Source organism: Protomyctophum bolini (assembly GCF_963924005.1).
Source record: "Protomyctophum bolini genome assembly, chromosome: 23".
Taxonomy (NCBI): domain Eukaryota; kingdom Metazoa; phylum Chordata; class Actinopteri; order Myctophiformes; family Myctophidae; genus Protomyctophum; species Protomyctophum bolini.
The window spans coordinates 30,208,824-30,280,912 of record NC_137884.1 but is presented as its reverse complement, the minus strand read 5'-3'; the positions used below and the strand labels follow the sequence as shown (position 1 = coordinate 30,280,912).

At 38.8% G+C, this 72,089-nt stretch overlaps 3 protein-coding genes across 3 annotated transcripts in view; all 3 read right to left on the bottom strand.

The window, feature by feature from the left end:
• LOC308310838 (large ribosomal subunit protein eL15-like) overlaps positions 1-9,222 on the bottom strand; it is a 15,373-nt gene extending 6,151 nt beyond the window's left edge. Inside the window, exons 1-5 of the mRNA XM_080757282.1 lie at positions 8,977-9,222; positions 7,076-7,123; positions 6,572-6,624; positions 5,114-5,295; positions 2,760-2,896 (exon numbers count right to left, since the gene is read on the bottom strand). Coding sequence (XP_080613408.1) covers positions 2,760-2,896; positions 5,114-5,285 — 309 coding nt within the window. The 5' untranslated portion in view covers positions 5,286-5,295; positions 6,572-6,624; positions 7,076-7,123; positions 8,977-9,222. The remainder of the gene's footprint in view (positions 1-2,759; positions 2,897-5,113; positions 5,296-6,571; positions 6,625-7,075; positions 7,124-8,976) is intronic.
• A 3,268-nt stretch (positions 9,223-12,490) lies between these two features.
• On the bottom strand, positions 12,491-47,802 carry LOC308311151 (large ribosomal subunit protein eL15-like). Its single transcript, XM_080757712.1, has 4 exons — positions 47,581-47,802; positions 43,834-43,996; positions 42,612-42,749; positions 12,491-12,924 (listed from the first exon to the last, which is right to left on the bottom strand). The coding sequence occupies exons 2-4, from the start codon at positions 43,957-43,959 to the stop codon at positions 12,652-12,654; spliced, it is 537 nt and encodes a 178-aa protein (XP_080613838.1). The 5' UTR covers positions 43,960-43,996; positions 47,581-47,802; the 3' UTR covers positions 12,491-12,651.
• Positions 47,803-52,073: 4,271 nt separating this feature from the next.
• Positions 52,074-66,038, bottom strand: LOC308311039 (uncharacterized protein; the record flags this gene model as incomplete). The annotated part of the gene is made up of 11 exons (XM_080757536.1): positions 52,074-53,305; positions 55,595-55,723; positions 56,222-56,454; positions 56,774-56,960; positions 57,292-57,360; positions 58,206-58,374; positions 59,083-59,224; positions 60,265-60,352; positions 61,488-61,689; positions 65,110-65,183; positions 65,928-66,038. The coding sequence occupies 11 exons, from the start codon at positions 66,036-66,038 to the stop codon at positions 53,033-53,035; spliced, it is 1,677 nt and encodes a 558-aa protein (XP_080613662.1). The 3' UTR covers positions 52,074-53,032.
• Positions 66,039-72,089: the final 6,051 nt, after the last annotated feature.

Sequence of the window (72,089 nt, the reverse complement as noted above, 5' to 3'; positions counted from 1 at the left end):
TCTTTGCATCTGCCTGTGTAGTGTGAACACAGCAATAGAGATGGTAATAGCACTGGTTTTCCTTCAGCACAGAAACTAACAAACCTCTTCCTCGTTACGTTTAGTACCAACGATACGATGTCCTGTCTCGTCCCGTCTGACTAAACGATGTTAGATGTCCATCTTCAGTTCAGTCCACAGTACCAAACGCTCCAAATGAACTACATCTGAAAAACTTTCACACTACTACTGTATACTATCCCAGGTTAGGGTCAGACTCACCTCAGCGGTGGACTGCAGGCTGTGTGTACATCCACACTACTACTGTACACTATCCCAGGTTAGGGTCAGACTCACCTCAGCGGTGGACTGCAGGCTGTGTGTACATCCACACTACTACTGTACACTATCCCAGGTTAGGGTCAGACTCACCTCAGCGGTGGACTGCAGGCTGTGTGTACTAGGGGTGCAACGGTTCAGTTAGACCACGGTTCGGTTCGAACCTCGGTATGGGGGCCACGGTTTCGGTTCGGTTTCGGTACAGTAAAAAAAAATACCCCCTTGTGAAGTGATCCCCAGGAACGCGCCCTACTGTACCCTCTACTGTACTGTACTGTACTAGTGTCACTGTACTGGCACACACAAAATCATCATATATACAGTTAATAATGTGCGTGTGTGTTAGGTTGTGCACAGGTGGTGAAAAAACCACGCTGTTTTCATGCTCATACCCAGCCAGCCAGCCAGGCAGTGGCTTGCACCACTCAAAAAAGCATTTTCTTTCCTTCTCTTTTTTTAGCATATATTATTTTATTAGGCATTTCTGCCTTTTCATTATTTTAAAGGGGAAAAAATACCTTATATTGCTATTTTAATGTGCCTCATCATTATTTTCAAGGGGAAATAAATGCACCTATGCGCTCACACGGGGCATTAAGCACATGCAGGAAAGAGGAGAGGAGAGTGCCTCCTGGGAGGGGAGTAATTCACAGTGAATGCGTCGTGTCTCAGAAAAATAGCCTACAAAAGTTTACAATAAGTCTACATGAGGATTTAAGGATATTATGCTTATATTATTAGAAGAAGGGCTTCTATCTACAGTCATGGATTGGACATGGGAGTATTTTGTTGGTACTTTTCTGACGGAATGAATGTCCTGCTGCGGGTTGTTTATGCTCTCACTCTCCCTCTTAATTAGCACTCAAACAGCGAGTGCAGAATCAGATCTGAACAAACTTACAACGACCGTGCTTAGAAGCCTGTTGGCGCGAGGTTACTCCGCTGTGTGTGTCTCTGTGTATGACGATCAATAATTATTCCAAGAACGACGTTTAAAGACGAGTGCTGGATTCTCCTCATCATGCCGTCTCTCTCTCTCTGTGTGTGTGTGTGTGTGTGTAGGGGGTGGGCCGACAGAGTGCTACACTTCTGTGACCGAAAGAGTGCTAGACTTCTTAGTAGGACGGTGTGTGACCGAGAAATACATTCTTCGCAGCTGTAATAAATGAATTAATGCAAACCGAAATAGCGCGGTTCATTAGAGCGCATTGAACCGTGTATGTGGAACCGAACGGTTCGGTTTTCGGTTGAAAACCGTTGCACCCCTAGTGTGTACGTCCACACTACTACTGTACACTATCCCAGGTTAGGGTCAGACTCACCTCAGCGGTGGACTGCAGGCTGTGTGTACGTCCACACTACTACTAGGGATGTCAGTAACGGATAGTTTCCCAGCCGGTTAGCCGATAGGATTAACCGGGTCATTAACGGATAGTGGTTGATTTATTTTCTTTTTTAATAGGCTACCGCTACCCCAAATGTAATATGCATGATGTATAGGCTGCATAATTAAAGTTGGTAGACGAATGGTATACATTTATTTATGCTCCTTTTTAAAAGACAAACTAAAAAGCAACATTTAACAATATAAATTGTTGTAGGCTTAATCATCAATAAACAACGCATCGCATATTCGCATCTGCATGATGCATGCATCTGCGCGTCTACAGTACAGAGGTCCGCCGGTTCTAGTCCAAAACATAAATAAATCCAGTCCAGATCTAAGCAACCTATACCTATAAAGCCACTGGACGCATGGGCTAAGCCTTTTTTTTATTATTAAGGAAGATCAGCATGCATGTCACCGTGTTCTGTTTGTTGACTTTTCGCTGACGAGAAAACCCTCAAACATCGATAGCACATGGCTAACTTGATAGCCGTAAGCCGTGCTAGTGTGGGGACTCGGGAGACGGATAGGAGGAGGAGGTTGAGGAGGAAGCGACAGCGGCTGTAAACGTTCTCCCTCCAGGCCAAATGGCCAATAATGGATTTAATAATGTAGGTCTCTGCATTGATACGGTCGACATGTGTTAATCTCGTCTCGCTGTCAGCCTGTCACTCGCTTACATTTTGACTACCGCAACGCTACCGTTGTAGGCTTGTCGCCAACTAGCCATTGAAGTACAACAGAGAACGGGGACATTGAGGGGGCAGAAAACAGAGCCAGAGCGCTGTTCATGCAGCCTGGAGTGTGACAAGCTGGGCGGCGCAAACAAGAGCAATTTTAGGCATGTGTGCAACATGACAACTGTTTTAAAGTATTGTACAGTGACAACTACAGTCTCTGTAATGTTTATGTTGTACTATTACTAAAAACGATCTAAAATAAAGGGATTTAAGATCAGAACACGCATTTATTATTATGCAAATTAACCGTTAAAGCTGATAATAATATCCGGATGTTTCTTAACGGTCGACTAACCGGTTAGGGTCAGACTCACCTCAGCGGTGGACTGCAGGCTGCGGGCGAACTTGATCTGGTTGACTCCGTGGTGAACGGGCTTGCCGTAGGTGGCTCCCTTCGGCACGGGGCGTTTACGACCGCCACGGCGCACGCGGATACGGTAGATGACGTAGCCTGTTGGAACAAAAGAAAACATACGCTAATGACGTAGCCTGTTGGAACAAAAGAAAACATACGCTAATGACGTAGCCTGTTGGAAAAAAAGAAAACATACGCTAATGACGTAGCCTGTTGGAATAGAACACAGTAACCCATTTAGGACCACATTCTACATCATTTGTAACTATTTCATGTCAAGGACCCCAAAAACTATTTAAATGGGCGCCGACCCCCATCTGAAAATATGTCGTTCCAGGGACCTCCCAGAAGCAAAGATGAGTTAAAAACAGCCTACAGACCTTAATGTACCCAGTAAACACTTAGGCCCTCATTTATCAATCAAGTGTAAAATCTGCCACAGATTCGAGTGCAGGTTTCGTAGTACACCCACGGCCACTCGCCACGGCATTTATAAAGTGATCGCAAACAGCTGATCCTTCCTTAATTTCGTTCTGACGTTAACAAATGTGACGGCTGAAATCTATCTGGCACGCCCTATGAAATCAAGCCTCGCCCTCGTTTTTGCGACATGAACAATTGCAATACGACGGCTGGTAAGTTTGGTAACCAGGGTTACAGGAAAAAATACGTTTCTCCCGTGCCTTGCTGCCCACACCCCCCTCTCTTGACACACACACACACACACACACACACACACACAGACGCACACGCAACTTGCAAGCCGAACTAACTGGTGTCTTGTTAAATAAATAAAGAACGAACACCTGCATGAATTAAATAAAGTTGTAGGCCTACCCTGTCTGTTTCCCTCTCGCTTGCCTTGCTGTCATGTCCACGCATGCACGCATATACATGACACATCGACATCGCATCGTATCGCATCGTATGTGTATGTATATGTATATATATATATTATTTTTATCATTATTACTTTTTTGTTCTTACTGTAAAGCACTTTGAACTGCACTCGCTGCCTGAAAAATGTGCTATATAAATAAAGATTGATTGATTGATTGATTGATTGATTGATCGCCATGAATGGAATTAGTTTGTAGGCTGGCCTATATTAATTTTACCCATTCGTGCGCAGTGCACGGCGAAGACTGCGCACTGCTGTGATATTAAAGTCCTGTAGGTGACTGCCGACATGATAGCCTAGCTCTCTCATGCAGCATGAGAGAGGCTATCATGTCGTCAAGGCAGTCATAATCAACGTTTATGTAGTGATTTCTGATTTGATCATTGATGAACGAATCATAAACATATGGATGAAGGCTTGCCGCTTGCATGTGTGCTGGTATGTGTTGGCGACGCACGCCGCGGTCCCGTCCTCCCGAGCCCCGAAAATGATCTCGCTTTTATCTGAACTGTCAAAACTGTCAAAACCTGTCTAAGCACTTATTTAAATGGTGAATGATTAAGCCCCTTACGCCTATAGCCTGCTAGTACTTACTACAAATAGGCAAGCTGTATGCTTGTCATCGTCACTTGGAAATAAAGGCGTGCAGTCCATTTATGCCTTTTTTAAAATAATATCATAATCACATATGCCGCATCACCGCATGCGCTCCAAAATCATCTCACAAGTGCGCTTGCATAACAAGGCCAGTAAAGCACTGTTTGATTAAGCACAAACTAATACATTGTAAACATGATATATTGTTTTTAATTGCACGATTTTAATTACTTGTAAAGTTTGAAATCTCTCCCTTTTTTTTTACATACACATACCGTTTTATATTAACATTTTAGGAGCGAAAACATATGTTTAGATGCCTGTGACAGCGTGTCAGCAGTTCAGACAATGCTGCTCCGCTTGTGTAAGACAGAAAAACAGCCAAGGAAAAAGCGTACGCCAGCTGCGGAGCAGATGTGGGTTTTGAATGTTGTCACGTTCAATTTCAAGCTTTGCCGGAAATGGTAAATGTCGAAAATGTTTTCGCCATATTTTGGCGAACGCACGGTTGATAAATGAGGGCCTTAAGGCCTATTCATAGTCTGGATTTTCGGTGGTGAGCTGATCACCGGAGCTGAAATAACGCTGAGCGGTGGTGAGTAAAAACAGAGAGAAGGGCCTGAGCGGTGGCGGTGGTTTGCTGATCACCATGGCTCGTGACGTCATGTTGTAGTTCGGTGGTCACCCCACCACCGTAAATCCAGACTATGTATGAGCCTTCACCCTGCTAGGCCTTGTAGCCCAGCCTACAGACGCAGTAAACACTCACCCTGCTTGGCCTTGTAGCCCAGCCTACAGACCCAGTAAACACTCACCCTGCTTGGCCTTGTACCCCAGCCTGCAGGCCTTGTCGGGCCTGGTGGGTCGGGGGGCTCTGTGGAGGTTGGACAGTTGGCGGTACTGCCAGCAACGGACTTGCAGCAGAAAACGCATCACGTCCGACTGCTTCTTGCGCCACAACTCCTGCATGTACTTGTACGCTCCCATCTTGGTTTATCTGCAGGAATAGACAACATCTTCATCAGTATCATCCAAACATCACCTTAAACGCTTAAACCAGTGGTCCTTGAGGGGGTTCCAGGTGGTCCCCAGCTAAATGGAGTTGGTAACCAAATGGACCCTAATTAGCTCTTTAACTGTCGAGTGTAAAGGGTTAGTGTGTGTGTGAGGCAGCGTGTGTGTGTGGGAGAATAAATGCTTCACTCAGGTCATTTATGCTCGTTGATCGAGTCTCACTGAGCATCTAGTGGTCTGACACACACTGCTGCGCAGCAGGAGTACACACACACACACACACACACACACACAAATCCTAGCAAGCTTCTCCAGTGGTTTCCAACTTTGTCTCAATCGACGCCAAACTAAAATCCACAGTTTTAGTGTGGCACCTCCATATACATCTATACAGTATCATATCCACCAGTACAGTTATCATATCATTATCATATTACACACATATTACTACTACTAACACTCCTATCCAAATAGATGGGGTTGCTATTGAACGGGTGCACGAAAACAAATTTCTAGGTGTGACAATTTATTGACGATGGGCTTAGCTGGAAAACACACATCACAAACAAAATATAAAGTAGCTAGAAGTATAGCAGTCATAAATAAAGCAAAACTGGTTCTAGATCTTAAGTCACTTCACACCCTCTACTGTTCCTTAGTCTTGCCATATTTCCATTACTGTGCTGAGGTATGGGGTAGCAACTACAAAACATCAATTCATTGACTTGTCATTTTGCAAAAGAGAGCAATAAGGACTATTCACAAGGTTGGTTATCTGGAACACACAAATCAATGCTGAGCTGCAACTAATCTGTTCTGTGACTGTCCCAGCATAGCGCTGTGTCATAGCGATCCACAGCAACAAGTGATTTCGTGACTTGACGTAAACCATACAGCGCGCACACACACACGGCTAGCTTATTATTTATTTATTATTATTTGTCTTCGTAGGAATGGTCATGGTAGTGTACTGTACTGTACTGTACGAAATATCTTATTTATTCCTCCCTGTAGATTACATGATTTACTTTGATGTGTTATATTTTCTTTTGTGCGTTTGTGTGTTGTATTGTTTATTTCCCTTTTTTGTGCAGTCTGTGTTTTGTAGACTTTTGTATTGTTCTTAATTAACTTTTAATCTGTTAAACCATCTGTTCTTTGATATGTTGTTGTCTATTTTTTTGTACTACGTGCTAAATAAATAAACCTAAAACCTACTGTACTGTACCGTACTGTAATGTTAGGGTTTAGTCTCTTACCCGTCTTTGTCTTCGTAGGAATCCCTGAGACTGGAGCTCACCTCCATGTATCTCTGTACAGAATGGAAACATTTATGATTAAACATATTATTACGATGGATGCATTTATAATAGAACGTATTATAATCTATATTACATTAACCCATTTAGCCCGAGAATGATTCTACAAATGCCTTCTAAATTCTGACAGTTTTCTGAAAAACCATGTTTGTATGTCAGCCGTTCTCTACATTCATTTTCATGTCAAGGACCCCCAAAAATATATGTAATAATTGGCCGCCGACCCCCATCTGAAAATATGTTGTTCCAGGGACCCCCGTTCCAGACATTAAAAAACATTCCCTCTGAAAGAATATATATATATATAAATTCAAAGACATCCACCACATTTTCTTGATTTTTTTCTAAAATAGCAGATCTACAAGCTCAGTGTGTGATATTAACTGAGCTCAATTCTGCATTAATTCCATATTAAATAATAGATATTTTGCTGCTAGTGCTTACATCCAACATGGCTCTGGTTCGATGGTCTGAGTTGATCTGTTCTCTGAGCTGAAAATAATGGAAATATGTTTTATTAGTTCAATGTTTATCTCACACACACACACACACACGTAACGGATTTATAAACCCACACACTGTCGTAAAGGTTGTAAGCGGTCTAGCTCTGTTCCATAGCTCTAGAAGGATATGGATCAGAGCTATAAGCGGTCCCCAAATGGACCCTTGCAGGTCTGTAACTCTGAGAGTAACACATGTGGAACCAAATGGACCCTTATGGGTCTGTAACTCTGAGAGTGTAACACATGGAACCAAATGGACACTTACAGCTCTGTAACTCTTTGATTGATTGATTGATTGAAATATTTATTAACAGTTTGTAGAATTACAGTACATTTTAAGCACAAACTCAATACAGAGACTGTCAACTGTGAGTGGACGACCCAATTAAGCATTACACTTATTTACAACAGGGTCCACATTGTTCAATTCATCAAAACATTTAGAGACATACAAATAGACACTTCTATGTAGTCAAAGAACAGAACAGGAATTCATCATGTAGGAGGCAAAAAGGGAAAGGATACATGTCATATACAGTGAGGGGAAAAGGGGGGGGGGGGCGGTGGGGGGGATTCAGATTTTACAGAGGCCAGTTTCGAATTGCAGCCGTCCGTAGGTGCCCTTTGAGAGCGGTTTTGAAGGAGTCAAGGGATTCACATGTCTTAATGACTGTTGGTAGGGCGTTCCACATTTTGGTGGCATAGGAGCGAAAAGAATTTAGTCCCTTGTTTGTGCCGAACCTGGGTTGTACATGGTTTGTTGCACTCCCTCTGGTGTTGTGGGTGTGGACTTCGTTTACATTAAGGAAGTATTTAGACAGGTACATGGGTATCTTGGTGGTGTATCGAATCTTGTGGAACAGACCCATTGCAAGATGCTGTACTCTGTCGTCGACCCTAAGCCATCCCAGCCTGTCAAAGTGGGCAGGGGTGAGGTTAGCCCCTCTCGGAACCCTCCATAAAGCTTTTATGAAATTTGGATGATCGCTTTATGTAGGGTTCCTCGACATTACAAAATTTTCTAATGCAATTGTTGGAACGCGGATATAAACAAACTCCTCGTTTAGTCTGTCTGCGCGGTATTACTACATTTTTTCCTGTTATGGTTTCCGAATGTGCGAACTATAAGTACCTATACATACCTCTGAGAATATCTCCTGTGTCGCGGAAGCCGTTAAGTATTTTTAATCCATGTTTGATTAAAAATGTCGCTTTGATTTCCTCTTGTTTATTTACCGTTTATTGTACCGCCTCCCGATGTGCGGTTGGCTTTGCCGGCTAACGTCATAGCTATAGCACCACTAGCTAGCCAGATAGGCGGTACAATGAGGTGTCAATAAACAAGGTAGGAAGAAGCGACATTTTTAATCAAACATAGATTAAAAATACTTAACGGCTTCCGCGGCACAGGAGAATTCGCAGCGGTATTTATAGGTACTTATAGTTCACACATTCAGAATAACTCAAACAAACAGAAGCCCTCAAACGGCGCCGCAACGACGTATCCGACGTATTTATGTTTATTTCTGTTCGGTACCAGGTGGCACCCGACCGTGGAATAGGACCCAATGGGGTAAAGTCTACCAAATGCCAGAACTTTAGTACCATTTGGGTTCTGCTTGTGGGGCTAGGGTGAGGTGGGTTCGGGGGGTGAGGCCAAGTAGGAGCCTGACTAGTTTGTGTACAAATGGAACCACATTCCATCTGGTTCCATTTCTCTCTCAAAATAAACCAACATGTGTAATAAGTGACATTATGGCATAATAATAATAAAACTGGTGTGTGTGTGTGTGTGTGTGTGTGTGTGTGTAATAACAGTATAAACATTAGCATGTAGCATACCGTGCTCTTCTTGTGTAGCATCTCTTTAGCTTTAGCATCCATTAGCCTCTCTTTCTCCTCGTGGTAGCGACGCTGCTGCTCCAGAATGGTCTCCATGTTTATTCTGAGTAATTTATATTAAATTTAACTTCCTAACGCAGTTAGAGTTTAAAGTTGAAATGAAGTGATTAAAGCGACAGTCTGTTGGTTTCGCCGCTAAACGGTTAGCTAGCGTTCCTTCCACCGTTTGTTTTCACTGCTGCAACGTTGCTGCTGACGCCCCCATAGCCCGGAGGGATCAGCCCACACTGGGATTGTCTGCTTGGTTGCTAGGCAACAGCGCGTTCATTAAATTAAACTCAAGATAGATGTATCGATATAAATATAAAATCATATCTATTTATTTTATTACATATAAACGTATTTATATTAGTTTAAAACAAACCGTCATCTGTCTTTGGACAATATGTCTATAATATGATAAATATTAACTAACCAAGTGACTAACCAATCACAGCGCGACCGTCCCTTCGGGCAATAGGATCTTGGAACGGAAGTAGGTGCGAGCCTAACTTCAACTGGGAGGAACATCAAGGCCTCAATGTTTGGTTCCGGTCTTGGAAAAAAATGAACTTTAATAATAACGATTGATTGATTGATTGACATACTGTGAAATATAATGAAATGTACCCATTCTACATACTGTGAAATATAATGAAATGTACCCATTCTACATACTGTGAAATATAATGAAATGTGCCCATTCTACATAGGCTACTGTGAAATATAATGAAATGTACCCATTCTACATACTGTGAAATATAATGAAATGTAACCATTCTACATACTGTGAAATATAATGAAATGCACCCATTCTACATACTGTGATGAAATATAATGAAATGTACCCATTCTACATACTGTGAAATATCATGAAATGTAATAACCATTCTACATAACATGACATCACGAGCCGCGGTGAAGAGCAAACCACCGCCACCGCCCCCAGCCCTTCTCTCTGTTTTTACTCACCACGGCTCAACGTTATTTCAGCTCACCACCGACAAGCCAGACTATGAATGAGCCTTAAGTCGCCTGAGGGCCCTAAAGGGCGAGGTCGCATGCACGCATCCGCCTGGGTGACAGCGCTTTGGAATGGGGGTCAGATCATTCTGTACTGGCCATATAAGGAGCGTGTCTATAAGGAGAGTGTACAGGGTTTGATGAGGTCAGATCAACATATGGAATGTCAGAACAGGTCAGCTACATATATGGAGATCTAAGAGTGACAGCGGGGCCAGTCTTGAGTGTACAGGGTTTGATGAGGGCCCAGGTAGGGCCGGGCCTTCATTTCCAGGCCTGTTGAGAATGTAAATATTGATGACATCAGGTATCTCCATATATGGGCTTAATTGCGACAGCACGTCGCTTTTACTATGACATCGGGGGTCTTCATCACTGATGATGTCACGAGACCTGGGCACCATATATGGGTCTTTCCCATGTATGGGGATTTTGAGTGACACACTGACAGACAGGAAATGCACGATTCCATTTAACTGCGACCTACTGTAGCCTTAGAGTATATATGAATTATGTATATTATATATATATATATTAATATTATACTCTTAAGACTGTAGCCTACATATGTTTAATAACCGTCTATTCTAACCGTTTATAGCCTATGATTATTTTACTGTATATTTGCATGTAATTAAATCTCCTGGTGAATTAAATGAAAATGGAGGACCCCAATGGAAACAAGCCTTTAATAGTGCTTTTTTCTTATTCATTTTAATCCTCAGACATTTGTATTGAACTGTACTTTAATATTCTACAAACTGTTAATAAAGTTTTCAATCAATCAATGTGTTTGTTGTTTACCTTTCTTACTGTAAGTCACTCTGATAATATAGTGTAGTATAAGCCAATAAGCATCGACCAATGAGAAATCAATATTATGTAAACGCAATACCACAGATCTGTTTGGATTAGTGGAGGACGGCCCTGGTACCATGGGGTTATACTGACACCTAGTGGCCATCATGATTCATGACAGGCTGGATGAAGCTGCTGGTAGAATGGAACGATGTTTATAAAACTACCCTAAAAATATGATTTATGTTTATTCAAACTACCCTAAATTAAATACTATTATGAATGTCAAAATAATGTGTTCAAATATATTTTATGTGACCATATTGACGCCTTGTGATGACGAATATGGCACATATTCAAAGTTGTAATATTGTATTATTTATTGACTGGAGAAATGCTCCATTGATAGTTATTCAAATTAAATATAGGGTAAATGTTTAATATTACAAAATGTAATACTGGGAGTTTATTTTCTAATTATACTGTAGACTGTACAGTATATACAGTACCTGCACCATCAATAAAATGATGAAATGTAGATGCATGCAGTTGGTTTTTGCTGCCAGTATGGGAAAAGAATGGGACTGAAAAGAATCGAATGCACTCATGTTATGTTAAAACAAATTCCTATATGTGTATACACAAATGGCTAATAAAGGTATCTGAATCTGACATTTCTGATAATTCATAAAATACATCATATTGACTGTTAAAGGTCAGCTTGGTGTACCTGGAATGATTCTTAAAGTATACAAGACATTATATAAAGTATTATACAGATATATGTTATATATATATATATATATATATATATATATATATATATATATATATACCAGTCAGGTGGTACTGATGGTCAGTTTGGTGTACCTGGACTTACTTTTTAATTCCATTGTCCTATAATCTATAGAAATGGCAAAAAACAAGTTGTCTTCATGAACAAAACATTAACATAATGAATGTCTTCCAGATAGTATGTTCATACAGGCTGTCAGTCAACTATGTTTACATGCTCATATTGTTCATACAGGCTGTCAATCTACCACTATGTTTATAGTGGTAGATTTATACATATTGTCATGTCAGCTCAAAGAGACAAAGGTTTTACATTAATTGGAAATTGGATTTCTTGAATTTATAATTATTGGATGTCCAATGAGCAGGAATAAATTTTCTTTCATTTCCTTCTGGTCACATCTTAATACGCTAGTTTAACTTTAAATTATTTTCCATTTGATGTACAATATAATCAAACTGGTAGTTTGAATTGAATGGGAAACCAAACCACAGAAAATAAAGTGTAGAGGAAAGGCCTTCACTGCCATCAGCAGTGTAAGGATTGTGAACTGAAACCATTATAAAGGTCTTCGTAGATCCATTCTACTGTATAAACTAAACATTTAATATTCAGAGTATTGTCTGGATATATTTATTCTTGTATGAGCCTGTGTTGTCTTTTAACTAGGAGAAACAATAGTTTTTTTCCTGCTGCTGCAGTTGGAAAGAATGACAAAGCAAGCTTGAATCTATAATCTAATTAATTGGCAGTTGCTGCTCTTCAGTGAACAGAAAATAATATGTACAGGTCTGGAGTCTCTGGACATCTAAACTAATATAACGATTAGAAATGATTACGATCAGAATAAAAATGAAACCCATTTACCACTTTTATAGCAGGGATTACTATCAGAATAAAACCCATTCAACACCTTTACTGAACAGCTAACTCTATAGGAGTGATTGATATCACAACAAAGAGCTTTAACCTTTTAACAAACACCGCGTTGCAACAACCAAAATGTACTCAAACTAAAATTAAACCAACAGCGCGCGGCGGGAGCCTCCGATGGTCATGTGGAAGCGGTGACCCTTGCCCAGGCCGCGGCTCTTCTTGCCCGCGGACGTCAGGCCGCGCATCTCGCGGTGCTTGTGCACCGCCTTGGTGATCCACTGGGTGTCGGGGTTGCGACGGATGGCCTTGTGGAACGTGTCGATCGGGATCACCTCAAAGAACTTGTAGGTGGAGTCTTCTCCCACCCAATAGGAGTTGAGCACGCGCAGGCCGCCGCAGTGACGCCCGGCACGCTCCTGTTGGAGGAGAGGAAAAGTACAGTGTGAGTTACGACCAATGAGAGGACAGGAAAAAACACAGTGTCAGTCATACCTAAATAAAAAATAAAATCTCAAGACCGATAACGTAATGAGGTTTTAGGCCGACCAGCTGAAGAACTCATGACATTTTGTGTGAGACCATTCGTGTTTCTGAGAGATGTTTCTATTCTATTGCTAGTTTTGATCACGTCAAATACTCTTTCATCTTAAAATAACTAATGACCGAAAATATAGCTGATCTACAAGCTAGATCTGCCGTTCTCGCTGCGCAGCAGCATGGAGTCACAGAAGACCTGCTGGTTTTCTCTGGAATCCAAATGAGTGAAATCAGTCGTGGCGAATGAGAACTGTAATCCATGCAAGGATGGATAAAATCTTTCAAAGCCTATCCTTTTATCAATGCCTAAGGAAGATCGGATTACAAAAACACCTCATCAGCAGCCCTCTACAACCAGCTAGTGCTGCACAATTAATCTGATTGAGATCTAGATTAATTTCTAAATGTGAGCCAGAATGGTGCAGCACTGGTTGGCTGTCCAATTCATTTAGTTATTCTTGTATGTATTAATGTAGTAGTTATGACTCCAGGAGTCACATTTTTTATGTAGTAATGTTTAGCAAATACAGTGCAGCCATGCAACCAGCACGCCCCGATACGAAGAAATACACAATGTCAATTACACTTCTATAGGAAGACAGGAATAATACTGTCAGTTACACTTCTATAGGAAGACAGGAAAAATACTGTCAGTTACACTTCTATAGGAAGACAGGAAAAATACTGTCAGTTACACTTCTATAGGAAGACAGGAAAAATACTGTCAAACACCTTGACATGAACCTTCTACAACCAGCACGCTCCTATAGAACCACAGGAATAACACAGAATGTCAGTTACTCTTGCCCACCACGGGCTCTGTGCACAACCAGCCCCACACAGACAGTCCCATGGGCTCTGTGCACAACCAGCCCCACACAGACAGTCCCATGGGCTCTGTGCACAACCAGTCCCCACAGCAACAGTCCCATGGGCTCTGTGCACAACCAGCCCCACACAGACAGTCCCATGGGCTCTGTGCACAACCAGCCCCACACAGACAGTCCCATGGGCTCTGTGGACAACCAGCCCCACACAGACAGTCCCATGGGCTCTGTGCACAACCAGTCCCCACACAGACAGTCCCATGGGCTCTGTGCACAACCAGCCCCACACAGACAGTCCCATGGGCTCTGTGCACAACCAGTCCCCACAGCAACAGTCCCCTGCACTCCAGCTTCAGAGCCATTCAAATAAAGCTATGGGAAAATGAAGCCAACGGGAAATGGAATACTTTTCATCGGTTCAATATTCATAACACATTATTAAAGCACTTCCACAAAAACTAAATCTACAAATCTAATCTCATCTGCAAAAGTAGCAAAAGCTGAAAATCTACAAGCTCACACTGTCAAAATGTGACACACTGAGCTTGTAGATCCGCTATAGAAATAGAAATTTGAAGATTAGTTTAGTGACCAGCAGCAGCGATTTGACTGAAGGTCAGCTCGTAGCCACAATGAAACCACTACCTTTTATTTCCCCAACGTTTTGACACAATACAGGTTTATATAATGTAGAATATAAGAACTATATTCTGTCGAAACGTGTGCAACAGTTTTACACCATTCTCCTACATCACAGGCTGCTGTTCCATCGTGTTATGCTGCGTTCACACAGGCAGATATAAAGCTCTGTATATTTGTAAACCAGCTCAATGTTTTGTAACTTTGCATCTTCATGTCGATGGCTTCCAATTTCCATAAAAAATTAGCCGCAGTTTTGCAACTCTAGATATTTTTTTTATAATGGATGAATCAATTTTTCACCCCTGTGTCAATCATCTAATGTGATCCTGGGCTCTACACACCCTCCGCCAACGGACTTAACTCAACAGAGAGAGAGAGACAACACTAACATAGCACTACTGAAATAATTAAACGTGTGGTAACCTGAAAGTGACACGGACGCACACACGCACGCATGTCACACAATGCCACAAACCCGTTGAATAGTACTAGAAGTACGTCTAACGCCACGCGTTGACGCAGAAACCTGTGGCCTGTAGAATGATGTTACCATAGGTGTCTCACAGGAGTTTCATAATCCTAGGGTCACCTCATTCGACAGGTGAGGCCTCGAACACAGCGTGGTGGAGCTGCATGGTCTGGGGTGTGAAGGTGACCACTGCAAAGGCGTGCCGGAGACAGATCAAACACTTCCAGACTGCGGGACGACTGTAGAGAAGAACGGACAACTTTAAGAAGCTGCTACCCCTAAAGAAATCCACTTAATATACCCACCAGTAGGATAACAGCCCCGAAGCCAAACAATGTGACTGCATTGGATAATATCTCATAAAGCTCTCTGTCTAATGGATGATTTGTACTGGTGTCTCACACAGAAAATAGCTGTTCTACAAGGTCCAGCTTGTAGATTTTATTTTTTCAGTGCGAGACACGGTGTGCAACCATCTATGAAGACCTGGAATGCATCTCTGTCACCTTAGCTTTTAACCACTTTTAACCATTATTTTTTTAAACTTAAGCTAACGAAAAATAGCAGATCTACAAGCTCGTAGATCTGCTATTGTTTTTGAAAAATCATGAAAATGTGGCGCAAGTCTTTCACAGCAAACGTTTTTAACTCAAATCTTTGCTTCTGGGGGTCCCTGACACAAACTTAGAAGACATTTTGTAGAATCTGGTCTCAGGTCTCAATGGCTTACGCCCTACCTTTGTATTGAGCGGCTTGATGGCGAGGCTGAGCAGGCAGGGCACCTTGCCACTGTTGGTGAGCTTGAAGCGGGCCTGGGCCGAGCGACCCACCAGAACATTGTTGAAGATGAAGCGGTTGTCGTCCAGGGCGTAGATACCTTCGGCGCTGCGGAACTCCTCCGAGGTCAGCAGGCTGCTACTACGACACAGACGGTGTTCCTCAAAGATAGAGCCCAGGTCTCCCCCGATCCCTGGAGAAGCAGAGAGAGAGATAATTTTTTAATTTTAAATAAAGAATGTTTTAAACATATATATTAATGTTATACTATCTGTAAACAATTGTAAGTATTGCCTTTGTTAAATGTTAAATGTTTGTCTGTGTCGGACCCCAGGAAGACTAGCTTTTGTCAAGGCAAAAGCTAATGGGGATCCTAATAAACAATAAACAATAAAATCTTAGTGTTTGCCAATTATTTGGGGGCCCACTCGCAGCCCACGTGTTGAATACGTGAGAATAACTTGACACAGCAGTATAGCACTACACACACACACACACACACACACACACACACACCTGGCACGCAGACTTCAGCCACCAGTCTGTAAGGGATGCCCCCAGGCTGGTCCTTTGGGTCCCGGTCACTGATGTCCACGGACAGACACTCGCTCCAGTCGCCCACCTGCTCCGCCCCACTGGCCAAAGAGCATTGATCACGCCTCCAGGTCTTTAGTTTACTCAAGTTAGGGAATAAGACCTGATACTTAAGACACGCAAAATACAGCCCAATAAATCATAAGTGATGAGACCTTTGTTTTTGCAAAAACAAAAACGGAAAAGATCTGTTTATAAAAATACCCGCCTGTATACAGTACGTGTGGACAAAGCCTAAATCTTTGCGTTGATTGATCGAGACAAAAAGACAGAGGATGTTCACATCGATTCAAATCAAACATTTGAATGACAATTATTTTATATATACAAAATGTTCTCATTTGAATGAGGGACACATTACAAATTATACGTAGGCTACTAATACTACAAAAACTGGTGTCAGTGATGCCATATTGATCCCCAAAACAACGTGCGCTGACCTGGAGAAGACTGACTGGATGGAAACCTTGACTGGAATGATGGCTATGGTCTCTCCTTTCTCCCCGATGCTTGGCTCAATCACCTGCAGAAGAGAACGTTTGAACACAAGCTCATACAGTAGTACAGGCATGGGATTCAACACAAATAAACGGCACTTGATGGAACCACCAACTTTTATTTCTTCCTTTATTTTTTCTGTGCCACGAGAGTGGCAGCAGAGTGTAGGTAAACCCTGCCAGGGGTTTTTGCCTCTATTTGGTCATCTTAATTTTCGGTTTCCCGGCCTGGAGACTACCATTGTAATGATCGGCTATTATTAACGTTAGCTCACGTCGTAGTTTCAGAGATACGAGGCATTGAAAATCCTACTTTGACTGGTAAAGGGGCGGGGGGACGAATACGTAGCTGGCAGATAACGTCTCATACACTGGCGTATTCAAATGTTTTGGACTGGTAATGGATATAGATTCAGAATGTAACGATGCGTGGTGACCGTGTATGCCCTTTTCTCTCCCTGATTTTGGGCGGGAACCTTTTGGTGTTTTAAGGATTCTGTTCTACTTTAGGTATTGAAAAATAGCAGATCTACAAGCTCACCGAGCACCAAGTGGTGCGCTCCGAGCTTGTAGGTCTGCTATTTTTGAAAAGTCGTGAAAATGTGGCGCAAGTCTTTGAATATATATTTCAGAGATTTGTACTAAAATATTGGCTTCTTGCCGTGAAGGGGCGTAACGGTGAAGATGGAGGCCCAGTTTGGCTGAGACGGGTCTGTTCGCTCTAAAGTGAATCTGGTGCAGAACAAAATATCCAGTCAAAAATCAGACAAATCAAATCGAACTGAGCGGTGCAGTGTGTGTGTGTGTGTGTGTGTGTGTGTGTGTGTCAAGCACTCGCCCCTGGACCAGACCAATCTGTGGGTCGTGCAGGGTCACATTTTTCATGGATCCCTTAATTTAGTTTTGTATTATTATAATTTCAAAACATTTTCAAAAAAACATTCACAAAAAGTATTTTCATGGATAAAAAAAAAAATTAAACTTTTTTTCATTAATTGAATGAATGTTTAATTTAAGCTTATTCACTTTGTGGATACAGGTGCATCATGTTATTGACTGTTCCAACTCACTTGTCTTTCTGACCACTGGCATAATGCCCAACGTCAGCTTCTTAAGTCTGCCTTTGCGGCAGATTCTGGCAATGCTTTTCAATGGGAACGAAGAGGTTAAAACCCTCTGCTCAAAGAAAAATGAAGCCTTTAAGAGTGGCAACAAAGAGGCTTTTAAATTAGCCAGGTATGACTTTTGAGCATGTTGTGAAAAAAGCTGAAGCCAAATATAATGACATGACCGTGCATATAAGTCTGCAAGACAAACTACGTGCCAACGACACCAAGGGCGTTTGGCAAGGGATGCAAATCATCACAGCGTATAAAGGCAGCCGCCGAGCTCCCTGATAGATTGAACCAATTCTATTGTAGATTCGACATGCCCAGCGATGTCCATCCCAGTGAAACAGCAGTTAGTATAGATTCTCACCTTCTGCAGGATGCAGAAGGTGATTGCCGACCCCTCCCACCCTGCCTGCTCTCTTTTCGCACCCCCTGCCCTCAGGTAAGAGACCGCTGCAGTCTCTAAAGTGCAATAACTCGCGCTTTAAAAATAGCACTTATCCCGAGGCTGTGCACCTCCTGAATGCTGACCCTCTTTTCGCTCGCACTTTACAGCGTGAAGCTGCTTTGTAATACGACAAACTGCGATGAATTTATTTATTCAACATGAATTGTAACATTTTGCATTCTACTTATTTATTGGTCCCCCTCATATGATGTTTGTACTTTTGTATCTTGTTCTACTGTCTGAATATGTGTCTTTTTGTATGTCTGTTTTAGTGCACTGAAACAAATTCCAATCAACTCTGTTGACATGGCAATAAAATATTGAATCTTGTCCCCATTGAAAAGTAGTGTCAGAATCCGGTATAAAGGCAGAATTAAAGATCGATGTGACTGCACCCTAAAGGACAAATTTTAAGCCCAAATAATATTATGTGTGTACAGCGTGACCAGAGCATAGCAAGTGTTTAAGTATGATCTTTAATGTTCTCGGGGGTCAACAAAAAAGCCATTGCTCGCCTACAAATAGTACAAAATTATGCAGCGAGACTGCTGACAAACACGAGGAGGCGTGGAACACATCACTCCAATAGAATTGATTTTAAGATTTTATTGACAACTTTGACAACTACCTACATCTCGGCCATGCTAAAGCCATACAACCCAGCGTGTACCCTCAGATCGTTGGGTAGGGGTCTCCTGACTCCCATAAAAAACAAACTCGTCACCATGGGTGACCGGCCTTCGCAGCCACCATATCTGTGGAACGCCCTACCCCAGAACCTGAGGCTCTTTTTAAATCACTGTTAAAAACCCATCTGTTGTTCTGTTCACAAAGGCTTTCCCCTAGATTTATTTTATTGTTTTTGCTATGTGGTGTTGTTTTATTTTATTGCTTCTGTGTACTGCAGTCACGATTTATTGTTGTTGTTTTGTGCCTCTAAGCTGGTGTACTGCATTTTTACGTTCCATTGTAAAGCATTTTGTAACTCTGTCTTGAACAGTGCTTCATAAATAAAGTTTATTAGTATTAATAATTGGTAAGTTGTGACCATAACTACCTTTAGGAAAGGCGATGTCCAGAGCTACAGCAATGATCTGCATGTTCTCAGTGTGCACGATCCCAAGAATGTTCTCCATATCTGACACCTGAGGCACAATATGCACACGCACACGCACACGCACACACACACACACACACACATTAATGAAATTACCTATTTGTATCTACCTTTAAGGTGGTTGGTTTTAGGCAAATTATTAGGGTTTTGGCAAATTATTTTGCAGGCAAATTATTTTGCAGGCAAATTATTTTGCAGGCAAATTATTTTGCAGGCAAATTATTTTGCAGGCAAATTATTTTGCAGGCAAATTATTTAGCAGGCAAATTATTTTGCAGGCAAATTATCTTGGCAAATTATTTTGCAGGCAAATTATTTTGCAGGCAAATTATTTTGCAGGCAAATTATTTTGCAGGCAAATTATTTTGCAGGCAAATTATTTTACAAAATACTTTTTACAAAATACTTTTTACAAAATACTTTTTACAAAATACTTTTTACAAAATACTTTTTACAAAATACTTTTTGGCAAATTATTTTGGCAAATTATTTTGGCAAATTATTTTGGCAAATTATTTTGGCAAATTATTTTGCAGGCAAATTATTTTGGGGGGCAAATTATTTTGGGGGGCAAATCATTTTGTCAAATTTTTTTGTCAAATTTGACAAAATACTTTTTACAAAATACTTTTTACAAAATACTTTTTACAAAATACTTTGTCAAATTATTTTGGGGGGCAAATCATTTTGTCAATTTTTTTTGTCAAATTTGACAAATTATTTTGCAGGCAAATTATTTAGCAGGCAAATTATTTAGCAGCCAAATTATTTTGCAGGCAAATTATTTTGCAGGCAAATTATTAGGGTTTTGGCAAATTATTTTGTTAGGCAAATTATTAGGGTTTTGGCAAATTATTTAGCAGGCAAATTATTTAGCAGGCAAATTATTTTGCAGGCAAATTATTTAGCAGGAAAATTATTTAGCAGGAAAATTATTTTGCAGGCAAATTATTTTGCAGGCAAATTATTTAGGCAAATTATTTAGCAGGCAAATTATTTATCTTGAAAAAATACTTTTTACAAAATACTTTTTACAAAATACTTTTTACAAAATACTTTTTACAAAATACTTTTTACAAAATACTTTTTACAAAATACTTTTTACAAAATACTTTTTGGCAAATTATTTTGGCAAATTATTTGGGCAAATTATTTTGGCAAATTATTTTGGGGGGCAAATTATTTTGCAGGCAAATTATTTAGCAGGCAAATTATTAGGGTTTTGGCAAATTATTTTGGCAAATTATTTTGCAGGCAAATTATTTTGCAGGCAAATTATTTTGCAGGCAAATTATTTTGGCAAATTATTTTGCAGGCAAATTATTTAGCAGGCAAATTATTTAGCAGGCAAATTATTTTGCAGGCAAATTATTTTGCAGGCAAATTATTTTGCAGGCAAATTATTTTGCAGGCAAATTATTTTGCAGGCAAATTATTTTGCAGGCAAATTATTATGCAGGCAAATTATTTTGCAGGCAAATTATTTTGCAGGCAAATTATTTAGGCAAATTATTTAGCAGGCAAATTATTATTTTGGCAAATTATTTTGGCAAATTATTTTGGCAAATTATTTTGGGGGGCAAATTATTTAGCAGGCAAATTATTTTGCAGGCAAATTATTTTGCAGGCAAATTATTTTGCAGGCAAATTATTTTGCAGGCAAATTATTTTGCAGGCAAATTATTTTGCAGGCAAATTATTTTGGGGGGCAAATTATTTTGGGGGGCAAATCATTTTGTCAATTTTTTTTGTCAAATTTGACAAAATACTTTTTACAAAATACTTTTTACAAAATACTTTTTACAAAATACTTTTTACAAAATACTTTTTGGCAAATTATTTTGGCAAATTATTTTGGCAAATTATTTTGGCAAATTATTTGGGCAAATTATCTTGGCAAATTATCTTGGCAAATTATTTTGCAGGCAAATTATTTTGCAGGCAAATTATTTTGCAGGCAAATTATTTTGCAGGCAAATTATTAGGGTTTTGGCAAATTATTTTGTTAGGCAAATTATTAGGGTTTTGGCAAATTATTTAGCAGGCAAATTATTTAGCAGGAAAATTATTTTGCAGGCAAATTATTTTGCAGGCAAATTATTTTGGCAAATTATTTGGGCAAATTATTTGGGCAAATCATTTTGTCAATTTTTTTTGTCAAATTTGACAAAATACTTTTTACAAAATACTTTTTACAAAATACTTTTTACAAAATACTTTTTACAAAATACTTTTTACAAAATACTTTTTGGCAAATTATTTTGGCAAATTATTTTGGCAAATTATTTGGGCAAATTATTTTGGCAAATTATTTTGCAGGCAAATTATTTTGCAGGCAAATTATTTTGCAGGCAAATTATTTTGGGGGGCAAATCATTTTGTCAATTTTTTTGTCAAATTTGACAAAATACTTTTTACAAAATACTTTTTACAAAATACTTTTTACAAAATACTTTTTACAAAATACTTTTTACAAAATACTTTTTACAAAATACTTTTTACAAAATACTTGCAGGCAAATTATTTTGCAGGCAAATTATTTAGGCAAATTATTTAGGCAAATTATTTTGCAGGCAAATTATTTTGCAGGCAAATTATTTTGCAGGCAAATTATTTTGCAGGCAAATTATTTTGCAGGCAAATTATTTTGCAGGCAAATTATTTTACAAAATACTTTTTACAAAATACTTTTTACAAAATACTTTTTACAAAATACTTTTTACAAAATACTTTTTGGCAATTATTTTGGGGGGCAAATTATTTTGCAGGCAAATTATTTTGGCAAATTATTTTGCAGGCAAATTATTTTTTTAGGCAAATTATTAGGGTTTTGGCAAATTATTTTGCAGGCAAATTATTTTGCAGGCAAATTATTTTGCAGGAAAATTATTTTGGCAAATTATTTTGCAGGCAAATTATTTTGCAGGCAAATTATTTTGCAGGCAAATTATTTTGCAGGCAAATTATTTTGCAGGCAAATTATTTTGCAGGCAAATTATTTTACAAAATACTTTTTACAAAATACTTTTTACAAAATACTTTTTACAAAATACTTTTTACAAAATACTTTTTACAAATTACTTTTTGGCAAATTATTTTGGCAAATTATTTTGGCAAATTATTTGGGCAAATTATTTTGGCAAATTATTTTGGCAAATTATTTTGGGGGGCAAATTATTTTGCAGGCAAATTATTTTGCAGGCAAATTATTTTGCAGGCAAATTATTAGGGTTTTGGCAAATTATTTTGGCAAATTATTTTGGCAAATTATTTTGCAGGCAAATTATTTTGCAGGCAAATTATTTAGCAGGCAAATTATTTTGCAGGCAAATTATTAGGGTTTTGGCAAATTATTTTGTTAGGCAAATTATTAGGGTTTTGGCAAATTATTTAGCAGGCAAATTATTTAGCAGGAAAATTATTTTGCAGGCAAATTATTTTGCAGGCAAATTATTTTGCAGGCAAATTATTTTGCAGGCAAATTATTTTACAAAATACTTTTTACAAAATACTTTTTACAAAATACTTTTTACAAAATACTTTTTACAAAATACTTTTTACAAAATACTTTTTGGCAATTATTTTGGGGGGCAAATTATTTTGCAGGCAAATTATTTTGGCAAATTATTTTGCAGGCAAATTATTTTTTTAGGCAAATTATTAGGGTTTTGGCAAATTATTTTGCAGGCAAATTATTTTGCAGGCAAATTATTTTGCAGGCAAATTATTTTGCAGGCAAATTATTTTGCAGGCAAATTATTTTGCAGGCAAATTATTTTACAAAATACTTTTTACAAAATACTTTTTACAAAATACTTTTTACAAAATACTTTTTACAAAATACTTTTTACAAAATACTTTTTACAAAATACTTTTTACAAAATACTTTTTGGCAAATTATTTTGGCAAATTATTTGGGCAAATTATTTTGGGGGGCAAATTATTTTGGGGGGCAAATTATTTTGCAGGCAAATTATTTTGCAGGCAAATTATTTTGCAGGCAAATTATTAGGGTTTTGGCAAATTATTTTGGCAAATTATTTTGGCAAATTATTTTGCAGGAAAAATTATTTTGCAGGCAAATTATTTAGCAGGCAAATTATTTTGCAGGCAAATTATTTTGCAGGCAAATTATTTTGCAGGCAAATTATTAGGGTTTTGGCAAATTATTTTGGCAAATTATTTTGCAGGCAAATTATTTAGCAGGCAATTTATTTTGCAGGCAAATTATTTTGCAGGCAAATTATTTTGCAGGCAAATTATTTTGCAGGCAAATTATTTTGCAGGCAAATTATTTAGCAGGCAATTTTTTTTGCAGGCAAATTTTTTTGCAGGCAAATTTTTTTGCAGGCAAATTATTTTGCAGGCAAATTATTTTGCAGGCAAATTATCTTGGCAAATTATTTTGCAGGCAAATTATTTAGCAGGCAAATTATTTTGCAGGCAAATTATCTTGGCAAATTGTTGAGCAAGAGGGAAAAGTGCCACAGACAACCAGAGGAGAACACCCCTAACAGTTCTTCTGACCCAGGCAAATTATTTTGCAGGCAAATTATTTTGCAGGCAAATTATTTTGCAGGCAAATTATTTTGCAGGCAAATTATTTTGCAGGCAAATTATTTAGGCAAATTATTTAGGCAAATTATTTTGCAGGCAAATTATTTTGCAGGCAAATTATTTTGCAGGCAAATTATTAGGGTTTTGGCAAATTATTTTGGCAAATTATTTTGCAGGCAAATTATTTTGCAGGCAAATTATTTTGCAGGCAAATTATTTAGGCAAATTATTTTGCAGGCAAATTATTAGGGTTTTGGCAAATTATTTTGTTAGGCAAATTATTAGGGTTTTGGCAAATTATTTAGCAGGCAAATTATTTAGCAGGAAAATTATTTTGCAGGAAAATTATTTTGCAGGCAAATTATTTTGCAGGCAAATTATTTTGCAGGCAAATTATTTTGCAGGCAAATTATTTTACAAAATACTTTTTACAAAATACTTTTTACAAAATACTTTTTACAAAATACTTTTTACAAAATACTTTTTGGCAATTATTTTGGGGGGCAAATTATTTTGCAGGCAAATTATTTTGGCAAATTATTTTGCAGGCAAATTATTTTTTTAGGCAAATTATTAGGGTTTTGGCAAATTATTTTGCAGGCAAATTATTTTGCAGGCAAATTATTTTGCAGGCAAATTATTTTGCAGGCAAATTATTTTGGCAAATTATTTTGCAGGCAAATTATTTTGCAGGCAAATTATTTTGCAGGCAAATTATTAGGGTTTTGGCAAATTATTTTGGCAAATTATTTTGGCAAATTATTTTGCAGGCAAATTATTTTGCAGGCAAATTATTTAGCAGGCAAATTATTTTGCAGGCAAATTATTTTGCAGGCAAATTATTAGGGTTTTGGCAAATTATTTTGGCAAATTATTTTGCAGGCAAATTATTTAGCAGGCAATTTATTTTGCAGGCAAATTATTTTGCAGGCAAATTATTTTGCAGGCAAATTATTTTGCAGGCAAATTATTTTGCAGGCAAATTATTTTGCAGGCAAATTATTAGGGTTTTGGCAAATTATTTTGTTAGGCAAATTATTAGGGTTTTGGCAAATTATTTAGCAGGCAAATTATTTAGCAGGAAAATTATTTTGCAGGCAAATTATTTTGCAGGCAAATTATTTTGCAGGCAAATTATTTTGCAGGCAAATTATTTTACAAAATACTTTTTACAAAATACTTTTTACAAAATACTTTTTACAAAATACTTTTTACAAAATACTTTTTACAAAATACTTTTTGGCAATTATTTTGGGGGGCAAATTATTTTGCAGGCAAATTATTTTGGCAAATTATTTTGCAGGCAAATTATTTTTTTAGGCAAATTATTAGGGTTTTGGCAAATTATTTTGCAGGCAAATTATTTTGCAGGCAAATTATTTAGCAGGCAAATTATTTTGCAGGCAAATTATTTTGCAGGCAAATTATTTAGCAGGCAAATTATTTTGCAGGCAAATTATTTTACAAAATACTTTTTACAAAATACTTTTTACAAAATACTTTTTACAAAATACTTTTTACAAAATACTTTTTGGCAATTATTTTGGGGGGCAAATTATTTTGCAGGCAAATTATTTTGCAGGCAAATTATTTTGCAGGCAAATTATTTTGCAGGCAAATTATTTTGCAGGCAAATTATTTTACAAAATACTTTTTACAAAATACTTTTTACAAAATACTTTTTACAAAATACTTTTTACAAAATACTTTTTACAAAATACTTTTTGGCAAATTATTTGGGCAAATTATTTTGGCAAATTATTTTGGGGGGCAAATTATTTTGGGGGGCAAATTATTTTGCAGGCAAATTATTTTGCAGGCAAATTATTTTGCAGGCAAATTATTAGGGTTTTGGCAAATTATTTTGGCAAATTATTTTGGCAAATTATTTTGCAGGAAAAATTATTTTGCAGGCAAATTATTTAGCAGGCAAATTATTTTGCAGGCAAATTATTTTGCAGGCAAATTATTTTGCAGGCAAATTATTAGGGTTTTGGCAAATTATTTTGGCAAATTATTTTGCAGGCAAATTATTTAGCAGGCAATTTATTTTGCAGGCAAATTATTTTGCAGGCAAATTATTTTGCAGGCAAATTATTTTGCAGGCAAATTATTTTGCAGGCAAATTATTTTGCAGGCAAATTATTTTGCAGGCAAATTTTTTTGCAGGCAAATTTTTTTGCAGGCAAATTTTTTTGCAGGCAAATTATCTTGGCAAATTATTTTGCAGGCAAATTATTTAGCAGGCAAATTATTTTGCAGGCAAATTATCTTGGCAAATTGTTGAGCAAGAGGGAAAAGTGCCACAGACAACCAGAGGAGAACACCCCTAACAGTTCTTCTGACCCAGGCAAATTATTTTGCAGGCAAATTATTTTGCAGGCAAATTATTTTGCAGGCAAATTATTTTGCAGGCAAATTATTTTGCAGGCAAATTATTATGCAGGCAAATTATTTTGCAGGCAAATTATTTTGCAGGCAAATTATCTTGGCAAATTATTTTGCAGGCAAATAATTTTGCAGGCAAATTATTTTGCAGGCAAATTATTTTGGGGGGCAAATTATTTTGGGGGGCAAATCATTTTGTCAATTTTTTTTGTCAAATTTGACAAAATACTTTTTACAAAATACTTTTTACAAAATACTTTTTACAAAATACTTTTTACAAAATACTTTTTACAAAATACTTTTTACAAAATACTTTTTGGCAAATTATTTTGGCAAATTATTTTGGCAAATTATTTTGGCAAATTATTTGGGCAAATTATCTTGGCAAATTATCTTGGCAAATTATTTTGCAGGCAAATTATTTTGCAGGCAAATTATTTAGCAGGCAATTTATTTTGCAGGCAAATTATTTTGCAGGCAAATTATTTTGCAGGCAAATTATTTTGCAGGCAAATTATTTTGCAGGCAAATTATTTAGGCAAATTATTTTGCAGGCAAATTATTTTGCAGGCAAATTATTTTTTTAGGCAAATTATTAGGGTTTTGGCAAATTATTTTGGCAAATTATTTTGCAGGCAAATTATTTTGGCAAATTATTTTGGCAAATTATTTTGCAGGCAAATTATTTAGCAGGCAAATTATTTTGCAGGCAAATTATTTAGCAGGCAAATTATTAGGGTTTTGGCAAATTATTTTGTTAGGCAAATTATTTTGCAGGCAAATTATTTAGCAGGCAAATTATTTAGGCAAATTATTTTGCAGGCAAATTATTTTGCAGGCAAATTATCTTGGCAAATTATTTTGCAGGCAAATTATTTAGCAGTCAAATTATTTTGCAGGCAAATTATCTTGGCAAATTATTTTGCAGGCAAATTATTTTGCAGGCAAATTATCTTGGCAAATTATTTTTTGTATTTTACAAAATACTTTTTACAAAATACTTTTTACAAAATACTTTTTACAAAATACTTTTTACAAAATACTTTTTACAAAATACTTTTTACAAAATACTTTTTACAAAATACTTTTTGGCAAATTATTTTGGCAAATTATTTTGGCAAATTATTTTGGGGGGCAAATTATTTTGCAGGCAAATTATTTTGCAGGCAAATTATTTTGCAGGCAAATTATTAGGGTTTTGGCAAATTATTTTGGCAAATTATTTTGGCAAATTATTTTGCAGGCAAATTATTTTGCAGGCAAATTATTTAGCAGGCAAATTATTTTGCAGGCAAATTATTTTGCAGGCAAATTATTAGGGTTTTGGCAAATTATTTTGGCAAATATTTTGGGGGGCAAATTATTTTGCAGGCAAATTATTTTGGCAAATTATTTTGCAGGCAAATTATTTTTTTAGGCAAATTATTAGGGTTTTGGCAAATTATTTTGCAGGCAAATTATTTTGCAGGCAAATTATTTTGCAGGCAAATTATTTTGCAGGCAAATTATTTTGCAGGCAAATTATTTAGCAGGCAAATTATTTTGCAGGCAAATTATTTTACAAAATACTTTTTACAAAATACTTTTTACAAAATACTTTTTACAAAATACTTTTTACAAAATACTTTTTGGCAAATTATTTTGGCAAATTATTTTGGCAAATTATTTTGGCAAATTATTTTGGCAAATTATTTTGGCAAATTATTTTGGGGGGCAAATTATTTTGCAGGCAAATTATTTTGCAGGCAAATTATTAGGGTTTTGGCAAATTATTTTGGCAAATTATTTTGGCAAATTATTTTGGCAAATTATTTTGCAGGCAAATTATTTAGCAGGCAATTTATTTTGCAGGCAAATTATTTTGCAGGCAAATTATTTTGCAGGCAAATTATTTTGCAGGCAAATTATTTTGCAGGCAAATTATTTAGGCAAATTATTTTGCAGGCAAATTATTTTGCAGGCAAATTATTTTTTTAGGCAAATTATTAGGGTTTTGGCAAATTATTTTGGCAAATTATTTTGCAGGCAAATTATTTTGGCAAATTATTTTGGCAAATTATTTTGCAGGCAAATTATTTAGCAGGCAAATTATTTTGCAGGCAAATTATTTAGCAGGCAAATTATTAGGGTTTTGGCAAATTATTTTGTTAGGCAAATTATTTTGCAGGCAAATTATTTAGCAGGCAAATTATTTAGGCAAATTATTTTGCAGGCAAATTATTTTGCAGGCAAATTATCTTGGCAAATTATTTTGCAGGCAAATTATTTAGCAGTCAAATTATTTTGCAGGCAAATTATCTTGGCAAATTATTTTGCAGGCAAATTATTTTGCAGGCAAATTATCTTGGCAAATTATTTTTTGTATTTTACAAAATACTTTTTACAAAATACTTTTTACAAAATACTTTTTACAAAATACTTTTTACAAAATACTTTTTACAAAATACTTTTTGGCAAATTATTTTGGCAAATTATTTTGGCAAATTATTTTGGGGGGCAAATTATTTTGCAGGCAAATTATTTTGCAGGCAAATTATTTTGCAGGCAAATTATTAGGGTTTTGGCAAATTATTTTGGCAAATTATTTTGGCAAATTATTTTGCAGGCAAATTATTTTGCAGGCAAATTATTTAGCAGGCAAATTATTTTGCAGGCAAATTATTTTGCAGGCAAATTATTAGGGTTTTGGCAAATTATTTTGGCAAATTATTTTGGCAAATTATTTTGCAGGCAAATTATTTAGCAGGCAATTTATTTTGCAGGCAAATTATTTTGCAGGCAAATTATTTTGCAGGCAAATTATTTTGCAGGCAAATTATTTAGGCAAATTATTTTGCAGGCAAATTATTTTGCAGGCAAATTATTTTTTTTGGCAAATTATTAGGGTTTTGGCAAATTATTTTGGCAAATTATTTTGCAGGCAAATTCTTTTGGCAAATTATTTTGGCAAATTATTTTGCAGGCAAATTATTTAGCAGGCAAATTATTTTGCAGGCAAATTATTTAGCAGGCAAATTATTAGGGTTTTGGCAAATTATTTTGTTAGGCAAATTATTTTGCAGGCAAATTATTTTGCAGGCAAATTATTTAGGCAAATTATTTTGCAGGCAAATTATTTTGCAGGCAAATTATCTTGGCAAATTATTTTGCAGGCAAATTATTTAGCAGTCAAATTATTTTGCAGGCAAATTATCTTGGCAAATTATTTTGCAGGCAAATTATTTTGCAGGCAAATTATCTTGGCAAATTATTTTGCAGGCTAATTATTTTGCAGGCAAATTATTTTGCAGGCAAATTATTTTGCAGGCAATTTTTTTTGCAGGCAAATTATTTTGCAGGCAAATTATTTAGCAGGCAATTTTTTTTGCAGGCAAATTTTTTTGCAGGCAAATTATTTTGCAGGCAAATTATCTTGGCAAATTATTTTGCAGGCAAATTATTTTGCAGGCAAATTATCTTGGCAAATTATTTTGCAGGCAAATTATTTTGCAGGCAAATTATCTTGGCAAATTATTTTGCAGGCAAATTATTTTGGCAAATTATTTTGCAGGCAAATTATTTTGCAGGCAAATTATTTTGCAGGCAAATTATTTTACAAAATACTTTTTACAAAATACTTTTTACAAATTACTTTTTACAAAATACTTTTTACGGTAATTATTACAGGCAAATTATTTTGCAGGCAAATTATTTTGCAGGCAAATTATTTTGCAGGCAAATTATTTAGGCAAATTATTTTTTAGGCAAATTTTTAGGGTTTTGGCAAATTATTTTGCAGGCAAATTATTTTGCAGGCAAATTATTTTGCAGGCAAATTATTTTGCAGGCAAATTATTTTGCAGGCAAATTATTTTGCAGGCAAATTATCTTGGCAAATTATTTTGCAGGCAAATTATTTTGCAGGCAAATTATTTAGCAGGCAAATTATTTTGCAGGCAAATTATTTTGCAGGCAAATTATTTTGGGGGGCAAATTATTTTGGGGGGCAAATCATTTTGTCAATTTTTTTTGTCAAATTTGACAAAATACTTTTTACAAAATACTTTTTACAAAATACTTTTTACAAAATACTTTTTACAAAATACTTTTTACAAAATACTTTACAAAATACTTTTTACAAAATACTTTTTACAAAATACTTTTTACAAAATACTTTTTACAAAATACTTGCAGGCAAATTATCTTGGCAAATTATTTTGCAGGCAAATTATTTTGCAGGCAAATTATTTAGGCAAATTATTTAGGCAAATTATTTTGCAGGCAAATTATTTTGCAGGCAAATTATTTTGCAGGCAAATTATTTTGCAGGCAAATTATTAGGGTTTTGGCAAATTATTTTGGCAAATTATTTTGCAGGCAAATTATTTTGCAGGCAAATTATTTTGCAGGCAAATTATTTTGGGGGGCAAATTATTTTGGGGGGCAAATCATTTTGTCAATTTTTTTTGTCAAATTTGACAAAATACTTTTTACAAAATACTTTTTACAAAATACTTTTTACAAAATACTTTTTACAAAATACTTTTTACAAAATACTTTTTACAAAATACTTTTTACAAAATACTTTTTGGCAAATTATTTTGGCAAATTATTTTGGCAAATTATTTTGGCAAATTATTTGGGCAAATTATTTGGGCAAATCATTTTGTCAATTTTTTTTGTCAAATTTGACAAAATACTTTTTACAAAATACTTTTTACAAAATACTTTTTACAAAATACTTTTTACAAAATACTTTTTACAAAATACTTTTTACAAAATACTTTTTACAAAATACTTTTTGGCAAATTATTTGGGCAAATTATTTGGGCAAATTATTTTGCAGGCAAATTATTTTGCAGGCAAAATTATTTTGCAGGCAAATTATTTTGCAGGCAAATTATTTTGGGGGGCAAATCATTTTGTCAATTGTTTTGTCAAATTTGACAAAATACTTTTTACAAAATACTTTTTACAAAATACTTTTTACAAAATACTTTTTACAAAATACTTTTTACAAAATACTTTTTACAAAATACTTTTTACAAAATACTTTTTACAAAATACTTGCAGGCAAATTATCTTGGCAAATTATTTTGCAGGCAAATTATTTTGCAGGCAAATTATTTTGCAGGCAAATTATTTAGGCAAATTATTTAGGCAAATTATTTTGCAGGCAAATTATTTTGCAGGCAAATTATTTTAGGGGGCAAATCATTTTGTCAATTTTTTTGTCAAATTTGACAAAATACTTTTTACAAAATACTTTTTACAAAATACTTTTTACAAAATACTTTTTACAAAATACTTTTTACAAAATACTTTTTACAAAATACTTGCAGGCAAATTATCTTGGCAAATTATTTTGCAGGCAAATTATTTTGCAGGCAAATTATTTTGCAGGCAAATTATTTAGGCAAATTATTTAGGCAAATTATTTTGCAGGCAAATTATTTTGCAGGCAAATTATTTAGGCAAATTATTTAGGCAAATTATTTTGCAGGCAAATTATTTTGCAGGCAAATTATTTTGGGGGGCAAATCATTTTGTCAATTTTTTTGTCAAATTTGACAAAATACTTTTTACAAAATACTTTTTACAAAATACTTTTTACAAAATACTTTTTACAAAATACTTTTTACAAAATACTTTTTACAAAATACTTTTTACAAAATACTTTTTACAAAATACTTTTTACAAAATACTTTTTACAAAATACTTGCAGGCAAATTATCTTGGCAAATTATTTTGCAGGCAAATTATTTTGCAGGCAAATTATTTAGGCAAATTATTTAGGCAAATTATTTTGCAGGCAAATTATTTTGCAGGCAAATTATTTTGCAGGCAAATTATTTTGCAGGCAAATTATTAGGGTTTTGGCAAATTATTTTGGCAAATTATTTTGCAGGCAAATTATTTTGCAGGCAAATTATTTTGCAGGCAAATTATTTTGCAGGCAAATTATTTTGCAGGCAAATTATTTAGGCAAATTATTTAGGCAAATTATTTTGCAGGCAAATTATTTGGGTTTTGGCAAATTATTTTGCAGGCAAATTATTTTGCAGGCAAATTATTTAGCAGGCAAATTTTTTTGCAGGCAAATTATCTTGGCAAATTATTTTGCAGGCAAATTATTTAGCAGGCAAATTATTTTGCAGGCAAATTATCTTGGCAAATTATTTTGCAGGCAAATTATTTTGCAGGCAAATTATCTTGGCAAATTATTTTGCAGGCAAATTATTTTGGCAAATTATTTTGCAGGCAAATTATTTTGCAGGCAAATTATTTTGCAGGCAAATTATTTTACAAAATACCTTTTACAAAATACTTTTTACAAAATACTTTTTACAAAATACTTTTTACAAAATACTTTTTACAAAATACTTTTTACAAAATACTTTTTACGGTAATTATTACAGGCAAATTATTTTGCAGGCAAATTATTTTGCAGGCAAATTATTTAGGCAAATTATTTAGGCAAATTATTTTTTAGGCAAATTTTTAGGGTTTTGGCAAATTATTTTGCAGGCAAATTATTTTGCAGGCAAATTATTTTGCAGGCAAATTATTTTGCAGGCAAATTATTTTGCAGGCAAATTATTTTGCAGGCAAATTATCTTGGCAAATTATTTTGCAGGCAAATTATTTTGCAGGCAAATTATTTTGCAGGCAAATTATTTTGCAGGCAAATTATTTAGCAGGCAAATTATTTTGCAGGCAAATTATTTTGCAGGCAAATTATTTTGGGGGGCAAATTATTTTGGGGGGCAAATCATTTTGTCAATTTTTTTTGTCAAATTTGACAAAATACTTTTTACAAAATACTTTTTACAAAATACTTTTTACAAAATACTTTTTACAAAATACTTTTTACAAAATACTTTTTGGCAAATTATTTTGGCAAATTATTTTGGCAAATTATTTGGGCAAATTATTTGGGCAAATTATTTGGGCAAATTATTTGGGCAAATCATTTTGTCAATTTTTTTTGTCAAATTTGACAAAATACTTTTTACAAAATACTTTTTACAAAATACTTTTTACAAAATACTTTTTACAAAATACTTTTTACAAAATACTTTTTACAAAATACTTTTTGGCAAATTATTTTGGCAAATTATTTGGGCAAATTATTTTGGCAAATTATTTTGCAGGCAAATTATTTTGCAGGCAAAATTATTTTGCAGGCAAATTATTTTGCAGGCAAATTATTTTGGGGGGCAAATCATTTTGTCAATTTTTTTGTCAAATTTGACAAAATACTTTTTACAAAATACTTTTTACAAAATACTTTTTACAAAATACTTTTTACAAAATACTTTTTACAAAATACTTTTTACAAAATACTTTTTACAAAATACTTTTTACAAAATACTTTTTACAAAATACTTTTTACAAAATACTTTTTACAAAATACTTTTTACAAAATACTTGCAGGCAAATTATCTTGGCAAATTATTTTGCAGGCAAATTATTTTGCAGGCAAATTATTTTGCAGGCAAATTATTTAGGCAAATTATTTAGGCAAATTATTTTGCAGGCAAATTATTTTGCAGGCAAATTATTTTGCAGGCAAATTATTTTGCAGGCAAATTATTAGGGTTTTGGCAAATTATTTTGGCAAATTATTTTGCAGGCAAATTATTTTGCAGGCAAATTATTTTGCAGGCAAATTATTTTGCAGGCAAATTATTTTGCAGGCAAATTATTTAGGCAAATTATTTAGGCAAATTATTTTGCAGGCAAATTATTTGGGTTTTGGCAAATTATTTTGCAGGCAAATTATTTTGCAGGCAAATTATTTTGCAGGCAAATTATTTTGCAGGCAAATTATTTTGCAGGCAAATTATTTTGCAGGCAAATTATTTTGCAGGCAAATTATTTTGCAGGCAAATTATTTTGCAGGCAAATTATTTTGCAGGCAAATTATTTAGCAGGCAAATCTTTTTTGCAGGCAAATTTTTTGCAGGCAAATTATCTTGGCAAATTATTTTGCAGGCAAATTATTTTGCAGGCAAATTATTTTGCAGGCAAATTATTTTGCAGGCAAATTATCTTGGCAAATTATTTTGCAGGCAAATTATTTTGCAGGCAAATTATCTTGGCAAATTATTTTGCAGGCAAATTATTTTGGCAAATTATTTTGCAGGCAAATTATTTTGCAGGCAAATTATTTTACAAAATACTTTTTACAAAATACTTTTTACAAAATACTTTTTACAAAATACTTTTTACAAAATACTTTTTACAAAATACTTTTTACAAAATACTTTTTACGGTAATTATTACAGGCAAATTATTTTGCAGGCAAATTATTTTGCAGGCAAATTATTTAGGCAAATTATTTTTTAGGCAAATTTTTAGGGTTTTGGCAAATTATTTTGCAGGCAAATTATTTTGCAGGCAAATTATTTTGCAGGCAAATTATTTTGCAGGCAAATTATTTTGCAGGCAAATTATCTTGGCAAATTATTTTGCAGGCAAATTATTTTGCAGGCAAATTATTTTGCAGGCAAATTATTTTGCAGGCAAATTATTTTGCAGGCAAATTATTTTGGCAAATTATTTTGGCAAATTATTTTGCAGGCAAATTATTTTGGCAAATTATTATTTACTATTATTATTACTTTTTACAAAATACTTTTTACAAAATACTTTTTACAAAATACTTTTTGGCAAATTATTTTGGCAAATTATTTTGGCAAATTATTTTGGCAAATTATTTTGGCAAATTATTTTGGCAAATTATTTTGGCAAATTATTTTGGCAAATTATTTTGCAGGCAAATTATTTTGCAGGCAAATTATTTTGCAGGCAAATTATTTTGCAGGCAAATTATTTTGCAGGCAAATTATTTTGCAGGCAAATTATTTTGGCAAATTATTTTACAAAATACTTTTTACAAAATACTTTTTACAAAATATTTTGGCAAATTATTTTGGGGGCAAATTATTTTGGGGGGCAAATTATTTTGTCAAATTTTTTGTCAAATTTGACAAAATACTTTTTACAAAACTTTACAATACTTTTGGTTGTTGAGAAACAGCTCCTAAAACATTATTTGACACTTTTGGTTGTTGAGAAACAGCTCCTAAAACATTATTTGACACTTTTGGTTGTTGAGAAACAGCTCATAAAACATTATTTGACACTTTTGGTTCAATTTCCCCGCCCATACGCATCAAGTCTACCGAAGTATCAGGTGAGAATGTGACCTAAATCTCCTAGAGAGAGAGAGAAGCTCACCGTCTAAGCAATACACCTGCAGCACCATGTTAGCCTTCTTCCTATTGGCCGTCCACTCCAGCAGGGACAGCGGGTAGGTCCGTGCGGTCTCGAGGGCGGGGCCTGCACTCAACTGGGACTTCTGATTGGCCTGGATGAGTCTGTGTTGCAACAGCGCCTGGCAACCAACGGGGGCATGGTCAGACACAAACCTGTAGGGTCAAGGGTCAAGGGAAGCATTAGATTTATTCAGTAGTTAAGTAAGGTCAAGTAGATCATTATGATGCCTTTGAATGTCCTCACTCATTGCATGCCATATTTGTTACTTACCGCATACAGTGTTACAAGACACACACACACTACAACAGACACAGACACACACACACACACACACACACACACACACCACAACAGACGACAAACACACACACACACACACACACACACACACACAATACAATAGAACACAACAAGTATAATATAATAACAAAACAAAGACACAGGGCCATTTGCACCAAGAAAGATTAAGCCTTAATCTGGTTTAAATCAAGGTTTATCTATTAATCCAGTTGCACCAAACTTTAAACCTAGTTTTCACTAATCCGGTTTAGTTTTAAACCATCCTTTTAATCTTGGTTTTGTTTTTTTAATCTTGGTTTTAATTTTCACAGTAAACCTGGATTAATGTCAATCCTGTTGCACCACTACTTTAAACTTTGATTTAAGTATCAATAAGGGATTAATTCTAAACCAGCAGGAGAGGAGGTTTAATTGAAAACAACATGGCAGCATATATACCTCTACGTGTTTGTTGTTGTTTGGGAAACTATCGGAGGAAGTGGTGGTGTGTGTGATCGACGGAACAGATCTATAAACCTACCACGCACCACGGAGTGACCATACGTCTGTTGTTTTTTTTAGCGAGCGAGACGACTTTTATTATTATATATATTTTTGCTGCAGGCACTGTAATTTAAACATTCTCAAATATGAATGAAATAGTAATGCTAATGATGCTCACGACTGCTGCTGTTTATTTACAGCGCAAAACCAAGATGGCGGACACACAACAAAGTTTAATCCATGAATTAATCACAGTTTAAAGTTTTAATCACAGTTTAATGGATTTTAATCACAGGTTAAGGATTTAATCACAGATCTGTTGAGCAATGCTTAAAATTAAGTGGTGCGACACAACTCGAATTAAAATTAATCCTTGATCAACAAATCCCTGATTAACACTAAACTAAACTTTATTTAATCTTTCTTGGTGCAAACGGCCCTAAGACTATATAGTGCTTCTTTGTTTTAGTTTTCCGCCAGCTGGTAAAAAACACTGTTCATGTCAATGAAAGTTACATTCCGAGGTGTTTAATATTAAAACAAACGTCTTGTAACAAACACTAGCAGCGTGCTTGTTTGGGCGTGTCAGTGACTGTGTGTGGTGGTGGTGGTGTGCAAGAGGTGGCACGCACGACCTGATGACTTAAATACATGCACGTGCGTTATTATGGATCCCACCGCAGCTCAGCCTCAACAGAGCTGAATCCGTTTTTATTCTACGGTCTCTGTCGCCCTCAAGTGGACAAAATCAGTAACAGGCCTAGAACCACAGTATGTTTCCTCTGCTGCCTTAAATGAATTACCTTTTGTAGGGTTGAGTTGAGTAAAGTTATATTTGAAAATAGGGTTAAAAAATATCTATAACATAAACATATAACAGACCACACAATGTACTTTGAAATAACTTAAAATGGATAATAATTAACCCATGAGTTATAGTTACAATATTTAATTACTGAAGGTTAGTTCATATTGAACCCATTGCAATTTAGGCTGCTTGTTTCTTGTGTTTGTTGACACCAACAGAGAAAGAAGCATGTTGTTATTATTTTCTTATGAACACCAGACTCTGCACAACAAGCTATGAAAAAAAGAGAATACAGAAGAAACATTTAATTCTTTAAAACTATGGATGGAGCTGAAAATATTCACCATTTCAGCAACGCCAAGGAGCGCTTTCACCAAACAATAGCTGTGGAAATAGTGTATTTGGACTTGTTTACAGGTGGAGAGGAACTTTAATATTTCACCACTACACCCATAGGTGTCCCTGACAGACTTATCACACGTCACCACCAACCAGTTCATTCATTGAGCTGACTACAAGTTAAAAAAACATTACACTAATCTACTGATGTGGTAGACAATTAGTGGACAATAAAACACTGGATAAAACATCAGCACTCGACTGCAGTAATAAACACAGATCAAATAATTTAAGGGCACTATGATCGCTTCACAGGATTCCCACACATTTTTACCAATGAATTTACAGAACCCAATTTCCAGGAATATAACAATTCAGTGCAATGATGAGTCTCTTACTCCTATGTGCAACAATGCCCAAAGACAGGCAGTGTAGCAACAATAAAGCATAGACTATAGAACGGTATGATCGGTATCATTCTATTCCAAATGTTGCCTAATGTTTTTCTACACCACCTCTCCTAGGACATAGGATAAGGGCCGATTCATACTCCTATTTTAGAGCCGAATAAAAGTCGGTTCGGCTCTGTAGAGCCTACAATTTGAGGTTCGTGGGGGGTGGGGCGGGTACCGTCCTAAAGTCGGCTCTTCGGTGCTACTGAAAATTTCTGACGAGCCGAAATCATTTCGGCACTACAGCGCCGAAACAGCGGTAAAAATAGGAGTATGAATCGGCCCTTACTCTGCAGCACGCTGTGAGCTTGTAGATCGGTTCATTTTTGTCAGTGTCAAGCTGTGCTTCATTTGATGCTGATTGCCTTCATTTTACACTCTCAAGACTTGAAGATCTAATAAGGGTCCATTTGGTTACCAACTGATATCATTTAGCTGTATGGGGACCACCTGGAACCACCTCACGGACCACTGGTGGCGAATCACTGCCTTACAATATTAAATATGAAGCAAATATAGATTGAAGTGCTTCGACACAAGACTGAATGGAAAGCAAAATAAAAGAACAAAGTGCTCGTCACTGAACGGTACTGTAGCCCAATTTATCTTGTGCTTAAAGCAAACTAAAATAACAAAGTGCTCGTCACTGAACGGTACTGTAGCCCAATTTATCTTGTGCTTAAAAATGCTCATTATTTATATAAATAATGTTCTATCATTTAGTTCAACAATAAAATGTTGAAATGTATTATAGTTGTATCAAATAATGTTATATTCTTTAATTCAAACAATAAAATATGTATTTAATTTAAATACATAAAACATTTATTATTTAAAATAACAAATGTTCATAGCTGAAATTAAATTGTATGTCCCGTGAGCTGTGCAACCCGGACCACGCATCACAGCCAATATTTAACCCATTTTGGGCGGGAACCCATTTTGGTGTTTTAAGCATTGTCATGCTTTAGCTGTTGAAAAATAGCAGATCTAAAGCTCATAGCGCAGCACCGAGTGCCACACTACAAGCTTGTAGGTCTGATATTTTTGAAAAATCGTGAAAATGTGGCACAAATCTTTGAATATATATTCTTTCAGAGGGAACATTTTTAACTCATATTTGCTTCCCCCATTTTTCCCCTCACTGTATACGTTTCTTTTCCCTTTTTGCTTCCTTTATGATTAATTCCTGTTCTGTTCTTTAACTATATAGAAGTGTCTATTTGTACGTCTCTAAATGTTTTGATGAATTGAACATGGTGGACCCTGTTGTAAACTGTGTAATGCAAACTGTTAATAAATATTTCAATCAATCAATCAATTCTGGATTTGATAAGCGAGAAACACCAACACACACTCACAAAGTCACCCAAGTGAAAAACCAATAAATATACTTCATATAAAAAATAAAAAAAGTGACCAAAGTGTTCCTGTGCCTCAATGTCAGAAATGTGAGAGTTCACCGGAGGTGGGAGGAGCATTAAATGCCAACCTGGATGAAAACACAATCTCCTCCCCTCAGTGGTGTTGGTGATGGCTCACAGATGCAGACGGCGGCTGCAGGTCTTTGCTCTCTGTGTCCGAAGCAGAGTCGATGTCCTGCGTCTGCTGTTTCATCCACATGGCAGCTCCTCGTGTCTGAGATATAGAAACAGAAAGTTAGCTCCTCTAATGCAAGTAACTGACAATATATACACAAACTCTGATGAGGCAGCATCGCATTGTTTGAAAAAAATCACTCCTGTGTGAAGTGAGGGGCTTTTTACCAACCCTTATCATCTCACATCATGACGATATCATAACATAACATATATATGTCGATTTGCTCAGTGACAGACAAAACAGACACTGTTCATTGTTAAGTTAAACGCCCGGGGGTATTTATTACATTAACCCATTCAAGGACGGGAACCCCTTTTGGGATTATGTTATGCTTTAGCTATTGAAAAATAGCAGATTTACAAGCTCATAGTGCGGCACTAAGTGCCGCGCTACGAGCTTGTAGAAAAATTGTGAAAATGTGGCGTGAATCTTTGAATATATATTCTTTCCCTGTGGACGTTTTTAACTTCAATCTTTGCTTCTGGGGGGTCTCTGGAACAGATAGGGGTCCCGCGGCCAAATACAGATAATTCTGGAGGTCCTTGACATGAAGAAAGTTGAGCACCACTGACATACTGTAGATCGACAACAACGGGAGGTATGATTAATTCTAACGCGACTAGCGGTGGGCCGTCTAACACATCATCTTTGCTTAGAATTGGACGGAATTATTTAGATTTAGATTCACGCCAGCCTGTGGAGCGATGCGATGGGTTTTGATATCAATACATCACCGTCCTTTTATTAATCTCAGTCCTGGGCGACGAGTGTTACTAATTGATAGGATGGAGAACTCCGTTCTTGCCGCTCGGGTGTTAATGGCATTTAATGTTTGTGTTAGTGACAAAACAAACATTAAACTCTGTCCATTGTCAATGGACAAGACAAACATTAAACTCTGTCCATTGTCAATGGACAAGACAAACATTAAACTCTGTCCATTGTCAATGGCGTTTTGAATGTTTGTCTAGACAAGACAAACTTAATTAAATTAAACATAGGAGGGGCCAGCGCCCCTCAAAAATAGAATATTTTGTATTAGCTTTAATATGTCATGTTACTTAAGGACTGGGATCTGAGATGATGATCATTACTGTGTCTACAGTACCTGCCCCTGAGATGTCTATCAGTGAAAGATTCAATATAAAGAGGCTTTTTACAAAAGTTGTGGGGCATCTTATAAACTGGGTGGGGGCGCGAGACGAGCAGTGACGCTGACGCACAATGAATTTGGCTTAAAATAAAACGGCGATATAGCTGCAGAAGATAGAGGAGCGCATATTGGATTGGTCTTTTATTTAACAATTAAACAGCGCCTGAACCAGGCATTACCTCTCCATCAAATAAAAATATATATAATCCAAACTCCTCTGTCAATTGTAAACGAACGGTAACATGAATGAACTCTTCAAGACACTTGTCAGAAATAAAATCAACCACGGTTGATTTGATTGATCATAAAATTAACGTGACTGTGAGTGTGTGTATGGGAAAAATATATAAACTTCACAGATTATAGATCACTTGGAATTATAACAATCTGTTAAGTATTGCCTGAATAATGCCACTGGTGAAATCCCATTTTTTATCGACATGCGATGCCGATGGAGAAATCCCACATAGTTAAATTACCGATGAAGAATTATAATCCAAGGTTTGTCAATCATATTATGGTTTATGGTTGAAAGTAAACCATAATAAGTAAACTTTAAGAAGAGATCTGCAGTCATTGTGCTGCAGACTGCAGTGCAGAGTGCATGAGAGCAGCTCCGCTTGCTAATTGAGTTGACATTTGCGCAAACTTCACTGCATGGCATTACAGTAATTAGTTATTTGCCAGCACCTGCTCCAATATAGGCCTAAATCGAACTTTATTTATATAGCACATTTAAAACAATAAAAGCTGACCAAATTGCTGTAGGCCTACAGGCTGAAACAAGTGGAGCATCACCATCGGCGCACAAAAAAAAGCATAATTAAAAGAAAAAACACAGGCAAATAGTATAGGCTACATAATTACAATAATATGATCAGGTGCAATTAAATGCCAAAGAGAAAATTAAAGTGTTTTGGTCTGGGTATGTAGGAGCTGCTCTGCTGCATGGGAGTTCACAGTGATGGAACAGGTCAGTCTTCAGACAAGAAAAAAAAAGATATCGCTGGCAACGGCAAAATCAATTCTCTGCATCGCCAAAATAAAAATATAGGCCTAGTTTCATTTGTGCCATTATACTCTCAGCCAATATGCACAACGCAGCGCATGAGATTGCAGATCTTCGAATTTCCGGTGCGCGCACAAGTATAATGTACACCGCCAGGCTCCACAAGGTTCTCAGCGCAATGGCGCATCGATAAAAGTTGGGATTTTATAGTGGCATTATTCAGGCAATACTCAACAGATTGTTATAATTCCAATCTGTGAGTTTATATTTTCATTTGGGTGTAAGTAATGTTTTTATATGACTTATCAAACATGGTAGCCTATATTTAATGTCCACTGAGCTGTGGTGCGCTTGCCTACACTCTCAATTAGGGATTTTCCCAGCGGTCATTTTCACTCTCGTGTAGCCTACAACCTTTATTCAAATAGGGTATTTTAAAATGCAACCACACTTTCGATTTATTTTTCCTGGCTCCTGGGACTGCAGCTGCACTTGTTCAGTTGACTTCCTTGTTAACACGGGGAAAGAGGAGGCGTTGCGAGGTGCTGCGAGGCGCAAGCATGGGGCCGTCTCGGACCAAAAGCGGACGCTTTTTTAATGACTATTCGATTCAAAATGTTAAAATCGATTCCCGTGCGTATCAATTGAACGTCGATTAATAAAAAAAATTGGGTCAGCCCTAGTCCACACTACTACTGTACACTATCCCAGGTTAGGGTCAGACTCACCTCAGCGGTGGACTGCAGGCTGCAGGGCGAACATGATCTGGTTGACTCCGTGGTGAACGGGCTTTCCGTAGGTGGCTCCCTTCGGTACGGGGCGTTCACGACCATCACGGCGCACACGGATACGATAGATGACGTAGCCTGTTGAAACAAAAAAAGATATGATAATGACGTAAACATACGCTAATGACGTAGCCTGTTGGAATAGAACACAGTGCTGCTGTTTTTGCTTGTAAAATGTGTTATATTGATTTCGGCAACACAAAATCTTTCTCAAATGTCATAAATACATATACCTAACATCTTACATATACCTAACATCTAAAACAAGTACTGGTGCCTTAGTTTACTCATACGTTAATCTAGATCATGAAATGTAGCACATTTGTAAAAAAAGAAAAACGCTTCAACTAACGTAAATGGCACCCAGCACACTGAAACATACACACAGTGCTGTGCCCTGAGATGGAGGGATCAGCTGACCACTGCATGTCTTGTAGTTGAAGCGGATGTCAGATGTTTATAGGGTGAGCAGGAAAGGTGACAGCACTGAGCCCTGGGGAGTGCCTGTGATGTACACCAGCACCTCCGAACAGACAACCCTGCAGTCTCACATACTGCAGTCTGCCCCAGAGGTTCTTGGATCTTAGATCCATGCCACCAAACCATGCCCCCCCCCCCCCCCCCCCCCCCCTTCAACACAAGCTTCTGCAAGCAGTTGTGACCGGATAGTTTTGAAGACACTGGAGAAGTTTAAAAACAGCATGATTCTAACTGTATTGCCCAGGGTGTCAAAGTGTGTGAATGCCTTGTTTAGCATGTAGAATAGATGACATCATCAAACCTGGTATGCAGACTGAAGGGGGCCAATGTACTGATTGCACGGAGATGATCACAGTTCCTCCCCGTCTTCAGGGAGAGGATATCGTTTGGATCAGCCCCTCATCACACGTAGAAAATGCATGTTTTGGCCAGAAAGGAATCTTTTTCCTACCGGAAATAAAAAATACTTTGTTACTCCACTGCGCCCCTGCAGATATTAAAAAATCCCTTTCTGGCCAAAATAAATGCATTTTATACAAGTGGTGGGGAGCTCAGAGTGGAAAGTAGGCTTTCTAGTAATAACACAAGCCGCCTGTAGCCCAGCCTACAGACCCTACAGACCCAGTAAACACTCACCCTGCTAGGCCTTGTAGCCCAGCCTACAGACCCAGTAAACACTCACCCTGCTAGGCCTGCGGTCCTTGTCGGGCCTGGTGGGTCGGGGGGCTCTGTAGAGGTTGGACAGCTGGCGGTACTGCAGCAGGAAACGCATCACGTCCGACTGCTTCTTGCGCCACAACTCCTGCATGTATTTGTACGCCGACTACGCTCCCATCTTGGTTTATCTGCAGGAGGAGAGACAGCAGGACAGTAAGACAATGTACTTGTACAATAATACTTTCCGTCAAGAAATTATGTGCAGGAGTTTGGAAGCGCACGTCAAAGTCACCCTGCGCACCACCTGTTTCGAATTTGCACATAATGCAGGAGGCAGCAGTGCGCCCCGTTAATAAAAACGAGTGCTTCCAAACTGCAACACTTAGAAAAAGAATCACCTGCACAGAATGTCTTGACAGAAAGTAGCTCATATTAACAATAACAACATGTCTACGGTGGATTTTTATGACACACAAGCTCGGCAGATTGAAAGAGGATAATTCAAGCTTGGCCTACAGCTGCAATGTTGGTGAGTTTAATGTCGTTTAAGACAAGCAGATCGCAAACGCAAATTGGATGAATGGGGAGTCAATGGAGGGTATTGCAACTCTAGATTCATCCCATTATAAAAAAATCTAGAGTTGCAAATTGCTGCTAGTCTATCAACTAGGCTTGATAGATAGCCTGGTATAATCTGGGCTTTAAATGAGCTGTACTGTACTTTGAATGTTTGAACGTGTATGAAAGGTGGTATATAAATAAAATTGCCTTGCCTACTTGCTCAGACTGATATAGACTGTAAAAGGGTAACACACACACACACACACACACACACACACAGTCTGTATAATCATTCATAGGCTACTACTCATTGTTGACAGAACATACTGTATTAATTTCACACTCAGAGATGATAGATAATTAATTCACTGTTCATTCAGTCACTGACTGAACATGTGACTCATTCAGAGATAAAGTGGGGTATTTTGAGGTAAACCCACCTTTTTAGACTCCATCATGGCCCATAGCACTTACCCCACCCCCTTAGATAGCATTTGATACAGACTTATAGCATGTTATGAAGACAGCACTATAATTGCACTGTACGTAGTCATAGCACGTCATAGTACATATGTATAGCATAGTATAGTATATATGTATAGTTTATATGTATAGTTTCATTATATATATATTCCACTGTTACTTTCTTAGCTTACGCATGTTTCATGATAAATGCTTTTTATGTGATGTATTCCCATGCTTTTTTGTTCTTGCTTAATGTAAATCGCTCTGGATTAAGAGCGTCTGCTAAATGCCTAAATTGTAAATTGTAAACTGACCTGAATGGAATGGTCTCTCTCTCTGTGTGAATATCTCTCTCTGTGTGTGTGTGTGTGTGTGTGTGTGTGTGTGTGTGTGTGTGTGTGTATCTGTATTGACAGATGCTCTCTACCATTAACAATGAAGCTAGAGGCCATTAGACCAATAGCACTGTCTAAAGTCCAACACTTTTTCTCCAATGTTCACCTCATGCAGAAGGTACTAAGCGAAATGAACAACAAAACAGTGAGCTTAGTACGTAAGTGGTTTTCCCTGAACACACACAGCACCCGTGACATTATTCACCATCCTCAGTGGGGGGGCGGGCTGGGTGTACCGAATGTGTCATGGATCTATATCAGCATGCGCATAGCTCATCTATTAAACATGCTGAATAATGATGATAAGGATGTTAGGGAGCTAGCCAGATCTTCCCTGTTCCTCGATATGACGAGACGCAAGGTCCCCTTAGCCAGGGAGCCACAGCCCCACTTCCTTGGGTTCAAAAGGAAACCCAGTGGGAAACTGGACACTCGCTCCCCAGGCTTCGGTGTCTCGTCAGATTGGCCGGATCTGAACGACCTCTGCATCCAAGCCGGTGTGTCCCTGGAGTGGGCGCGGCCTGACTCTGAGACTGTGGAGGTCTCTGAGGACATAATAACTGACCTTCTCACCTCTGTTAGAGCAACAGTGACCTACAGCGGACACAACCACCTGTTGACACCTAAGGGTGCCCGGCGGACCCTGTTGGATATGTTCCAACATCGGCAACAACAACACTGGACTGGACTCAAACTCCAGGGGAAACTGGCTTGTCTTTCCCATGCTGACCACTCTGTTTCCCATTCATTTATAAGAAACACTGCTCTCAATGAGGACATTATCACCTTTACAGTAAAAGCCAGGCTACAGATCCTTCCCACCAAACTCAACCTCTCCCTCTGGTTTCCCTCCACCCATGCACCTCATTGCTTGCATCACACCACAGGGCTTGTTACAGAAACCATGTCACACATTCTGAATGGCTGTTTTGCCTATAAAGGGCTTTACATAGCACGCCACGACAGAATAGTTGATCTCATAACTAAGGACATATCCAAACATTTTGCACTGTCTGTGAGAATGTACAAACATTCCTGTGTCAAACCTTCCATGTTTCAACTCTGTACTGAAAATACTGACATTTTTGCACATCTCTCTGCTAACACACCAGATGTTGTTGTGGTTAATGAAGAGAACAAATCAGTTTTCATTCTTGAAATGGCCTGCACCTTTGACTCTAGCCCCGCAAGCAGAACCCGAATGTAGTAAAGTTTCTGACACTTTTATGACTTTACTGCATTGGGTCCTGCTTCACGTGGGGCTGTCGCCAGTTACGCACAAACAAATACAATGTAAACACGCCATGAGACGGACTTCTGCGCGCTTTTACCATGGTTATTCATGTATTGACTTACGAATGTGCGAACTATAAGTACCTTACATACCATACCGACACATCTCCTGTGTCGCGGAAGCCGTTAAGTATTTTTAATCCATGATTGATAAAAAATGTCGCTTCTTCCTACCTTGTTTATTGACACCTCATTGTACCGCCTATCTGGCTAGCTAGTGGTGCTACAGCTATGACGGAGCAGATCAAAGGCAGGGACGTAGCCCGCAAAGCCAACCGCACATCGGGAGGCGGTACAATAAACGGTAAATAAACAAGAAGAAATCAAAGCGACATTTTTAATCAAACATGGATTAAAAATACTTAACGGCTTCCGCGACACAGGAGATTTTATCAGAGGTATGTAAGGTACTTATAGTTCGCACATCCGTAATCAAACACAATACAAAGCGCGGTAATAGCGAGCAGATCGAAGAAAGGTTGAGTTCTTTATATCCGCGTTCCAACAATCGCATTGGAAAATCTTAGCATGACCAGGGACCCCACGGGTCAGCCCGGTTCGGTTCGGATTGGGCTGACCCAGGGGGTTCCGAGAGGGGCTACTTTGACTCTAGCTTAGAGGAAGCCTTTATGACTAAGGTCATTAAGTACCAGCCGCTCCTCCAGTCCATCATTGAACTAGGCTATAGGTGCAATCTATATGTGTTTATCTTCGGCAGCCTAGGACATGTACACAGTTTGGTCGTAAGAGGCTTCCAACAACTTGGGATGCCGAAAAAAGCAGCCAAACGGCTTGCGAAATTCTGTGCAATATCTTCCACTATCGGTAGCCGCCAAATATGGCGAAGACGCTGTTACCTGTACCCCTGAAGGGTGTGTGGGTATTTATTTGTTCGGGATTTGCTGACTGCATTCTGTGCGGCACCTTGTAAATATTTGTGTCCTTGTATTTGTATCTCTTATGTGGACATAAATAAATGATTAAAATGTGTATGTGTGTGTGTGTGTGTGTGTGTGTGTGTGTGTGTGTGTGTGTGTGTGAATGAGGTGTAAACTGACCTTAAGACTGTTAACACTTCCAGTCGTTCCATTCTCAGAACAGCATTGGTGGTAAAAAATAACATGAAAAGTCCCTTTAGTTTCGCTGCTGGCTGTAGAGACACGTAACGTAATTTAACTTTGGCAATGGAACCAAATGGACCCGCTCGTTCAGACAAGACGACTCGGTTCAATATATGTAACATATTTCCTGCTACGGTATCATTTATTATTAACAGCAAAATCAATGTCTTTGCTAAAGTTTTTCCGGCAGCGTCTAGTGAACAGATCTAATGAACAGATTTAAGACTTCCGGTGGACGATCTCTTCAAAATAAGAGTATCCTCTAGAGTATGAAAAAAAGTTTCATTTGCACATTAAAACTACAAATTAAGCATTTAAATGATGCTATATGATGCTAGAAGACACACATTATGTTTCTGTGTAAAAATAAGTAATTAAATAATAATAATAGTAATAATAAAGTTATCTAAATGCATAAATGCTCATCACTGGAGTGCATGGACTTTATAAAGTGGACACTGGACAAAAGACGGCTCCGCGAGGCAACTATCTGGACATACCCACGCGTTCGGGGAGATGTCCTCTACCACACCCCAGTCTCCGCTAAGCGGGAGAGGTGTAAAATTCACAGCTGGAGCCCTTCTACTGGGGTCAATGCAAAAAAAAGTACCGTTTCCGGACCCAGAATGGACACTGGACAAAAGACGGCTCCGCGAGGCAACTATCTGGACATACCCACGCGTTCAGGGAGATGTCCTGTACCACACCCCAGTCTCCGCTAAGCGGGAGAGGTGTAAAATTCACAGCTGGAGCGCTTCTACTGAGGTCAATGCAAAAAAAAGTACCGTTTCCGGACCCAGAATGGACACTGGACAAAAGACGGCTCCGCGAGGCAACTATCTGGACATACCCACGCGTTCAGGGAGATGTCCTGTACCACACCCCAGTCTCCGCTAAGCGGGAGAGGTGTAAAATTCACAGCTGGAGCCCTTCTACTGGGGTCAATGCAAAAAAAATTACCGTTTCCGGACCCAGAATGGACACTGGACAAAAGACGGCTCCGCGAGGCAACTATCTGGACATACCCACGCGTTCGGGGAGATGTCCTGTACCACACCCCAGTCTCCGCTAAGCGGGAGAGGTGTAAAATTCACAGCTGGAGCCCTTCTACTGGGGTCAATGCAAAAAAATGTACCGTTTCCGGACCCAGAATGGACACTGGACAAAAGACGGCTCCGCGAGGCAACTATCTGGACATACCCACGCGTTCAGGGAGATGTCCTGTACCACACCCCAGTCTCCGCTAAGCGGGAGAGGTGTAAAATTCACAGCTGGAATTTCACGAACGCGTGGGTATGTCCAGATAGTTGCCTCGCGGAGCCGTCTTTTGTCCAGTGTCCATTCTGGGTCCGGAAACGGTACATTATTTTGCATTGACCCCAGTAGAAGCTCTGCTGCTGTGAATTTTACACCTCTCCCGCTTAGCGGAGACTGTGGGGTGGTAGAGGACATCTTCCCGAACGCGTGGGTATGTCCAGATAGTTGCCTCGCCGAGCCGTCTTTTGTCCAGTGTCCACTTTATAAAGTCCATGCACTCCAGTGAATAGCATTTATCCATTTAGATAACTTTTTTATGTTATTTAATTACTTATTTTTACACAGAAACATAATGTGTGTCTTTACAATAACTGTAATGTAATAATAATACTAATAATGTAATGTAAAAATTATTTAATTAACGAATTAATTAACCTTATTTTATTCTGAAAGCAACCGGATGTCTTAAATCTGCTAGCTCTCAGACCGGAAGTTCTAAATTTGCTCATAAGACGGAGCCTTGTTTTCACTGCTGCAACGTTGCTGCTGACGCCCCCATAGCCCGGAGGGATCAGCCCACACTGGGATTGGCTGCTTGGTTGCTAGGCAACAGCGCGTTCATTAAATTAAACTCAAGATAGATGTATCGATATAAATATAAAATCATATCTATTTATTTTATTACATATAAACGTATTTATATTAGTTTAAAACAAACCGTCATCTGTCTTTGGACAATATGTCTATAATATGATAAATATTAACTAACCAAGTGACTAACCAATCACAGCGCGACCGTCCCTTCGGGCAATAGGATCTTGGAACGGAAGTAGGTGCGAGCCTAACTTCAACTGGGAGGAACATCAAGGCCTCAATGTTTGGTTCCGGTCTTGGAAAAAAATGAACTTTAATAATAACGATTGATTGATTGATTGACATACTGTGAAATATAATGAAATGTACCCATTCTACATACTGTGAAATATAATGAAATGTACCCATTCTACATACTGTGAAATATAATGAAATGTACCCATTCTACATACTGTGAAATATAATGAAATGTACCCATTCTACATACTGTGAAATATAATGAAATGTACCCATTCTACATACTGTGAAATATAATGAAATGTACCCATTCTACATACTGTGAAATATAATGAAATGTACCCATTCTACATACTGTGAAATATAATGAAATGTGCCCATTCTACATACTGTGAAATATAATGAAATGTACCCATTCTACATACTGTGAAATATAATGAAATGTAACCATTCTACATACTGTGAAATATAATGAAATGCACCCATTCTACATACTGTGATGAAATATAATGAAATGTACCCATTCTACATACTGTGAAATATCATGAAATGTAATAACCATTCTACATAACATGACATCACGAGCCGCGGTGAAGAGCAAACCACCGCCACCGCCCCCAGCCCTTCTCTCTGTTTTTACTCACCACGGCTCAACGTTATTTCAGCTCACCACCGACAAGCCAGACTATGAATGAGCCTTAAGTCGCCTGAGGGCCCTAAAGGGCGAGGTCGCATGCACGCATCCGCCTGGGTGACAGCGCTTTGGAATGGGGGTCAGATCATTCTGTACTGGCCATATAAGGAGCGTGTCTATAAGGAGAGTGTACAGGGTTTGATGAGGTCAGATCAACATATGGAATGTCAGAACAGGTCAGCTACATATATGGAGATCTAAGAGTGACAGCGGGGCCAGTCTTGAGTGTACAGGGTTTGATGAGGGCCCAGGTAGGGCCGGGCCTTCATTTCCAGGCCTGTTGAGAATGTAAATATTGATGACATCAGGTATCTCCATATATGGGCTTAATTGCGACAGCACGTCGCTTTTACTATGACATCGGGGGTCTTCATCACTGATGATGTCACGTGATATCACGAGACCTGGGCACCATATATGGGTCTTTCCCATGTATGGGGATTTTGAGTGACACACTGACAGACAGGAAATGCACGATTCCATTTAACTGCGACCTACTGTAGCCTTAGAGTATATATGAATTATGTATATTATATATATATATATTAATATTATACTCTTAAGACTGTAGCCTACATATGTTTAATAACCGTCTATTCTAACCGTTTATAGCCTATGATTATTTTACTGTATATTTGCATGTAATTAAATCTCCTGGTGAATTAAATGAAAATGGAGGACCCCAATGGAAACAAGCCTTTAATAGTGCTTTTTTCTTATTAATTTTAATCCTCAGACATTTGTATTGAACTGTACTTTAATATTCTACAAACTGTTAATAAAGTTTTCAATCAATCAATGTGTTTGTTGTTTACCTTTCTTACTGTAAGTCACTCTGATAATATAGTGTAGTATAAGCCAATAAGCATCGACCAATGAGAAATCAATATTATGTAAACGCAATACCACAGATCTGTTTGGATTAGTGGAGGACGGCCCTGGTACCATGGGGTTATACTGACACCTAGTGGCCATCATGATTCATGACAGGCTGGATGAAGCTGCTGGTAGAATGGAACGATGTTTATAAAACTACCCTAAAAATATGATTTATGTTTATTCAAACTACCCTAAATTAAATACTATTATGAATGTCAAAATAATGTGTTCAAATATATTTTATGTGACCATATTGACGCCTTGTGATGACGAATATGGCACATATTCAAAGTTGTAATATTGTATTATTTATTGACTGGAGAAATGCTCCATTGGTAGTTATTCAAATTAAATATAGGGTAAATGTTTAATATTACAAAATGTAATACTGGGAGTTTATTTTCTAATTATACTGTACACTGTACAGTATATACAGTACCTGCACCATCAATAAAATGATGAAATGTAGATGCATGCAGTTGGTTCTTGCTGCCAGTATGGGAAAAGAATGGGACTGAAAAGAATCGAATGCACTCATGTTATGTTAAAACAAATTCCTATGTGTGTATACACAAATGGCTAATAAAGGTATCTGAATCTGACATTTCTGATAATTCATAAAATACATCATATTGACTGTTAAAGGTCAGCTTGGTGTACCTGGAATGATTCTTAAAGTATACAAGACATTATATAAAGTATTATACAGATATATGTTATATATATATATATATATATATATACCAGTCAGGTGGTACTGATGGTCAGTTTGGTGTACCTGGACTTACTTTTTAATTCCATTGTCCTATAATCTATAGAAATGGCAAAAAACAAGTTGTCTTCATGAACAAAACATTAACATAATGAATGTCTTCCAGATAGTATGTTCATACAGGCTGTCAGTCAACTATGTTTACATGCTCATATTGTTCATACAGGCTGTCAATCTACCACTATGTTTAACATGCTCATATTGATCATACAGGCTGTCAATCTACCACTATGTTTACATGCTCATATTGTCATGTCAGCTCAAAGAGACAAAGGTTTTACATTAATTGGAAATTGGATTTCTTGAATTTATAATTATTGGATGTCCAATGAGCAGGAATACATTTTCTTTCATTTCCTTCTGGTCACATCTTAACACGCTAGTTTAACTTTAAATTATTTTCCATTTGATGTACAATATAATCAAACTGGTAGTTTGAATTGAATGGGAAACCAAACCACAGAAAATAAAGTGTAGAGGAAAGGCCTTTTCACCATCAGCAGTGTAAGGATTGTGAACTGAAACCATTATAAACTAAACTTTTAATATTCAGAGTATTGTCTGGATATATTTATTCTTGTATGAGCCTGTGTTGTCTTTTAACTAGGAGAAACAATAGTTTTTTTCCTGCTGCTGCAGTTGGAAAGAATGACAAAGCAAGCTTGAATCTATAATCTAATTAATTGGCAGTTGCTGCTCTTCAGTGAACAGAAAATAATATGTACAGGTCTGGAGTCTCTGGACATCTAAACTAATATAACGATTAGAAATGATTACGATCAGAATAAAATGAAACCCATTTACCACTATTATATCAGGGATTACTATCAGAATAAAACCCATTCAACACCTTTACTGAACAGCTAACTCTATAGGAGTGATTGATATCACAACAAAGAGCTTTAACCTTTTAACAAACACCGCGTTGCAACAACCAAAATGTACTCAAACTAAAATTAAACCAACAGCGCGCGGCGGGAGCCTCCGATGGTCATGTGGAAGCGGTGACCCTTGCCCAGGCCGCGGCTCTTCTTGCCCGCGGACGTCAGGCCGCGCATCTCGCGGTGCTTGTGCACCGCCTTGGTGATCCACTGGGTGTCGGGGTTGCGACGGATGGCCTTGTGGAACGTGTCGATCAGGATCACCTCGAAGAACTTGTAGGTGGAGTCTTCTCCCACCCAATAGGAGTTGAGCACGTGCAGGCCGCCGCAGTGACGCCCGGCACGCTCCTGTTGGAGGAGAGGAAAAGTACAGTGTGAGTTACGACCAATGAGAGGACAGGAAAAACAGTGTCAGTTATACCTCTCATGGAATAAATAAAACATTTAATCTCAAGACCGATAACGTAATGAGGTTTTAGGCCGACCAGCTGAAGAACTCATGACATTTTGTGTGAGACCATTCGTGTTTCTGAGAGATGTTTCTATTCTATTGCTATCACGTCAAATACTCTTTCATCTTAAAATAACTAATGACCGAAAATATAGCTGATCTACAAGCTAGATCTGCCGTTCTCGCTGCGCAGCAGCATGGAGTCACAGAAGACCTGCTGGTTTTCTCTGGAATCCAAATGAGTGAAATCAGTCGTGGCGAATGAGAACTGTAATCCATGCAAGGATGGATAAAATCTTTCAAAGCCTATCCTTTTATCAATGCCTAAGGAAGATAGGATTACAAAAACACCTCATCAGCAGCCCTCTACAACCAGCTAGTGCTGCACAATTAATCTGATGGAGATTGAGATCTAGATTAATTTCTAAATGTGAGCCAGAATGGTGCAGCACTGGTTGGCTGTCCAATTCATTTAGTTATTCTTGTATGTATTAATGTAGTAGTTATGACTCCAGGTGGCACATTTCTTTATGTAGTAATGTTTAGCAAATACAGTGCAGCCATGCAACCAGCACGCCCCGATACGAAGAAATACACAATGTCAATTACACTTCTATAGGAAGACAGGAATAATACTGTCAGTTACACTTCTATAGGAAGACAGGAAAAATACTGTCAGTTACACTTCTATAGGAAGACAGGAAAAATACTGTCAGTTACACTTCTATAGGAAGACAGGAAAAATACTGTCAGTTACACTTCTTTAGGAAGACAGGAAAAATACTGTCAGTTACACTTCTATAGGAAGACAGGAAAAATACTGTCAGTTACACTTCTATAGGAAGACAGGAGAAATACTGTCAGTTACACTTCTATAGGAAGACAGGAAAAATACTGTCAGTTACACTTCTATAGGAAGACAGGAAAAATACTGTCAAACACCTTGACATGAACCTTCTACAACCAGCACGCTCCTATAGAACCACAGGAATAACACAGAATGTCAGTTACTCTTGCCCACCACGGGCTCTGTGCACAACCAGCCCCACACAGACAGTCCCATGGGCTCTGTACACAACCAGCCCCATACAGACAGTCCCATGGGCTCTGTGCACAACCAGCCCCACACAGACAGTCCCATGGGCTCTGTGGACAACCAGCCCCACACAGACAGTCCCATGGGCTCTGTACACAACCAGCCCCATACAGACAGTCCCATGGGCTCTGTGCACAACCAGCCCCACACAGACAGTCCCATGGGCTCTGTGGACAACCAGCCCCACACAGACAGTCCCATGGGCTCTGTACACAACCAGCCCCACACAGACAGTCCCATGGGCTCTGTGCACAACCAGCCCCCACAGCAACAGTCCCATGGGCTCTGTGCACAACCAGTCCCCACAGCAACAGTCCCCTGCACTCCAGCTTCAGAGCCATTCAAATAAAGCTATGGGAAAATGAAGCCAACGGGAAATGGAATACTTTTCATCGGTTCAATATTCATAACACATTATTAAAGCACTTCCACAAAAACTAAATCTACAAATCTTGGCTTCCAATTTCCATTAAAAATGAGCCGCAGTTTTGCAAGTTGCAACTCTAGATATTCTTTTATAATGGATGAATCAATTCTTCACCCCTGTGTCAATCATCTAATGTGATCCTGGGCTCTACACACCCTCCGCCAACCTGGGGAGAGCAACGGACTTAACTCAACAGAGAGAGAGAGACAACACTAACATAGCACTACTGAAATAATTAAACGTGTGGTAACCTGAAAGTGACACGCACGCACACACGCACGCATGTCACACAATGCCACAAACCCGTTGAATAGTACTAGAAGTACGTCTAACGCCACGCGTTGACGCAGAAACCTGTGGCCTGTAGAATGATGTTACCATAGGTGTCTCACAGGAGTTTCATAATCCTAGGGTCACCTCATTCGACAGGGCACGTGTCCGACTCCGTGGTGGCATTGTGTAGGAGCGTGGTGCGTGGAGTTCTCTCAATTATATATATAGATATACCTGGTGGCCCCCTCCAGTGAGGCCTCAAACACATTGAATAGTATCTACCTGGTGGCCCCCGGCCCCTCCAGTGAGGCCTCAAACACATTGAATAGTATCTACCTGGTGGCCCCCGGCCCCTCCAGTGAGGCCTCAAACACATTGAATAGTATCTACCTGGTGGCCCCCGGCCCCTCCAGTGAGGCCTCGAACACAGCGTGGTGGAGCTGCATGGTCTGGGGTGTGAAGGTGACCACTGCAAAGGCGTGCCGGAGACAGATCAAACACTTCCAGACTGCGGGACGACTGTAGAGAAGAACGGACAACTTTAAGAAGCTGCTACCCCTAAAGAAATCCACTTAATATACCCACCAGTAGGATAACAGCCCCGAAGCCAAACAATGTGACTGCATTGGATAATATCTCATAAAGCTCTCTGTCTAATGGATGATTTGTACTGGTGTCTCACACAGAAAATAGCTGTTCTACAAGGTCCAGCTTGTAGATTTTTTATTTTCAGTGCGAGACACGGTGTGCAACCATCTATGAAGACCTGGAATGCATCTCTGTCACCTTAGCTTTTAACCACTTTTAACCATTATTTTTTAAAACTTAAGCTAACGAAAAATAGCAGATCTACAAGCTCGTAGATCTGCTATTGTTTTTGAAAAATCATGAAAATGTGGCGCAAGTCTTTCACAGCAAACGTTTTTAACTCAAATCTTTGCTTCTGGGGGTCCCTGACACAAACTTAGAAGACATTTTGTAGAATCTGGTCTCAGGTCTCAATGGCTTACGCCCTACCTTTGTATTGAGCGGCTTGATGGCGAGGCTGAGCAGGCAGGGCACCTTGCCACTGTTGGTGAGCTTGAAGCGGGCCTGGGCCGAGCGACCCACCAGAACATTGTTGAAGATGAAGCGGTTGTCGTCCAGGGCGTAGATACCTTCGGCGCTGCGGAACTCCTCCGAGGTCAGCAGGCTGCTACTACGACACAGACGGTGTTCCTCAAAGATAGAGCCCAGGTCTCCCCCGATCCCTGGAGAAGCAGAGAGAGAGATAATTTTTTAATTTTAAATAAAGAATGTTTTAAACATATATATTAATGTTATACTATCTGTAAACAATTGTAAGTATTGCCTTTGTTAAATGTTAAATGTTTGTCTGTGTCGGACCCCAGGAAGACTAGCTTTTGTCAAGGCAAAAGCTAATGGGGATCCTAATAAACAATAAACAATAAAATCTTAGTGTTTGCCAATTATTTGGGGGCCCACTCGCAGCCCACGTGTTGAATACGTGAGAATAACTTGACACAGCAGTATAGCACTACACACACACACACACACACACACACACACCTGGCACGCAGACATCAGCCACCAGTCTGTAAGGGATGCCCCCAGGCTGGTCCTTTGGGTCCCGGTCACTGATGTCCACGGACAGACACTCGCTCCAGTCGCCCACCTGCTCCGCCCCACTGGCCAAAGAGCATTGATCACGCCTCCAGGTCTTTAGTTTACTCAAGTTAGGGAATAAGACCTGATACTTAAGACACGCAAAATACAGCCCAATAAATCATAAGTGATGAGACCTTTTTTTTTGCAAAAACAAAAACGGAAAAGATCTGTTTATAAAAATACCCGCCTGTATACAGTACGTGTGGACAAAGCCTAAATCTTTGCGTTGATTGATCGAGACAAAAAGACAGAGGATGTTCACATCGATTCAAATCAAACATTTGAATGACAATTATTTTATATATACAAAATGTTCTCATTTGAATGAGGGACACATTACAAATTATACGTAGGCTACTAATACTACAAAAACTGGTGTCAGTGATGCCATATTGATCCCCAAAACAACGTGCGCTGACCTGGAGAAGACTGACTGGATGGAAACCTTGACTGGAATGATGGCTATGGTCTCTCCTTTCTCCCCGATGCTTGGCTCAATCACCTGCAGAAGAGAACGTTTGAACACAAGCTCATACAGTAGTACAGGCATGGGATTCAACACAAATAAACGGCACTTGATGGAACCACCAACTTTTATTTCTTCCTTTATTTTTTCTGTGCCACGAGAGTGGCAGCAGAGTGTAGGTAAACCCTGCCAGGGGTTTTTGCCTCTATTTGGTCATCTTAATTTTCGGTTTCCCGGCCTGGAGACTACCATTGTAATGATCGGCTATTATTAACGTTAGCTCACGTCGTAGTTTCAGAGATACGAGGCATTGAAAATCCTACTTTGACTGGTAAAGGGGCGGGGGGACGAATACGTAGCTGGCAGATAACGTCTCATACACTGGCGTATTCAAATGTTTTGGACTGGTAATGGATATAGATTCAGAATGTAACGATGCGTGGTGACCGTGTATGCCCTTTTCTCTCCCTGATTTTGGGCGGGAACCTTTTGGTGTTTTAAGGATTCTGTTCTACTTTAGGTATTGAAAAATAGCAGATCTACAAGCTCACCGAGCACCAAGTGGTGCGCTCCGAGCTTGTAGGTCTGCTATTTTTGAAAAGTCGTGAAAATGTGGCGCAAGTCTTTGAATATATATTTCAGAGATTTGTACTAAAATATTGGCTTCTGGGGGGTCCCTGGAACTACATGGGGGTCCGTGGCCCAATAGAGATAATTCTGGGGGTCCTTCACATGAAAAAGGTTGAGCACCACTGACATAGAAACATGGGTTTTTCAGAAAAATGTTAGGATTTAGAAGCCTTTTTTATCGACCTCAGTCCAAAATGGGTTAAAACATTGACCATCAGCAACATAATAAATTCAAACCTGGCACCGCAGAACAGGCTGATCTTTGAGCGAGACCTCCTTGTGGTGCTTGAAGAGAACCTGCACTGCCGTGGACCTCTCTGTGGGCATCAGGGTGCCGTGAAGGGGCGTAACGGTGAAGATGGAGGCCCAGTTTGGCTGAGACGGGTCTGTTCGCTCTAAAGTGAATCTGGTGCAGAACAAAATATCCAGTCAAAAATCAGACAAATCAAATCGAACTGAGCGGTGCAGTGTGTGTGTGTGTGTGTGTGTGTGTGTGTGTCAAGCACTCGCCCCTGGACCAGACCAATCTGTGGGTCGTGCAGGGTCACATTTTTCATGGATCCCTTAATTTAGTTTTGTATTATTATAATTTCAAAACATTTTCAAAAAAACATTCACAAAAAGTATTTTCATGGATAATTTTTGTTTTTTTTAACTTTTTTTCATTAATTGAATGAATGTTTAATTTAAGCTTATTCACTTTGTGGATACAGGTGCATCATGTTATTGACTGTTCCAACTCACTTGTCTTTCTGACCACTGGCATAATGCCCAACGTCAGCTTCTTAAGTCTGCCTTTGCGGCAGATTCTGGCAATGCTTTTCAATGGGAACGGAGCAGTAAAGAGGTTAAAACCCTCTGCTCAAAGAAAAATGAAGCCTTTAAGAGTGGCAACAAAGAGGCTTTTAAATTAGCCAGGTATGACTTTTGAGCATGCTGTGAAAAAAGCTGAAGCCAAATATAATGACATGACCGTGCATATAAGTCTGCAAGACAAACTACGTGCCAACGACACCAAGGGCGTTTGGCAAGGGATGCAAATCATCACAGCGTATAAAGGCAGCCGCCGAGCTCCCTGATAGATTGAACCAATTCTATTGTAGATTCGACATGCCCAGCGATGTCCATCCCAGTGAAACAGCAGTTAGTATAGATTCTCACCTTCTGCAGGATGCAGAAGGTGATTGCCGACCCCTCCCACCCTGCCTGCTCTCTTTTCGCACCCCCTGCCCTCAGGTAAGAGACCGCTGCAGTCTCTAAAGTGCAATAACTCGCGCTTTAAAAATAGCACTTATCCCGAGGCTGTGCACCTCCTGAATGCTGACCCTCTTTTCGCTCGCACTTTACAGCGTGAAGCTGCTTTGTAATACGACAAACTGCGATGAATTTATTTATTCAACATGAATTGTAACATTTTGCATTCTACTTATTTATTGGTCCCCCTCATATGATTTGTACTTTTGTATCTTGTTCTACCGTCTGAATATGTGTCTTTTTGTATGTCTGTTTTAGTGCACTGAAACAAATTCCAATCAACTCTGTTGACATGGCAATAAAATATTGAATCTTGAATCTTGTCCCCATTGAAAAGTAGTGTCAGAATCCGGTATAAAGGCAGAATTAAAGATCGATGTGACTGCACCCTAAAGGACAAATTTTAAGCCCAAATAATATTATGTGTGTACAGCGTGACCAGAGCATAGCAAGTGTTTAAGTATGATCTTTAATGTTCTCGGGGGTCAACAAAAAAGCCATTGCTCGCCTACAAATAGTACAAAATTATGCAGCGAGACTGCTGACAAACACGAGGAGGCGTGGAACACATCACTCCAATAGAATTGATTTTAAGATTTTATTGACAACTTTGACAACTACCTACATCTCGGCCATGCTAAAGCCATACAACCCAGCGTGTACCCTCAGATCGTTGGGTAGGGGTCTCCTGACTCCCATAAAAAACAAACTCGTCACCATGGGTGACCGGCCTTCGCAGCCACCATATCTGTGGAACGCCCTACCCCAGAACCTGAGGCTCTTTTTAAATCACTGTTAAAAACCCATCTGTTCACAAAGGCTTTCCCCTAGATTTATTTTATTGTTTTTGCTATGTGGTGTTGTTTTATTTTATTGCTTCTGTGTACTGCAGTCACGATTTATTGTTGTTGTTTTGTGCCTCTAAGCTGGTGTACTGCATTTTTACGTTCCATTGTAAAGCATTTTGTAACTCTGTTTTGAACAGTGCTTCATAAATAAAGTTTATTAGTATTAATAATTGGTAAGTTGTGACCATAACTACCTTTAGGAAAGGCGATGTCCAGAGCTACAGCAATGATCTGCATGTTCTCAGTGTGCACGATCCCAAGAATGTTCTCCATATCTGACACCTGAGGCACAATATGCACACGCACACGCACACGCACACACACGCACACACATTAATGAAATTACCTATTTGTATCTACCTTTAAGGTGGTTGCACACTGATGCGTTTTGCCGATCCGAAAGTAGTAGGCTATCACTAGCTGTCAGCCTGTCGCCAACACCCCACTACTAGACAGCCGCAGAAAACGGATAAAAGATCGACCCCCGTCCGAACAAAAAACTTTATATACTGTAGGACAAAATATTCGGCGGCAGTGTGCAAACGCGATTTACATAAAGTAAGGTTGTTTTTTATTTGTTTACGTCCTCTGAAATTCAAGCCGATATTCATCCAAAAAAAACCCAGTGTGCAAACACCTTTAGAGTGTTATTCAATGAAAAAAGATGCCATGTATTTATTACCAAAGTTTTTTTGGTAATACATTATTTTGGGAGCATTCAAAACGGTGTGCAGACTCCCTCCTTCTATTTAGTTCATACACGGGCAACTGGCGGGCGGGGGACACTTGCGCCCCCCCACCTTCACTCAATGTGGCCCTCAGGTTAATTAATATCAGAATACTGATATATTATTGATTTTCAAAAATGTCCCGCTTTTAATTACTTCAGTCTAAATTAGTAGCTTAATGAGTAGAATTAAAATGTTAGTTTTTTTTATGGCCAATGTATTAACCTATGGACGGTCGCACAGATACTCCCACATGTATTTTGTGAGTCGCACAGATGAAGTTATGGAGCATTTGCGTCCAAAATGTGCACAATTCTGAGCTCTGGCTTGAGAAAACTCATGACTTTTGCAACCTGTGATGTTGTGAGCTTGTAGATTAGCTGTTGTGAGTTTATCGATTAGCTGTTGTGAGCTTGTAGATTAGCTGTTTTCGCCAAAGCGAGCACTTCTCCCCAAAAGCATGTTTTTGCAACAAACGTTTGAAATTTCCGCATTTGCGGCGCCCCCTATGGCTGAAAATGTAATTGCTTGGGGCTCTCCGTTGATGTAGGTGGAAGAGCAAAAAGTGTGTTTTGAAGAAAATTCAAAATGGCGGAAAACTCTATCCTGATGCAAATGGGCGTGGCCTATATGGGGGGAGAACATGTGAGGCTAGGTCCCACGGGGGGGGGGGGAGAACATGTACTAACCTTGCTGTAATAGAACCCATAGGCCAGGACAGCGCCTGTCCCGGCCAGCAGTCCTGCCAGGGCATGCCTCCAGGTGGTGGCGCTGTGGTTCCACTGGTACTGTTGTTGACCTCCTGAACTGTGGTTGTGCTGCTCAGTGCTGCCCCTGCTGGAGTGGAGGTCTGCTGCAGCCCAGGCGCCAGGAGCCAGACGTACGGGATTTCTAGGGGGACACACACAACACCTTTAAGTCCAGGGGTCTTTGGGGGTTCCAGGGGGGTCCCCAGTAGTTAACACACAACACCTTTAAGTCTAGGGGTCTTTGGGGGTTCCAGGGGGTCCCCAGTAGTTACCACACAACACCTTTAAGTCTAGGGGTCTTTGGGGGTTCCAGGGGGTCCCCAGTAGTTACCACACAACACCTTTAAGTCCAGGGGTCCTTGGGGGTTCCAGGGGGGTCCCCAGTAGTTAACACACAACACCTTTAAGCCTAGGGGTCTTTGAGGGTTCCAGGGGGTCCCCAGTAGTTACCACACAACACCTTTAAGTCCAGGGGTCCTTGGGGGTCCCCAGGAATAGTAGTTAACACACACCACCATGGGACATTTAACATATTGATGACAGTTTGCAGAACGGGTTCATTGGGTTCATTTCAAACTAAATCAAGTCAACACAAAAACTGTTATTGTTGACGCTCCACTACAATGGTTTACAACACGGTCCACCATGTTCAATTCATCACATTTACAAATATACACTTTGAGCTCAGACTTTACGGGGGCCAGTGTGGAATTGCAGCCATCTGTAGGTTCAGTTTTTTTTATTTTTTATATATATATTTTTTATCCCACGATTTTGTAACCCATTTTTCACCCCTGTGTCAATCATCTACTGTGAACCTGGGCTCTACACACCCTCCGCCAACCTGGGGAGAGCAACGGACTTGAACTCATGCTTCCTTCATGCCTGAGTGTCCAAGTTGCTCCTTTTACACCTGACAGGGGGGAGTTTCCCTGGTTGTACGTAGCACGTGGAAGGAACACGTTATTCCAACCAGTTCCTTTCCCCTCCATCAGGCGGGGGGGGGGGGGGGGAGGCAGTTTAGAGACCAGGATTACTGCATGTTTTTGTGAGGGTACCTACCCTAGGAGAAGGTTCAGTTTTGAAGGAGTCTAGGGATTCAAATGTTCTTTTTTCTTTGTGGCTTTAGTCTTTTTTTTCTTATTTATTTTTGAATAGAGGGATAGGGTGACAGTAGGGGGAGAGATAAGGGGGGGGGAGAGATAAGGGGGGGGGGGTGCCTGGACCGCTGAGCCACGGCCCATGCCGGGATTCACATGTCTTAATGGCTGTTGGTAGGGCGTTCCACACTTTAGTGGCAGCGGGCGGCTGTGGCTCAGGAGGTAGAGCAGGTCGTCCAATGATCCCTGGGTCGGCAGTTCGAATCCCGGCTCCTCCTCCTGTCCACATGTCAAAGTGTCCTTGAGCAAGACACTGAACCCCACCCTGCCTCCAATGAGTCGGTCGGTGTGAGCTCGCCACCGTCGGTGTGTGAATGTGTGAAGTGAGGACGCTGGCGTCAACTGTTCACCGCTTCACCTCCCAATGAATGCGCTTTGAGCACTTGGAAAAGCGCTATAAAAATGCAATTCATTATTTATTATTATAGGAGCGAAATAAATGTAGTCCCTTGTTTCAGCAGAATCTGGGTTTGTTGAATTTCCTTTGTTCTCAAAGGCCCGTTTTCCACAAGCTCACAATGTGCTTGTAGATCTGCTATTTTCAGCAAGTGTAAAATGACTTATACTGGATCTCTTGTCCACTAGTATCCTCATAACATTTTAGTAGTTCTGCTATTTTTCAATAGCTAAAGAGTGACCAAACAGTGAGTGAGTGACCAAACAGTAAAGTAATAAAAGGGACGATAACAGTCAGTAATTCAGAAGCTGGTCTGATAAAACATTTAGGAGAAGTTCCTATTTTGCTCCTGTTGTGAGATAATGATTAACATAGGTAACTAACCTGAGACTGGCTGTATTTCACACACTGAGTCAATCTAGACTAGAGGATGTCCATGTATCAACTCTGACCTTTGGGCAGGTCATTCATCGCGTGACTAAAATGCACGTTACTGTGTGTGGATCACAGGACAACACTGTGGTGACCAGATCCTCATTTACAATACTTTCCAGGCGTCCCACAAATTGAGACCCTAGCTGTCCCACACTGTGACTTACAGGCATCAGTGTTCACATTGAGACCCTGTCTGTCCCACATTGTGACTGACAGGCATCAGTGTTCACATTGAGACCCTGTCTGTCCCACATTGTGACTGACAGGCATCAGTGTTCACATTGAGACCCTGTCTGTCCCACATTGTGACTGACAGGCATCAGTGTTCACATTGAGACCCTGTCTGTCCCACATTGTGACTGACAGGCATCAGTGTTCACATTGAGACCCTGTCTGTCCCACATTGTGACTGACAGGCATCAGTGTTCACATTGAGACCCTGTCTGTCCCACATTGTGACTGACAGGCATCAGTGTTCACATTGAGACCCTGTCTGTCCCACATTGTGACTGACAGGCATCAGTGTTCACATTGAGACCCTGTCTGTCCCACATTGTGACTGACAGGCATCAGTGTTCACTGTTCACATTGAGACCCTGTCTGTCCCACATTGTGACTGACAGACATCAGTGTTCAAATGCCCTAATAGTTAGTCCCCTAATAGTTGTCTTTCTGTTGTAAAGGACTCTCATTCTCTCTTTTCCTGCATTATATATTTTTAAGCCTATGAGAAATATCCCCTAAACTTTAGGGCCTAAAGGGCCTAGGCTATACTACCAAGACGGCTATCTCAACCATGACCAAAATTAGCATTTTTAAACAAAATGTGAGACTCCAGAATGGATTAATAACACAATGATAGTCCTATGGTTGAATATGACATTATGGAATTAAATATCAATTTGTCTCACACAAATGAACAGTTTGGTTCTGGGGTTCTGTTCACCCTAGACAACACATACTGTACTGTAATGAACAGTTTGGTTCTGGGGTTCTGTTCACCCTAGACAACACATACTGTACATCATCATAATCATTTTTTCGACCGCGGTCGAGATCATGGATTTCACAATATCACGCCAGACTTTCCGGTCCTTCATTCGCCATCCCCAGTTCCTGCTTTACTGATGCATGTGTCCCTATAGCGATGACATCATGTGTCCCTATAGCGATGACATCATGTGTCCCTATAGCGATGACATCAGGGAACGACAGTTTTCTACCTCTGGTCTGCTTCGAGGCAGGACTCCAGAGAAGAAGGGAAGATATAACCTCATTGTCAGCTCTGTAGCGGTGGCCGGAAAACTGTGTTCTTCTGGATCGGACCAGTGAAGAAACACGGGGAAGGTTGCAGAATATTAGATTAGTCGATGGGTGGCTCTTCCAAGACAGATTTTGCGTTCTCATTAGAAGGCGGGTGTAAGTGCCATTTCTCTAGTCTCTAGTACACATACAATTATATAACAGCCCCCTTTATTACCTTTGTATAAGTCTGACAAGACTGGGACTTTGTGGTCCCAGTCTCGTCAGCCGTTGACTCTGTCTGTCTGTCTGTATAATGTTACTGTACCTGTGTGTATTGTTGAGTGGTCCCAGTCTTGTCAGCCGTTGACAGTGTCTGAGACGCAGCATTGCATTGGTGTTCTGGAGGAGGAAAGACACAGTAAGTAGTAGTAGTAGTAGTAGTAGTAGCAGTAGTAGTAGTAGTAGTAGTAGTAGTAGTAGACCTAGGGTTAGGTGTTCTGGAGGAGGAAAGACACAGTAGTGAGATAAGATACAGATAAGATACAGTAGAGTAAAGAACTGCACATGGAATAAATGTTTATTAGAATTATTTAACCTTTGCTTTGAGACCAATAGGGTTTAAAGCTGCCAAAATTAAAATGAAAAAACAGAATGTAAATTGAAATAATCATTTTCAGATCATCAACGCATTTCTTGAGACAAAAATAAATCTAAAATATTAATTATTCTAATTATTTATTCTAATCCACAATAAGACCTGGTGAACAACTAGAGCTATCAGTATCAGCCACATCCTCATTTACCACCTGCTGGAATCATTTAGCTTATCAATTAAATCACTTGCTACTAAAGCTTAGTCCTGATAACAAACACCACAACGTACGGCTATAAAAGCTATAAATTATATCCTGTCACAGTAAATAATTTTATCCCACGGGATACATTTAATATTAATATATTTAACAGGCCACTCTTATGATATGGATAATGTAATTAGTATTATTATCACAAGTTACACAGACAGTAGCTACTGAAGACACTGGTTCTCAAACGCTATAGAGTTATAGAATGTTGTTAAGAATTCATGTTCATTTTCATATTCAAATATTAAGCTTGAGTATGTATAATATTTCAGTCCCTGACCGCACTCTCATTGGGCTGCAGTTCCCCTGAGTCTGGGTGTACAGCGATGATCTTCTGGTCCTCTTCACAAATCCTCCATTGGAACCTATAGCAAATGTCAATAAAGGCCATTAAGCAGAAGCATAAGTACTGCACACAATTTTTAGTAATTTTTTACTTTATGTGAGTATTTCCAATCTCCGACCAATAATTTTACTTCTACTCTATACATCTCAGATACAAATATTGCATTTTTACTACATTTATTTGACAGCTTTAGGTTTCACAATGCGACGCATTGTGAAAGATGTTTACATACATTTGAAAACTTGAAATGAGACATTTTGCATAAAGAGTACTTTCTACTTTTGGTACATTTTATACCAATACTTTTACTTGTAACAGTTCTATATTGGTAGCCTACTTTTACTCTCAAGTACAAAATGTGAGTACTTTTTGTTTCCCACCTGTCATTTTATGTATATCGACAAAATCAAATGACTAAATTATGACTAAAACTGAATTACATTTTATTCAAAAGACTATGACTAAACTAAATCAAAGTTTGCTGTCAAACTTAACAATGGTCTTACCTTATGCAGTATGAGACATGCCACTCTCCTGTAGTGTGCTATAGGGTGTGTGGGCCTGTAGACCACCTTCAGTGTGGGCTGTGTGGTCGTAGGGCGCCCCCAGCTGGTTCAATTGTGAACACGCTGTGACCGCTGCGGTCCAAGTCCCATTGGTAGACAGCCTCGGCGGGGGAAGCATTAAGGAGCTCCACGCTCCGCACGACTTCCTCTCCCTGCTCAACGCAGCCAAAGTCCACTGCAGGAGAGGACAGGGTCACTACAGGCCCTGGACAGACAGAGAGACATTCAGGCATTTAATACGAAAACACCACAGTGCCATTAACCAGTGGTGGAAAAAGTACTAAAATGTTTTACTTAAATCTTTTAGAAATACTCTTGTTACAAGAAAAAGTACAAAAGTATTGGCATCACAGTGTACTTAAAGTACCAAAAGTAAAATTACTCGTTATGCAGAATGTCTCATTTCAAGACAAGTTTTCATATGTATACAAATATTTTGAAAATGACAGATCTACAAGCAATGTGCCACATCACAACGCAATGTGAGCTTGTAGATCAGCAAAATGTATATAGGGCTGAAGTGGTTAGTGTATGTTTTGTCATCATTATGAAGATGTACAAAGTAACTAAAGTTTTCAAATGAATGTAGTAGAGAAGTAAAAGTTCAAAAAAATGGAAACACTCAAAATTGTGCCACCATTTCTTTCCCACCCTAAAACATGATCATCAGGTATTATTACAATATAAGGGGGAAGAACTTTTTCCAAAAAGTGTACAGTATTTGTTAAAATCATGCTTTTATGTGGACACGCCCACCAGTTCATTAAGTATGCCTGGATTGCCTGGTGGGTGGTGATGGGTGGTGATCCACCTGAACTGAAGCCGCACCCACAGCTGTAGTTGTATGATAAAGGGGGAGGGGTTAGGGGAGGGGCTGATAGTGTGGTGTCACTATATTACTGTTTATTTCATTGGCCCGTTTGACTTTCAAGGGTTCAGCCTCCAGGAAGAACCCCTAAATACAAAGTTAATACACCATTGCACATAAAAACAACTCCAGGGTGTCTAATGAAGTACTGTCACCTCATAGACACATGGAAAACTGGAAAAATACAAAAATTGTGGCACTCCATCTTTAAGTAAATGTATGTAGTTACTTTCCACCACTGCCATTAACGAGAGCTTTCCAAAAGCAAAACGGTTAACCACTAAATCCCTACTTTATACTTAGACGTACAATGGTGTCTTGCTAACACAAGCTCACAAGACATCACATCACAACATGTTGTGAGCTTATAAATCTCATATTTTTGGCATTTCTGAAAGTCTAAGAAGTTTGAACAATTATGAAAATGTGCCCTCACCCACTGCCTGTTCGCTTCTTCTCGCCCTAAAACGATTCATAGTGCACCTGTATACCTACCTATACATTTCCCGGTGAGTTTGAGCAGGGCTTTGCTGAGCGATCCGGGATAGTTCAGGGACAGGTAGTCGACAGAGACTGCGTCTGCGGCCAGCGGGGCGTAAGTGACCGTCACCCGCAGCGACGCACCGGGAGCCACCTCCCCGTTGGTGACGTCACAGCTGAACTCTGACCCGAGCAGGGGTGAAGCACCAGGCAGCCGAGAGAGGGAGAAGGAGGTCATCACCTGGAGGAGAGGGAGGGAGGGAAGGAGAGTGGAGAGAGAGTAGTTAGGGAAAGTAAGCCAAATGTGTGACCAACCTGCAAAATAAATGCTTATACCAATAGCTTTCTTCACAAAATATGTTCATAAAAGGTGTCTACTATCACCTCTCAATTTGTTCCAACCCAACTCCCTTGGGAAACTTTGCGACGGGTGCTGAAAGTTCCAGTTCCAAGTACCATTAACAACCTGTTACCTATATGCAAATTTAAAAAGTAGCATGTGACGTGTCAAACTATAGGGGTTTTTCATGATTCTGTTTTGCACAAAGACGTTTTAGCCGGCCCAGGCGGTGGCGTAACCGTTTGGGCACCCGACTGGTAATCCAGTCGCAGTGTGCCGCGGGTTCGACTCCCGAGCCCGACACGGCCTTTACTGCATGTCATCCCCCCATCTCTCTCCCGTTTCCTGTCAGCCTACTGTCTGTCCCTTCAAAAACCAATAAAAGGCGTAAGCCGCAAAAAATATCTTAAAAAAACAAAACGTTTTAGCCCAAGGAGAAAACCCCTAGTTTGACCCGTCACATGCTACTTAAACTAAAGCAGATTCAAAATGAGAACATTTTGCCTGCATATAGGTTGTTAATGGTAACCCAACTTTCAGCAGCTGTCACAAGGTTCGGTTGGAACAAATTGAGAGGTGATATTTGTGAAGAAAGCTATTAGTCATATTTTGCAGATTGGTAACTTTCGCTGACTAGAGAGAGAGAGAGGTACAAGGAGGATGCGTATACTGTGCATGTCTTCATTTTCTACTCACAGGGGAAGGATTGGTAACATCAAAGTGTTTCTGCACACTGACACCCACAGGTACATAAAATGGAAAAAATTAAAATTTACCAAGGAACGCAGAATTCCCGTTTGTATTACCGTCGTACAGTCTGGAGCAACGGAAGCTCTGATCATGAGTAAAATATAAATGCTTCCGTCGTACAGTCTGGAGCAACGGAAGCTCTGATCATGAGTAAAATATAAATGCTTCCGTCGTACAGTCTGGAGCAACGGAAGCTCTGATCATGAGTCTAATATAAATGCTTCCGTCATACAGTCTGGAGCAACGGAAGCTCTGATCATGAGTAAAATATAAATGCTTCCGTCGTACAGTCTGGAGCAACGGAAGCTCTGATCATGAGTAAAATATAAATGCTTCCGTCATACAGTCTGGAGCAACGGAAGCTCTGATCATGAGTAAAATATAAATGCTTCCGTCGTACAGTCTGGAGCAACGGAAGCTCTGATCATGAGTAAAATATAAATGCTTCCGTCGTACAGTCTGGAGCAACGGAAGCTCTGATCATGAGTAAAATATAAATGCTTCCGTCGTACAGTCTGGAGCAACGGAAGCTCTGATCATGAGTCTAATATAAATGCTTCCGTCATACAGTCTGGAGCAACGGAAGCTCTGATCATGAGTAAAATATAAATGCTTCCGTCGTACAGTCTGGAGCAACGGAAGCTCTGATCATGAGTAAAATATAAATGCTTCCGTCATACAGTCTGGAGCAACGGAAGCTCTGATCATGAGTAAAATATAAATGCTTCCGTCATACAGTCTGGAGCAACGGAAGCTCTGATCATGAGTAAAATATAAATGCTTCCGTCGTACAGTCTGGAGCAACGGAAGCTCTGATCATGAGTCTAATATAAATGCTTCCGTCATACAGTCTGGAGCAACGGAAGCTCTGATCATGAGTAAAATATAAATGCTTCCGTCGTACAGTCTGGAGCAACGGAAGCTCTGATCATGAGTAAAATATAAATGCTTCCATCATACAGTCTGGAGCAACGGAAGCTCTGATCATGAGTAAAATATAAATGCTTCCGTCATACAGTCTGGAGCAACGGAAGCTCTGATCATGAGTAAAATATAAATGCTTCCGTCGTACAGTCTGGAGCAACGGAAGCTCTGATCATGAGTAAAATATAAATGCTTCCGTCATACAGTCGGGAGCAACGGAAGCTCTGATCATGAGTAAAATATAAATGCTTCCGTCGTACAGTCTGGAGCAACGGAAGCTCTGATCATGAGTAAAATATAAATGCTTCCGTCGTACAGTCTGGAGCAACGGAAGCTCTGATCATGAGTCTAATATAAATGTTTCCGTCATACAGTCTGGAGCAACGGAAGCTCTGATCATGAGTAAAATATAAATGCTTCCGTCGTACAGTCTGGAGCAACGGAAGCTCTGATCATGAGTAAAATATAAATGCTTCGTCGTACAGTCTGGAGCAACGGAAGCTCTGATCATGAGTAAAATATAAATGCTTCGTCCTACAGTCTGGAGCAACGGAAGCTCTGATCATGAGTAAAATATAAATGCTTCGTCGTACAGTCTGGAGCAACGGAAGCTCTAATCATGAGTAAAATATAAATGCTTCCGTCATACAGTCTGGAGCAACGGAAGCTCTGATCATGAGTCTAATATAAATGCTTCCGTCATACAGTCTGGAGCAACGGAAGCTCTGATCATGAGTAAAATATAAATGCTTCCGTCATACAGTCTGGACTCAGCAACGGAAGCTCTGATCATGAGTAAAATATAAATGCTTCCGTCGTACAGTCTGGAGCAACGGAAGCTCTGATCATGAGTAAAATATAAATGCTTCCGTCATACAGTCGGGAGCAACGGAAGCTCTGATCATGAGTAAAATATAAATGCTTCCGTCGTACAGTCTGGAGCAACGGAAGCTCTGATCATGAGTAAAATATAAATGCTTCCGTCGTACAGTCTGGAGCAACGGAAGCTCTGATCATGAGTCTAATATAAATGTTTCCGTCATACAGTCTGGAGCAACGGAAGCTCTGATCATGAGTAAAATATAAATGCTTCCGTCGTACAGTCTGGAGCAACGGAAGCTCTGATCATGAGTAAAATATAAATGCTTCGTCGTACAGTCTGGAGCAACGGAAGCTCTGATCATGAGTAAAATATAAATGCTTCGTCCTACAGTCTGGAGCAACGGAAGCTCTGATCATGAGTAAAATATAAATGCTTCGTCGTACAGTCTGGAGCAACGGAAGCTCTAATCATGAGTAAAATATAAATGCTTCCGTCATACAGTCTGGAGCAACGGAAGCTCTGATCATGAGTCTAATATAAATGCTTCCGTCATACAGTCTGGAGCAACGGAAGCTCTGATCATGAGTAAAATATAAATGCTTCCGTCATACAGTCTGGAGCAACGGAAGCTCTGATCATGAGTAAAATATAAATGCTTCCGTCATACAGTCTGGAGCAACGGAAGCTCTATAATAGTATTATAGTATTTATACTCACTCTCTAACAGAGTACATAAAGAGTACATCACGCGCACACGCACACGCACACACATTATATGAATGTAGTTTTTGCCATTTTAACCATACGCCAAAAAGCTGAAACAATAGCAGATCTACAAGCTCACTTTAAATCCTTAAGATAAAACTGATTTAATTTGTGAAAGTGATAAAAAAAACTATAGATCTGAGCACCACTTAGTGCTTAGATCTAATGGTCATCTGCTTGTGGAGTTTAAAAGCATCGTCCATTTGGAACTCTTTCGATTCTTATTATACTAACTAGAATTTCGCCCCCCTTCGGGGGGCTCAATCCTAGTGTCGTTGCAGCGCAATATGGGAAGAAGGAAATTGCGGGAATTGACAGACTCCACTTCATGTTTCAGCTGTGGTTTTAAACTCAGTAGTGTGCCCTGCACACAGCGCACACTCGCAATTGCAGCTGGAGGGCGACGCGACACACACACACACACACACACACACACACACACACACACACACACACACACACACACACACACACACACACACACACACACACAGAGCGATGTGTGGATAAATCACTGAGATTTGGGAAATGTGTTCAGAAGTACAACGATTAAGCACGCACAGGCAAATGTCAGAAGCAT

Excerpts from the sequence above, each read along its gene's own strand:
- LOC308311151 (XM_080757712.1), bottom strand. The coding sequence starts at position 43,959 with ATGCAGGAGTTGTGGCGCAAGAAGCAGTCGGACGTGATGCGTTTCCTG. Across the intron at positions 42,750-43,833 it reads AGGACCGCAGGCCTAGCAGG|GCTACGTCATCTATCGTATC; the intron begins GTGAGTGTTTAC and ends TTGTTTCAACAG. Across the intron at positions 12,925-42,611 it reads GCCTGCAGTCCACCGCTGAG|GAGCGTGCCGGGCGTCACTG; the intron begins GTGAGTCTGACC and ends CTCCTCCAACAG.